General features: G+C 51.1%; 1 protein-coding gene across 2 annotated transcripts; it reads right to left on the bottom strand.

Moving 5' to 3' along the window:
- Positions 1-23,389: 23,389 nt before the first annotated feature.
- On the bottom strand, positions 23,390-39,351 carry GPR55 (G protein-coupled receptor 55). 2 transcript variants are annotated; one of them, XM_028105369.2, is made up of 2 exons: positions 39,243-39,351; positions 23,390-27,125 (listed from the first exon to the last, which is right to left on the bottom strand). In XM_028105369.2, the coding sequence occupies exons 1-2, from the start codon at positions 39,283-39,285 to the stop codon at positions 26,155-26,157; spliced, it is 1,014 nt and encodes a 337-aa protein (XP_027961170.1). In that variant the 5' UTR covers positions 39,286-39,351; the 3' UTR covers positions 23,390-26,154. The 2 variants fall into 2 exon arrangements, 1 of the variants encoding a protein (XP_027961170.1); XR_015767837.1 differs by lacking the exon at positions 23,390-27,125 and adding an exon at positions 33,407-33,662 and having other exon boundaries at positions 39,243-39,324.
- Positions 39,352-50,833: the final 11,482 nt, after the last annotated feature.

Below are 50,833 nucleotides of genomic sequence, written 5' to 3'. Positions count from 1 at the left end.
TCGCCCTCTCCCTCTGCCTCCCCCCTGGCTTGTGTTCGTGCTCATTCTCTCAAATAAATAAATCTTTAAAAAAATAAATAAAAGTACTCAAGAAATGATTTAAAGGAATTTTAGAGGAGGGAAAAACCTAAGCATGATACCCACCAGTTGCGACTTGACTATGGAAAACTAATTTATGTACAGCCAAACACCACAAAGGCAAAAGATCTATGGGCGGGGGAGCAAACTGGGGGAGATGCTTTTGAAACCTAGGACATAGAAAGGGCTGTTTTCCTCAATATGCAACATTCCTATAAATCATGAAACATGAACAACCCAACGGGTAAATAGGCAAAGACTATGAACAGGCGGTGCAGAGCAAGGGAAATTCAAGTGGGTCATTGCTTAAACGTGAAAAGATGTTTAATTGCAGTTGTTTTTATTAAATATTTTACACTGTGAAGCATTTACTACATATAAAATGCTGCATATAAATCACAAGGATATAAGTGATGAAGCCTCATGACCAGTGTGTATCTGGAGACCCACCAGGCAACCTAATGAAACAGAAGACTGCCAATATTGCTGATTTCCTCGTATGCACCTCTCCATTTGCTGCTAACAAACCACCACCCAGACTTAATGGCCTCACACAGCAGTTTACTATTTTTCCTGGTTCTCAGGGATGGCTGAGTTTGGCCAGCTCTCAGGAGCGGCTCACTCCTGCTTTGCATTCAGCTGGGTGCTTGGCCGCACTCCCCAACCAAGGTGCTCCTCCCCTCCCACGCCTCACTCAGCACGGCCTCCAACCAATACCCTGGCCTTCCTTAGAGGTTGGCAACCAAGCCCCAAGCCAGAGGAAGCCAGAGGCTTTAGACCTCTTAAAGCCTGGAATCCAAAGTTCCAGAACGTTCTTTCATTGCATTGTTGGTCAAAGCAAGTCACAAAACCAGCCCTGACTTAAGTGGAAGGGAAGGAGACCACCTCTAGATGGTGGGAGAAGCGTTCATGCTCAGGAATGCAGGGAACGTTGGCTCCCATGTTCAGAGACACACACCCCACCCCACCCCCGCCACATACCCCAGCCCCTCCCCTCCATACTCTTCCCTCCATATCCTGTGCAGGACATTAAGGAAACATCTATTCTTAGGTCTAAAGACAACCATGAAAATATGTCAATTTTCCATGTTAGCCAATCTCTTTATATTGATTAGTCAGTCCAGGCTAATTAATAATGCCTATTCCAGGGGCACCTGGGTGGCTCAGTCGTTAAGCGTCTGCCTTCGGCTCAGCTCATGATCCCAGGGTCCTGGGATCGAGTCCTGCATCGGGCTCCCTGTTCCACGGAAGCCTGCTTCTCCCTCTCCCACTCCCCCTGCTTGTGTTCCCTATCTCGCTGTGTCTCTCTCTATCAAATAAATAATCTTTAAAAAAAAATAATAATGCCTATTCTGAGTTTCTCTGCTTTGCTTTAAAATTCTACCACGTACTCATGAACTCCTAGGGTAGTTTTACTTGGATGTGAACATTATTAAAAAGTCATAAAATACATGTCTTATTCTCTGACTTGTCTCATCCCACAACCTTTTATTTCTAAGAGTCATCCATGTTAATGCCTACATTATTTAATTCATTTATACGGCTGTATATCAGTCTATTATGTGAATATGCAATTTAACTACCTATCCATCCTCCTAACAATGAGCATTTGGGTTCTTTCCAATTTTTTACCATTATAACAATGCTTTCAAGAACATCTCTTTTACAAGGCGTCCGGTGCACCTGTGCAAGGGAAGTGGCCTATGGGGTCACAAGTAAGCAAACGTTCGACTCACAAAATTCTGCCATACTGTTTTTTTTATAAGGAATTGAACCAATTTACATTCCCACCTGTGCTGCGTAAGTGTTCTCCTTGTTCTACATCCTTGTCAACACTTAATGTTAACAAACTTTGGGATTTTTTTTTTTTTTTTTTTTTTTTTTGCCAATGGACTGAGGGTAAAATGGTATTTCATGATGGTTTTCATTTTCACTTTCCCGGTTACTAGGAAAGTGGGACAAGTTTCATATGTGTATTGGACCCTCAAATTTCCTTTTCTATAAAATGCCTCTTTGTGTTCTTGGGGCACCTGAGTGGCTCAGTCGGTTAAGCATCTGACTCTTGATTTCGGTTCACGTCACGATCTGGGTTCAGCTCCTGGGATCTGAGATTGAGGCCCATGCTAAGCAAGGAGTCTGTTTGAGGATTTTCTCCCTCTGCCCCTCCACCCACTCACACACGCAGTCTCTCTCTCTCTCTCATACATACAAATAAATAAATCTTTAAAAATAAATAAATAAAATGCCTTTTTTGTGTTCTCTGGGCCTATTTTTCTATTGGATACTTTGTTTTCTCCTTATTGACTTGTGGAAGTTCTTTATATATTTATGTATCTTACATAATCTTTATGTGTTTTGTCACTGGTGTATGGCAAATATCTTACCCAAATTTATGACTTGTCTTTCTCACTTTCTTTTTTGTTTCTTTGATGAACAGAAACTATTGGTTTTGATGTAGTCAAATTTATCCATCTTTTTCTTTATGATTTTGGCTTATTGTACTTGTTTCAGAAATCCTTCCTATCCCAACACTGAAGAGACTTTATCTTATATTTTCTTCTAATCCTTAAGGATTATTTTATAATCCTTCTAATGTGTTGTATATTACATTTAAATATTCCCTGGAAGTTATTCCCTGGTATGGTGTGAGGTAGGGATAACCATTTGTTCTGTTTTTGTTGTTTTCTTTTCCCCACTGAGTTGCAGTGTGTGTCTACAGTGATCAAGTTTCCCTCTGTGTAAGGTCTATTTCTGTTCTGTCCTATTAGGTCTATCCTTTGGACCATAATCATACTTTTAAAAAGTCCAGATATATGGGGCACCTGGGTGGCTCAGTCGGTTAAGTGGCCTGCCTTTGGCTCAGGACGTGATCCCAGGGTCCTGAGATGGAGCCCTGCATCGGACTCCCTGCTCAGCGGGGAGTCTGCTTCTCCCTCTCCCTCTGCCTACCGCTCTGCCTACTTATGCTCTCTCTCTCTATCTCTCTGTCAAATAAATAAATAAAATCTTAAAAAAAAAAAAAGTCCCGATATCTGGTAGTGCAAGTCTCCTACCTTGATTTTCTCCAGCAGCGCCATGCCTATTCTCAGCCCTTTCTTTTCATATGCGTTTTAGAAACAATTTATCAGGTTCTTTTTTTTTAAAGATTTTATTTATTTATTTGACAGAGAGACACAACGAGAGAGGGAACACAAACAGGGGGAGTGGGAGAGGGAGAAGCAGGCTTCCTGCTGAGCAGAGAGCCCGATGTGGGGCTCGATCCCAGGACCCTGGGACCATGACCTGAGCCGAAGGCAGACACTTAACGACTGAGCCACCCAGGCGCCCCCAATTTATCAAGTTCTATGAAATGTTCTGTTGAGGTTTTAATGGACTTGTATTGAACCTATATATCCACTTGCAGAGAACTGAGATTGTTATGATACTGAGTGTCCTGATCTATGAACATGGCACTCGAAAAATTTATTTGGATCTTCTATCTCTTCCAATACAACTTTATACTTTTCTCAGAAGTCTTGCAGATCTTTCATTAGATTGATTCCTGAGTCTCTTATATTTGTTGTTATAGTAATTATACCTCTTTGTCACTAATGCACAGAAATGTAATTTATTTTTGAGTATTTTGAGCATTGATCCAATGAACTTGCAGAGCTGTCTTCCTTGTTCTAGGACATTATCCGAGGATTCTTTTGTACTTTCTACATAGGCCCTGTATTGATTATGAATAGGTTTTGTTTCTTCCATTCAAATAATTAAAACATTTGTTTTTCTTATCCTACCTCACTGAGTAGGAGCTCTGGTATCATGGTAATAGTCATAAATCTTATTTGTTCTTGATTCTAAAAGGGAATTCATCTTGAGCACCATTTTAGCTATATTGGGAGAATACTCTTTTTGAAGTTAATTGAAGAAGTTATCCTCAATTCCTAGTTTACATTTTTAATCAGGTTATATGTTGAATTCTTTCATCAAATATTGTTTTCTGCACTTACCAATATGATCATGTGTCTTTCCTCTCTTAATTTGTTAATGTGGTGTATAACATTAGTAACTGATTTAGTCATAACATATTATCTTATTTCTACACTCTTAGATTCTGTTTGATAATATTTCATTTAGGAGTTATTGATATATGTTTATTAGTCAGGCTGACCTGTAATTTTCCTTTCTCAGGCTCTCCTTGTCAGGCTCTAGTGTTAATAGTTCACTGGTCTCATAGAATGAGTTGGGGAGATTGGTTTTATGGTTTTGTTTTGTTTCAGTTTAATAATACCCAGTCTTCTCAAGTGTGGACAAGCCCTCTTGTAACAATAATGGCAGTAAAATTGGTTTGACAAGAATCAGATTTTAAAATTCCAGAAATTTCACTGCTAGGAATTTACCATATGGATATACTCAAACAAGTATACAAAAAATATATGTACAGGATATTTATTGTTATAAAAGCAAGGAACTGAAAACAAAAGTGCCTCAATTGGGGACTTACTTTTTTAAAAAGAGCAGTATTTTTTTTTTTGCCATTATAAAGAATGAGATAGATCTATTTGTGCTGATGTGTAAAGTTCTCCAACATCTATAATTAGGGTAAAGCAGATGGCAGAGCGCGAATATATATCCCATAGTGAATTTTCTAAAAGATAGCTCTATGGATGTGCATATACTATTTCTAGAAGCATACTCAAAGCCAAGTAATACCAGTTACCTCTGGATAGCAGGGACAACAGGGGGGTGTAGGACTTTCTATCCTCCCATGTCATGAAGATGTATTCTTTTTATAATTTAAGCCTGTGTGAGTGTATATATACATGCACAGTCTGCAGCTGAGACGGGGGAGGGCCTGCTGGCTGAGGAGATGCCCTCCCGGTCAGCCAAGTGCCCACTGTCTCACCCGTTCCCCTCTCTGGCTCTCGAGGTCTGTCGCCCCTCCTAGAAAGCAATCCCTGTATTAGGCCCAGGTCTGGCCTGAAGAAGAGAGTGGTTGGAAATGTTAAGTTGACACATATAGGAAGCTCTGTAACCTCGTGCAAGTGTTACTATGGAAACCAGAGCCTGGGCGGTCTCCATGGAAACCCTTCTCAGCCTTCTGCCTGAAGGAGTTACCACCCACTGGTGTTGAAGTCTTACTTTGCGGGGACCTCAGAGCTTCAATAAATGCTTAGGGAGAAAATGGTGGACAGGTCCCTGCCCCCCGCAGGGATGTCTGGTGGGCTCTGGGCACCACTCGCTGCTGGCCCAGGAAGGAGAATGAGTCCATCACCAAGGGGAGCAGAGCACATATGACACCCAAGGCAGGGTATGCAGTGTCCCCAGAGCGGACATGGGGTCCATGTCTGGAGGGCCCGGGGCATCTGGACTCCTGTACTGGCCACTGGTGGGGTGAGCCGATGCCACCTCAGGGCTCGAACCTGCCCCTCTACAGAATTGCAGAGTTTGAACTAAGTCATTCCGATTGTGGTTTGCATGCGGCCCGGCAGCGTGGGGCTCAGAGGAGGGAGACTAAACAGTGACCGGTCAGCCTTCTGGGGGATTCACCTGAGCTTTGCAGAACGGTGAGGAGGAATGGCAGGGGGAGGGAAAAGGCAACGGGGAAGGGAAATACACCCTCCCAGGGCCAGAGGACTCAGTGTGGAGCCATACAGCCGTGGGCCCTCCTGGGACCAAGTTCCTTAAGGGGTCCTGGGGCCTGGAAAGAGGCTCGAAGTCCAGGGCTTGGGGTGCCAGGGATGGGCGGTGCTGTCCCGGGATGGTGGATGCAGAGCGTCGGTGGCACCCTGACGCTGCTGCCCACCACTGGCATCTCATCCTCACCCCATGCCACCCACACCCCGGCAGCCAGAGCCGCAGGGCTGGAGACACCGGAGCCGATGAAGGTCACGGTGCCGGCCTCCCACCCAGGAGACAAAGAGTCCTGTCGCTGGAAGCTAACAAGTCCTGTCTGGGCCATCCCTGCAGGAAGACTGCTGAGAAGAGGGATAGCAGTGAGGAAAGGGGGCGGGGGCTGTGACTTTGACCAGCGCCCTTGTCCAGCACTTACTAAGCAGGGCCCACTATGTTCAAGTGTATGCCTAGGGCTTCCACTGATTTATTTTGCTCATTTCTTGCATGATCTCTGGGTGAGTATGAATTCCACAGCCAAAAACTCAGGTCAGGCCTGCAAAAAGGAATTTTTATTTTCCTATAACAATCTATTTTCGGTTTTCTGTTTGTTTTGGCTTTTTTTTTTTTTAAGATTTTATGTATTTATTTGAGACAGAGAGTGCGAGAGCACAGTCAGGGGGAGGGACAGAGGCAGAGGGAGAAACAGACTCCCCGCTGAGCAGGGAGCCCAAGGCGGGGACTCAATCCCAGGACCCTGAGATCATGACCTGAGCCGAAGGCAGCCGCTTTCCGCTTTACTGACTGAGCCACCCAGGAGCCCCCATAATTATTTTGTACAACAATCTCCTTTTCAAATCCCCATTCATCCTGGTGGCAGAAGATGTACTCTTGGTCATTTGGGGGTAAACTCTGCCATTACTTCACTTTCAATGAAGGGTTCACCCTTTTAGTAAATATTAATTTTGCCACCCCCCGCCCCCAGGGCCCAGCATTAGAACCATGTTTCTGTATTTGGGGTCTTTCCCAGCAACACAGTCTGATGGAGACGGCAGCTCTCTCCTTGTGTAATTGCTAGGAATGCCCAAGATGGGGACGGCGAAGATCACATCACCCAGCATCTGTGGGCAGAGGGGTGGTGGCATCCTGTCTGTGGTCCCGTCGCCTGCTTTCGACCATGGAGCCCGTGTCACCTCCCAATTACTGATTACTACAGCAGTTTCCCCTGCCTTCCAGGGCTCTCTGAGCCACCCAGTGCCCTGTCGATAAACCCTTTCTGCTCAGTTAGCTAGACTTCTTCCTGTTGCTTGCGTCCCAGTGTCGTTGAGCAAGAGAGCCGTGCGGAATATTATCAAGAAACACCTTCATTCTTTCTTCCCCACTTCCTTTTCTCACCTGCTCTGTGGGGTTGGTTCTCTCCCCACCTTGGGTGAAATCTAAGGCAGGCTTCTTGTTTTGGGGGGTCAATCCAAGATAAGAAAAATTCCTTGGGTCACTTTTACAACAAAAATCCAATTTCGGTAACTACAGTGTCTAGGTATGAACAGTAACCCAGATTCCAAGTTCATTTGAAGCTGAAGCTGCTCCCCTCCACCATCTGAAAACTGCGCCCTGTGGGAGGAGAGCTTGGCCAGCTTCTTCTCCAGCCCCCAGCCTGCTGCTCTCGCGCTCCCCACCCCCACAGGCTGCTCAAGGCGGGCAGGAGTTGGTGCCGGAACACCTGTGTGAGTGGGCACCTGGGGGAGTCTTTGACCCCACGCCCCATCTTCCCTTCTCACTGCAACTCAATGCACGGGAGCGCGCGGCCAGCTCAGGTCTCCTTGGGCTGGAGCTTAGCAACGCAGACCGGCTACTGGAACATTCCCACATCCTCTGTTGCCACCGGCTCCCAGAGTGTGGGCCTTTCCTGGCACAGCCACCCCTTCTGGCTCTGTGCTCCCAGCAGACAGCTCCAGTCACCAAAGCTTCCTCAGGAGCCTGTCACACACTGGGTCCTCAGGGCCTCCCCCTCCACCCCCCACCCCCAACGTCAGGGCACACCTCTCAAGCTCGCCAGCAGTCTTATGGAAGCCCAGACTAAAGACGGAGCGATGGCTCCTGGGACTCTGATCATTCTCTCCCTAGAAATGTTCTGCCCAGTTAGCAAGCCGGGATGGGGGATGGGCACAGGTTGCAGGATGGGTTTGGGCTTACCTCCTTTGCAAGTTGTTTCGGTATGTGTGCCAGTGGGCACGATCCCTCTCTTTTCTCAGATCCCCAAGGGCTGCTGACAGGTCTCCCTGGAGCTAACCTCACGTGATGGGGGGCAGGAGGACCCAGACCCCCCTCCAGGACCTCACCTAACCCCTCTGACTTCTTTTTCTCTCAGCTTGTGGGACCTTCAACTACACTTGGATGGCAGGTGTGAGGAGGCGGAGGGTGAAAAAAAACCTCATTAGATTTGCTTAATGCTCAGGCCTTGCAGGCTCCTCTGTGGGCATCCCAGGCAGCGGGTTCTCTAGCTGAGGAGGGCTGGAACCACGGATCTGACCACCCCCTGGCTGGGCTGGGAGTTCAGGGAGCCCGTGCAGAGGAATGTTCTGATGCCCCGGGGCTCCTGAGAACTGAGAACCAAACTGCATCCCAGACATGAAAGGACACCTGCCCAGCCTCATCTCCAGGAGGACGCTCAGAGCTCCGGATGACACCCTACACGTCAACATTGGCAATACAGCCCCGGACGATGGCCATAAGAGAGTGGACCCTGGGCCACCGGACCTGAGTTTGAATCTCACTGCTGCCACTTAGTGGCTGTGTGATTGCTTCGGTTTTCTGTTGCCGCATAAAAAGCTGTGGCTGAAGATAGCAAGCATTTGCTTAAGGTTTAACAGTTTGGGCAGGGCTCAGTGGGGACAGCCTTATGTGTCATCAGCTGAATGGTCTTTATGGAGGCAAGAAGGTCTACTGCTAAGGGAGCTTCACATCAGTTCAGAGTTCGGCTAGGCCGGTCGATTTCCTCCAAATGGGCCTCGGCACGTGACTGCTTGGGCCTCCCACAACCCCGGGGGCTGGGTTCTACCCCGGAGGAAGCAGAAGTTGTCGGGCCTTCTTCATGCCCAGGGTCGGAGGCCCCGATGCACCATTTTTTCTTTTCTTTTCTTTCTTTTTTTTTTTTTTAAGATTTTATTTATTTATTTGACAGAGAGAGAGACAGCGATAGAGGGAACACAAGCAGGGGGAGTGGGAGAGGGAGAAGCAGGCTTCCCCCCCGAGGAGGGAACCCGATGTGGGACTCGATCCCAGGACCCTGGGATCACGACCTGAGCCGAAGGCAGACGCTTAACGACTGAGCCACGCAGGCGCCCCTGGATGCACCATTTTTTCATTCGATTGGTCAAAGCAGTTCTGGGCCTAACCCAGATTCAGAAAGAGGGGCCATGAGCTCCACCTCTTGAGGGGAGGAGGTGTATGCATGGACAGGGAGGGGCGCAATGGTTTGGAGTCATCTTCAGGTCCCAGCGACTGTGGTAACAGTGAACTTGAGCAAGTTACTTAAGCTCTCCTCATCTCAGTTTCCCCTTCTGTAAACTGGGGATAACAATATCTATCTTGGCTGTTGATAGGATTAAATAAGCTCTCGGTTGAGCTCATAGCAGTTGGAAGAATGTCTAAGAACAGCTGAGAGCTCAAAAGAATTCAGTGTCGGTATTAGACAATCCTGAACACACAGAACGTCCGGGAGATGGTGGCAAAGGTTCCTATTAGTCCTTTGGGCATCTGTCTCCGACATCTCCCCTCCCTGTCTCCCACCTGCCTCTAGTGTCCTCACCCGAGAACCGCACCCCCCCCCCCCCCCGCCAGCCCCACGGCACTCCCTTCATTCCCTTCTCCCTGGAGACGGGGCAGCAAAGTGCCCGCAGGTCTGGGCTTTGCTCCTGGAGTGTCTTACTCAGGCACCCCCAGATGGGGCGCTTAGCCATCCGTTTCCGCAGTCTGGGCCGCACCCCCCATCCTGTGGGACGATGTTGCTCACATTGCCTCTGCCTCCGGACCTGAAAGCCCCTCCCCACCGGCGCCCACTACCTGGGAGTGATTTATTCTTATAGAACTAGAGCCGACCTCCTGGGGGCCTCCAGAGTCTTCCCCCGGAGGTAAAATAGCTTTGCAGGGAAAGGGTGAAGCAGGAGAAGGGAAAGAAGTGGGGACACCTGGCTTTGAACCAGCCCTTCCCTCGCCCTCTGCCTGGGCAGCTGCGCCCTGGCTGTGGACCTTCTGTGGGAAGCAGGGGGCGCAGTGACCCATCCTGGGGGATCCTCGGGCCTCTCTGGATTGAGGGCATTGGAAGCAATGGGCAGTGATTGATGGAAATTGGGGGATTGTAATCTGGAAATGGGGCAGCCCTAACCAGTCTGGGAACTTTCTTCCCATTTCACAAGAGACTGAAAAACCTGATTCTCTGGGTGTTCAGAAATGTCCAGTTGATGGGGGGCAGGGCAGGCCTGGACTGGGGAGACTGGGGCACTTGTCCTCTGGGGGTGGAGCGGGTGAGATGCATCCTGTTTCAGGAGCGCCCCCTTCTCCCAGATGTCACGGGACGTCCTGGCCCCTGACCACCCAGGCGCAGCCACCCTCCAGGCCTGCTGTGTGGATGGAACCCTGGCACCCACGCAGGTCGTTCCCGCCCCACGCGAACCCCTCATGGCAGAGCAGCCCCACACAGCCTGCCCAGCTGGTCCCAGAGACCCCCCCAGCAGAGCTTGAGCTCCCATTCTGGCCCACGGTTACCCAGGAGACTGCTGTCACCCAGGATCCCCGGGCCAGGCTTTGCCGAGCAGGGATTGTGCCTCTGAGACCAGGAAAGTTTCCAGTTGGAACTTCTCTGACTCTGTCTTTGTGCTGTTGCCCTATTGTCGTCACTGGTAATAAAACTTGCATTTACCAGAACTGGGGCAAACACTAGGTGGAAAGAACAGAATTTTGGTGACTTGTACCGAGTCCCAGGGCTTGGGTGGCCCCCTTCGGGCGGCTCGGAGCCTGGGGAACTCGATGCCCTGGCTTAGGAGAACCACGAGTTCCGTGGTGGCCATGTGGGGGGGGGGGAAGCGGAGGGGGGAGTGGAGTGAGAGGGCCACAGGGGAAATAACCTCCACGCTGCTTGTCCTCAGGAGGCTGGAGCTGGGAGGACACCCCGGCACAACCTCCACTCCTGTCTCCTCATGGAGAGAGTCGTCACAGTTTTCCTAGCTGTTAAGAGAAGTTTCTTTGTGCATCATTCAGCTTGCCCTGGCCACAGGCTGGGATGGAACCAAAAAGGAAATGTGAGGAGGTGATACCAGTCATTCATTTACCAAATGGTTTGGAGGCCTACTGTGTGCTGGGCGCTCTCCAGGGAATGGGGACAGACGAGCAGGACACTGGCCGTGCCCTTTGGGAGCAACAGACCTGCCAACCAGCCCCCGGGCCCGAGACACAAACACAGGCTTCCGAGCACAGCGGAGAGCCTGCAGAGCGCCTCATTGTGTTGTGACGCCCCATGTCACTCTTTTTACCTTCTTTTGGACCTTGGCCAACTTCCCATCAGACTACAGAAGCCCTGACCCTCCTGCACAGGGAGATGGCAACCAAGCCCCACACACAGCCCCCAAGGGCCACCCTCTCCTACCTGGCCTTGAGGCCAAGGGATGGAACCCAGCTCCTTGGGCTGCATGACTTCTGGCCCCAGCACAGAAAGCAAGGCTGGGGTTTGAGCAGGATATGGTGACATGAGCAGAGCACATGGTGAGAACCAATCCTCCCGCCTCCCTTTAGCTGTGGGCCGGGGCTGGGCAGACCCTGGTTCTTTCCAGATGTTCTGCCATCCATCTGCTTCCCAGCCCTCCAGATCCTTTGGCAAAATGTCAAACCTAGCTGTTTATCTTTGGATCCCTAACCGCCACACCCAAGTGCTCTGTTTTAGAATTTCTCTCCTACCGGCAAGAAAACAAGTGTCCAAGAGTTCCTGCCTTCTTTCAGCTTAATGCAGTATTTGCTGAGCAACCTTTTTAAGACCACCCTGGATTCCACGGAGAGGAGCTCATTCTGCCTTTTCTTTCTGTGGGAGCTAAGGACTTGGTTCTCACTAGAGACCGCAGACCTTCCCTCAACCCAGTGACTGCCCCTGCCCCGGTTATCTCTTTGTGCAAATGGCGGTCAGCCCTGGTCTCCACTTCAGCTGGAGGCCGAAGCCTCGCCGGTCTGGAGAAGGACAGTGGTCACTCTAGCTTTGTCCCACCCCACACTCTCAAGTCCGCTCGGCATCAGACGCGGTCACGTGCTACTTTGGACCTCTCTCACTTATCTTTGGGCCATTGGTCACCAGCCCCAGCCACCGCGGAGACCACCGCCTGTGTGCACAGGCTCCACGCAGCCCGGCTTCACCTGCGCACAACCCAGCAGCCTCTGGCCCAGGTTGTGCACTTCTTGCCTCTGGGGTTTCCCTGGACATTAGGGAATGAGACCCGGCATCCGCCCTAGCTCAGCCAGAACAGCTGTGGGGGAAGCAACGTGAGATGGAGCCTGTGGACAGATTCTTCTCCTTTTCTCCTCTGAAGGACGATGCTGAGAACCAGTGACTTCCACCGCTTCTCAGAGGATGGTCCCACAAGACAGAGCAACCAGATAGGTTTGTTACCAAACCATGGCAGCTCCATGAGGCACTCTGGAACTGGCTTGTCCCTCCTCCTGCAGCACTCCCCTTTCCCTCTCTCCTGCTCCCTGGGGTCACCCTCCCTAACAAAGGAGTGTCACGTGAGTCTCTACTTCCTGCTTTGCTTTCCAAGGAACCCAAACCAAGTTCCCTTGATTTCTTTTCCAGAATTCCTCTTCCATTCCACAGGATGCTCTTGGTGCCACAGTGGGTTTCCCACTTGCCCCCTCTGAGATGGGCACGTGACCTAGGCTGGCTGATCACCCCTCACCCATCTGGCCACAGAAATTGGCTCAGGAATAGCTATGTGACCCCCTCCACCTTTTCCCTCGTATTGACATTTGGACACCAGAGACCTCGTGCACCAATAAATCATTACCTTCCTTCTTCTCTACCAGCGATGGATTCCTCCTCTTTCGGCCCAAACCAGCTGGACTCCAGCTCCCAGGAAGCCTTTCTTCATCATCTGTGCCCCAAGAGATCTCCGCTGCTTCATTTCAGTAATGTCCAGAAACCCCACTGCGCTGGCCCCTCCAGCCGAGCCCCAGCGACGGTCATCAAGCACTGCCCGGCTTTCTGACCCGGTCGTTACGTAGGTGCTTATGTGTGTGACTGTTTCTGTGGGCCGTGCAGCCCAGCATGGATTCACTCGCCAAAACACAGCAGACGGTGCTTCTACTTAGAAAAAGCCCACGCTGTTCAACATGAGGCGAACACGTTGTCCGGGTTTGCCCAAGACTTTCCCTGCTTCCGCACGGAGCGTCCCGCGTCCTGGGAAACTCCCAGTCCTGGGCCGACTGGACAGTTGGTCACCCTGTCGGATGGGCGGGAGTAGTGAGAAGGGTGCTCACTCTAAAGTGAGGGGTTCCGAGTGTACACAGTCAGCCCCAGGCCATTGATTTACTCATTTAACACAATGTATTGAGCTGCTACTCTGGGTTGGCACTCTGCTAAGTTTTGGGAATCCGGGTATGAAGGAGACCAAGTTTCTGCTCTCAAGAGCTTAGAGCTCTGCGTAGAGGTCAGGAAATGTCTTCTGCAAAGAGCCACATTGGAAATATCACAAATGGGCGTGATGGTTCCAGGAAGACTGCAGGTAGTGGCCCCAGGTGTGGGGGCAAGGACAGACACGCTGAGCCTCAGAACGCCTGTCAGGCCCCTGTCGGCCCCCTGGCGGCCCTGCCGTGGCTGACCGCATTGGCAGTGAGCACTTGACCCACAGGCGGCCCATCCTCAGGCTGCCAGCGATCAACACAGAGGGACCGGCCAGCAGAGAGAGGGGCCATTAGGAGGGGCAGGGGTGGTAGGGGGCAGAGCTGCGAGGCTGGAAGGGGAGAGCAGAGTCCGTAAACTTTCTGGAAACTTCCAGCCCTTCCAAGCACTGAGCCCCGTTGCAGGCCCCGTGAGGCCCGCCCAGGGAGGTCTTGCTGTGGGTCTGTCCCGGCCTTGCAATGGCGCCGAGAGTCCTGTTTTCTTTATTTCCATGTACATCCTTACAATGAAGCAGCTTGCTTTCCTCCCCTCCCTCCCTCCCACTCTCCTAACCTCCTTCCTATTCAACAAAGCAATAATTTTTAGTAAATTTATAAAATTGTGTAATTAGCATCATCTGTTTTTCCCTAAGGAATGTATGTGAGTTCCCTGCATCTAAAGACCCTCACACACCTCAGTTCCATGTGAGAAGCCAGAATACCACGGGGACATATGAGAAGGGCCTCACTGGGGCTTGGGGGTCAGGGAAGGCTTTCCAGAGAGATGTGTGTCTAAGCTGAGACCTGAGGACAGTGAGAATGCCCTGGAGTCATGGGGAAGGGGGAGATTCCTTTTTTTTTTCTTTTCAGATTTTATTTATTTATTTGAGAGAGAGAGAGAGAAACAGCATGAGAGGGGAGAAGGCCAGAGGGAGAGGCAGGCTCCCCGCCGAGCCGGGAGCCCGATGCGGGACTCGATCCCAAGACTCTGGGATCATGACCTGAGCCGAAGGCAGTCGCTCAACCAACTGAGCCACCCAGGCGCCCCAAGGGGAGATTCCTGTCACCTCCTTGACCTTCAGGTGACAGCTACCAGGTGCCAAATCTGGACCAGGTACCCCCTACGGTGGTCAGAGCACAGACAGAACGCTCCACCAGACGCCGCTCACAAGCACCCAGTGAACTCTGAGCAGCTTCCTGAGACCACCCTGGTCTCTGTGGACAGGGCCCTTGGAGGTGTCCCCAGCCCCCACGTCAGGCTTCTGCCTCCTGGACCCCAGGAAGAGGAAGAATCTGTGCCTCCCCCTCTCCCCTTGGGGGGTAATCTATGGCCACTGTGCTGTCTCCACCACCCCAGAAGGTTTTCTTCCAAGAAAAGACCCTAATCCAGTGTTTCCCAAGGAACGGAGGTGAGATTATCAAAAAAGGCTTGCCCTTACCCTTGCAGCTCTGAGGCTGGTGGGGAGGGTCTGTCCATAAGACACCCCCTTCCCCTCCCCCATCAGAGAAGGAATCTCCTAGTCCCACTTGCACCCCAGAGCCCCCCCATCCCCTCTCCCCACAACCAGCCTTTCTCCTTCTGGAGCAGGAAACCTCATTTCCCTCACAGGAGGGTTCTCTGTTGCCTGCAAGAGAAACCAGCGTGAGCTCACCCAAGTAAATAGGAGCAGCTCCAAGTTGCAGAGGAGTAGCTGAGGGCAGCCCTGCGGGCGACTGCAGCCACCCGGGGCCTCCCTCAGCTTCCCTCCAGGAGAGACAGCAGATGGCTGTGTGATGCTAGGGTGATTCCTAGCCCTGGGCCCTTGGGTCACTCGGCTGTAGTAGGGAGGCGGGCGTTAGCCCAGACTCTGCCTCTGGGGGAGTGCCACCCCCATCTGCTTCCATATCCCATCAGAAGAATCTGGATTTGCGCCACCTACCCAGACCTGGGTTTCTCCAGGAATCACGGGCACATGTCATCTGTGCCCAAAACTAAGGCAACCCTGAGAATGAGGCATCTCCCACTTGGCCATTAAGAAGAGGCACACACAGTTTGCTGGGTGGTTCAGTCGGTTAAGTGTCTGCCTTTTGGCTCAGGTCATGATCTCGGGGTCCTGGGATTGAGCCCTGTGTTGGGCTCCGCACTCAGCAGGGAATCTGCTTCTCCCTCTCCCTCTGCCCCTCCCTCTGCTTGTGCTCTCTCTCTCTCTCAAATAAATAAATAAAATCTTAAAAAAAAAAAGATGCACACACAAAAGAAATCATTTTTCCAAATAAGAAAATTCAGCTTGAATATACTGACTCTGAGGGTATGCGTGCAACTATTTAAATGTCTCTTGCAGTAGCTCATGTGTGCTCATTTTTAAATAGCTATTTGAATTCCATAGCAGGCAAATAGTAAATACATTAATTTGGAAATGTTGCTCGTGTCTACTTTCACATTTTATGGGACATTTTTTTCATCAGGGTCTTGGTGTCTCTGTCTTCATCACCCCTTGGGCGACACGGGACTTGCAGGGCTCGTGACCTACCCTCGAGTCTCAGTTCCTCATATTCAGCACTTTTTGAACCCCTGTGTGACGCTATCGCTGGAAATTTTATCCCAAGCCACAAGTGCCCTTTCCCTAATGTTGGGGGTTTAGAGTCGTTATTTGAACTCAAAGAGAAGTGGGACCTGATTTGTAAGTGGCGATATGAGGCACACCAGTTACCCCGGCGTTATTATCACCTCTACCAAGGGTGGCTGAGGCTCCCTCACCCAGCTGGGTTGAAGGGCTTGGGCCAGGACTCTGGCTTTCTGTTATCTCAGCAGGTGCTATGGGGGCGCCAGATCCAGGGGGAGACAAGCCTCCAATTGCCCCTACTTTGAAGCAAGGGCTGGTCAATCCCCAGGTATTTATGGGCTCTGCTGCAAGCAACAATTAGGAAGGACCACCTCTATTTAGAACTCCTCGCCTGGTGCGGAGTGCCATGGAAGGCCAAATGAGGTGGAACAGACAAGTAGAGAATAAGTCTGTTCCCTCCCAGGTGCCAATCGGGCAGAGGGTGGGAGGTGGGCTTGTGCTAGCCTCTGCTGGGGAGCAGAGGGGTCACCCTGGGATGGCTCAGGGTCTGTGAAGAGCCCGAGGCGATTTGAGGAGGGTGGGCCAGGGCACAGAGACCCAGAATGCTGCCCTGGAAAGAGCCCTCACCTGGGAATCCGAAAGCAGGGGCCAGTTCCCTCTGAAGGCGGGTCCTGGACGCGCCTATCGCTGGCCCCAAGTCCTCAGCTTTATGGGGTCACGCTCCCTTTACTCTCCAAACAGAAGGGCTTGTGATTTCATCCCACGTCAGTGGGATCCTGGTACTCCCCACTACAATTCTAGAAGTCTCGGGGGAAACTGCACGATTCTCCATCTCAGCCCCGGTCCTACAAGTCTATGGGTCTGACCCTACATGGGAAATCTTCCCGCTTCCTTTCTCCCATAAAGGACAACTGTCGCAAGGCTGCTGAGTGTGGGGGACTTTATGGAAAGCTAAGGGTAACGGAGACGGATTACGATGCACAGAAATTTAATGCACCTGAGGCCCATCCTCTGACAAGGGATCTTTCCCTTGCCTTGGGCAGCCTCCTCTCTAGGTTTGCTGATTCCAGATGCCCCACAGCCTTGGGAATCAGCACAGCACCTCACCTGTGCAGGCTCTTTGTTGCAACTTTAAATGCTGGGGGGGCGGGCGGATATCTCTAAATGTGTCTCCCCTTCGCTGTCTTGTTTGAATTACAGCTTTCTCCCGGTTTCATTGTAAATATCCCAAGACAGAAAAACCATTTGGCCAGGCACTAATACGAGGAGATGATGAAGAGCAGAAGGACGGGTGGCCTGGGTTGAGTGGGGAGCGGTGAGCAGGGGAAGGGGGCACTGGAGGAGGGAATGAGGTGTAGGGAAATAATTCAGGATCCTGCCAAAGACTGGAGGTTCTGGCGGGATAGGACCTTGGAGATGCTTTACGGCTTGACAATAATGTGCCCCCAAGAACTTTTACATAAGTTTAGGCAAGGTCATCCTCTGAGAGTGGAACTCATTACATCAACACATTGAAGGAACAGTAATAATAGTAAAACATCATATACAATACGATGATAGTGACGTAACTGGTATGACTCGCTTCACTAGCTTAGATTACAGATATGTTTACCGTTTTTTTTCTTGCCCAAATTCACCCAAGTTGGGAAGCCCCAATTTCCCCGAACACAAGGGTCCTCCTTAGCCCAAAGAGGAGGTCAGCTTCTTCCTCACACCAGGAGGAAAAGCAGGGTCCCAAGAGCCCACGGCTACTGTTGCCCCCTGCGGTCACTAGGTGTCACTGTTGAAGCTTGCTCGCACTGGGGATGCTACTGCCCCCAAGGCTGGGTTGCGCTTGGTGCTCCAGGTTCAGGTTTGTTTATGGCTCTTTATAGACCACTTCCCCACCCCCCAGCCGTCATTTCCTAAAACACCACCCTGGGGGCAGGGTGGCTGGGTGGGAAGGGACCTCACGCATCAGCCGCATTCCACGTGGGTCTCAGCCCTCCCGCTTTGAAATGAGAACAGCATGTCAGCCTCCCCACCTTTACTCAAGGTGATTTACTTGGAAGGCCTCACTGTTCTTCCCTGCCACTGCCCCTTGGGTCACCCCTAGCACACCTGACCGAGTGCATGCCCGACTCTGCATCTCAGAGATCAGGGGTGGGGATATGGGTGTCTTTGCTTTCGGCACGCCCCAGAGAACCTCCCCCTATAGTGCTGCACACCAGCCTGGGCAGACGAGCTTCTGCTAAGCCCCACTGCCCATAACCCCCAGAAGAAAAGGATGACACTCTGGTGGCCCACAACTGTATAACCTAGAGGGCACACAAATTATCCTTCTCCAGAGGAAGACCATCAGTTGCCAGTATTCTGCCTAAACCAGGAGTTCTTAACCTGGAGGTCAGGTGTCAAACTCAGAGGAATCGTGAACTGGCTGGGTAAAATCATCACACACTTATTTGCACTAATCGCTAATGGAAACTAGCATTTCCTTCCATTGTGCGAGCGGGCATCACACCACAGCCGTGTAGACGGTCCCTGGGAATTTGCCACCACAGAAGTCCTAGCAAATTTCACATCACACCACAGTTGCTGCAGAAATTTCAAACTATTGTTTCAGCTCAGCTCACCACTCACTCAAAATTATGATAGCTATTAAGCACGGTACCAGACCTTCTTATGCAAGCCTGAATTCAGAAGCACACCTGTAGCCATATCACAATTTTTAAAATTCGGTGACCGTATTTCAATATATTGGGTTTCCTTTGTGATCCTATGCATTTTACTTCATGCATTTAAAACTGCTAGCCTGGGGGCGCCTGGATGGCTCAGTCAGTTGGATGTCCAACTCTTGCTTTCGGCTCGGGTCCTGATCTCAGGGTTGTGGGATCAAGCTCTGCATCTCTGCTTGAGATTCTCTCTCCTTCTTCCTCTGCTTCTTCCCCTGCTCGCGTGCTCGCTCTCTCTCTCTCTCTCTCTCAAATAAATAAATAAATCTTAAAAAAAATAATAAAACCGCTATCCTGGGGAGAGCCCACAAGCCTTCCAGGCCGCAGGAGGAATCCATGGTACAAAATTGATTGGAGACCTGTGACCTACACTGACAGCAACTGGTCACCACTTCTTCCTTTTTTAAGAAAAGGAACTCACCACAATTCTAATTCTAATTCAATTCTAATTTGAAATCATTTCAATCCTAATTCTAAATAAATTCTGTTTATTGAGCCCTCGCCAGTGCCAGACATTTTGCATGTGTGGCTGCATCCTAGGCAGAGCTGAAGTATGGTGCACTGCGTGGGGTACCCGGGCCACAGGGGCACACACACAGTCAGGGCTGGAGCCAGGAGTCAGCCTTGACCTTTTGACCCAGCTCCTGAGCTTTCCTCATTCTCAGTCTGGCTGCCTCCAAGGCCTGGGGAGCCTCGGTTGAGTGTCTGTAGCTCAGAGTCAAGGTCAGCTCTGGGCAAAGTGGGGGAGGTGGTCTCGGGGGAATCCAGCGTTCAGCCCACGGGGGTGGCCATGGCCTGCTCTCATCCCACAGGCACCAAGCAACCTTCAGTCCCCCGGGGTCACCCTGGCTCCCTGCCCCTTGCAGGCTTGGGTAAACCTGACTGGGACCCCAGGGTCACCGCCCAGTAACAACCACACACTCGTTGGCTAACACCCAGCTGCCGGCTACCAAGGCTCCCATCCCTGTTTGCACATCTGCTCATGATGGGCACTGCACGAATTTCCATCGTTTACTAGAGATTTTCCAGGTCACACATGCCCTCTGCCATCCTTCTAGTTCGTTCAGGCTCTCTGACCCTCTCTGGTCTCCCTTCCTCCTTCCTCCCTTTCTGAAGTAATAGAGTCTCACTTGGAACAGCTTCTCCCACTTACACCCCCAGGGACTTCCCCACATACTTTCCTTTCTGCAGGGGGATTTTGGTAAATAACATTTTCTCAGTCTCACGAAGAACTCATTGCTATGTTGGGTCCCGCCTTAGCTGGGGCTGCTATAACGTAACACCATAGGCTAGGGGCTTCAACAACAAGCATTCATTTCTACACAGTTCTGGAGGCTAGAAGTTCAAGATCAAGGTGCCAGCAGGGTCAGGTTCCGCGGAGAGCCCTCTCTCCACAGACTATGATTCCTCGCTGTGTCGTCACATGGCAGAGCAAGGAGCTGTCTGGGGTCTCTCTCACCAGGGCCCTAATCCCACTCTTGAGGGCTCCACGCTCATGACCTAGTCACCTCCCAAAGGCCCCACCTCCTAAAGTATCATCCCATTGGAGGTGAGGATTTCAACGTATGAATTTGGGGGGACACAGACATTCAGTCCATAACAGGCCCCAAGTCCCCATCCGGAGGGAGGTGGGACCCATGGGGAGGTGATGTGCACTACTCCTCCTTGAAATCAAATCACTCATTCACATCATTGGCACTGCGGCTTCCTCGGCTGATCTCCAGCACCATCCAGTGCCCCGAAGCCACGGACCATCAGTTGAGCGCTGAGAAAGCTCACCACCTAAACCCAACCCCCCTCGAAGTAGGGCTCTGCCCTGAACGCACTCCATGCCCTTGGAAAGTCTCCAAGGCACTTCAAGGCAAAGACACTGGGTTTGACTTCTCTAAAGGCCCACACTTGGGCACCAAGGTCCCCGGCTGTCTCTGCTCCCAGGGACTTTCTCTACCTGCCCATTTTGCATTCCTTCCCAGAACAAGGCCACTCACTCTGCCCTCTGTGGCTTCCCACCCTGACTCAGACTTGGCCTCTCTACTTCTCGGGGCCAGCCACATATGTAGCCCCAACCTCTCCTCCCGGAGTAGATCCAGCCGAGTGGCTTGAGCTGCTGACCAGTGTTCTGCCTGCTCTCCTCTGGGTGGACCTTGTGGGGTCCAAGGAGGACCTACTGCCCAGCCGCTCTGAAGCCTTCAGTGCAGGGAGTCCATTTTTCTGCTGGGTTCCCCTCCCCAGGTATTCCTGGGTCTCCTTCTGCCTAGTACCCCACATGCCTCCTGATTCTGCCTTTGCGCCATGCCCCGCTCCGCTGCACACATTGGATTCCCATCAGCTCAGCTCCGGCTGCCACTTGAAGTCCATGCCTAAGACTTACAGAAACCAGAGGAAAAGCACAGCAAAGGGGCCTGTATCCGCCCCCAGAGGTGGCCACACCCAGAGCTGGAGTCCAGCATCCCCTGCGGAGGGTGAGGTTTCTCCACTCATCTGGTGCCAGGCCTCTAGTTCATAAGGCCTCTCTGCCCTGCGGGGAAACCCCACCACACACTGACAGAGCTGTGGTTTGACCCTGAACCTCCCACACAATCACTGGGTTCCTGGACACAATATGGTCCCCAAGTCAGAGTCATGCCATGGTGAATGCACCGTCCATGAGAAGCAGCTTGGATCCTTGGATCTTGGATCCTTGGACCATCTGCATTCAGCCCAGTCAAGCCTGATTCCTGAGTATCTCTCCTCGATCCTGTGGGGCCTCCGGCAGACACACACACAGAGCTGTGCACCGTCACCGGCCCGCATGTACCGCCCGAGCTGTCCTTAGAGAAGAGGTCTCTTACGGGGACGTGCGCTTTGTAGGGTTTGCGTGACTGTAGGCGCCCCCTGGAACCCCGTCTCGACAGCTTCTTCCTCAAAGGGAGCGTCTGGGTGATGGCCCCCCAAGAACAAAGGCTGTCTGCAGCCTCCTGGTGAACTCGGGGCCCCTCTGCCAAGCAGAACCGACAGCAGGCTTTGAAGTGACAGTGCTTCAAATCTTACTTCCAAGACTTCAAAGTGCAAAAGGGCCACGCTTAGGTTGTAGCTCACGAGCAAGTGGCCACGGGGCCCCTCCGGTGGCGGCTTTGTGAAGAGAATGTATCTTGCAGGGCTCTTGGCTGGGTATGGGATGCTCAGGCTCAAATTGGGCGGTGGCGGGGGGGGGGACTGTCTGTTTGTCCTTCTGCTTCAAGCCCCGCGAGTCCTCCGGGCCCTGCCACCCACACTCTCTCAGATGCCTGTTCACGGTTGTGCATCCTGGGCTCAGGGGGAAGCCGGCTGCGGGTGGAAAAAGGAGGGGGCTGTGATCATAGTTGGGGGAGTAGATGCTTCCCCCCCAAAGTGCCACTCTTCTGGGTCTTAAGGCCCCTGTCCCCTCAGCAGTGGGGTCCTCACGGTGGAGGGCAGTTCCGTGTGGGGATGTCCACCATCTCCACGTGGTACCGTGTCCCTGCTTCGAGACTGCTCCGCATGCCAGGCTCTCTCCTCACAGGCCGATTAACTGATGCCCTTTTAGTCTCTCCTGGTCTCCACAGTCACCTGCCAGCCCTCGGCCATTTCAAGCATCTTTGCAATTAGAGTTTATTTGTGGCAACTTGCTACAAGGCTGTCTTACTATTGCCAATGTCATCCGTACCCACAGCAGCTATATAGCATTAATAGACCGACTTTCAGCTCCGCAGGGTCCCCACAGAGGGATGCAAGAGGAATGTGCAGCTCATGGACTAGCATTCTGCCTGTCAAGTGCTCCCCGGGGGCCGATATCCCGAAGGAAGGTCAGTCCTTGCCCCTGAGGGGACTCGGCCCAGATGGGTGGTGGCTCCGGGGTCAGCAGGAGTATGTATCTCACTGTTCTGGAGCCTGGACGCCCAGGATCAAGGTTATCAGCAGGGCTGATGTCTGCTGAGGGCTCTCTCCTTGGGTTGCAAATGGCCGCCTTCTCCCTGAGTCCTCACACAGCCTTCCTCAGCACATGCAGGGGGAGAGAGATAAAGCAAACACTCTGGTGGCTCTTCCATAAGGACACTAGTCCCGTTGTGAGGGCTCTGGACTCAGGACCTCATCTAAAACGAAGTATCTCCCAAAGGCCCCATTTCCAAATACTACCACACTAGGGGTTAGGACTTCAGCATATGGATTTGCGGGGTGTGGGGAGACACATAACAACTGTCAAGAGCGAGGATGTCTCCAGCCAGCTCTCAGCACCCAGGCTGTAACTGGGCTGTGCTTGAGACTGTGGGGAATTTAGGAGAAAGCAGTGGCCCAAGCAGGCATCTAGGAGCTCACACTCTCCAGGAGCCGGATTCATGTGTGAGGAGCCATGAAGGAAAACTCAGATTTAACCCGGGAGAGTCAGACTCACACCATAGGTGGTCGGCAAAGGACCTCTGGGGGGCAGGCCCTCTGTCTTTAGCCCCTTGGCGATGAGCGGGTCTCCTATGCTGGGCCACACAATGTCTGTAAAAGGAGCCAGGGCCTTTGGAAGCTGTTCCAATAGCATGGTGGTAGCGGGACAAAATGGAGGGAGAGGGTGCAGCGGACTCAGTCCTGGAGGGACAAGAGCTGGGCTTGTGGGGTCTCTGTGGCCCAGCTGCTACCACAGGGAGCCAAGCACCCAAGTGGGTGTGGGGAACTATGCTGAGGGCAGCTCCCACACCCTCGCACTCAGCGTCCGTGTGGCTGTTCTGGCCTGAGCCCTTCTTGGCCCCTTTGGCCAAGACAGTTGGGTCACCAGGCAAGGGCCTTCAGCAGCCAGTTCTTCCCTGGAGCCACTGCGGACCAAGACCACATCACACAGCATTACAGGCATCTGTTTATTTGGCAAATCCAATTATTCAAATCATTTTCCCAATGAATTGTGCTAGTTTCACACATGTACATATAACAAGGATGTCTTGGGTTTTTCCAGACTGGGAGGAAGACTATGGTCACATTTAGGGCCAAATAATGTCCCCAGGCCTCCCTTACCGGCAGGCATTTCAGCCATTTCCACAACTAAGTTCAGGGCTCCCCAACTCACTGACTGCCACTTCCTGGTGGGAGTGGGCCCCTGGATGCCCCAGCACTCAGCCCTAACCCTGGCCCTGACCTCTGCCCCTTCCCTGCCTGCTGCGCCCAGAGTGCAGATCTCCCTGCCTAGAGCTGCCTGGCCTGAAGTCCTGGGCCTGAGCCTGCTCCCACAGGCCCTGATGAGTCCCGTGCGACTCGAAAGCCAGGATGGGTCTGCATAGAGAGAGAAGAGGCCTGTGTCCTCCCCCAGTGTGTTGGGATCAGTCGAGGGGAGGGGGGCGTTCTCCAAGGCTCACCCACAAGCCCACAGTTTCCACATAGACCTGAGGCTGCTATCTCCCTGCAAGGACCTACATGGCTCATGGACCACCCCCCTACCCCGTCCTGCCTTCTCTGTCACCCAGCTCGGGCAGGGTCAGGCTGCCCACAAGACAAACTTTACGTTTATGAACATCACAGGGGGTGATGGGGGTGGTCAGGGAGCTGCCATCTCCTTTCTCTTAGGAAGCCTGTCCAGCCCTAAGTACACGGGGAGATGTAAATGCCACACGGTGGGCTCCCAGCTCCCAGCACAAAGAGAGAAATTGGAGGAGAAGACTGACCACACACACGCATGGGCTCTGATCCCTGGCCGGCACAAGTGTCCTACTGGGTTTAACAACCCGGCTTCCTTAGAGCCTCTGTGCAGGATGGCCACGGCACTGTAGGCACCTTGGGGCAGCTGGGTCTGCAGAGTCCCTGCCCCGGGCTGCCGCCTCCCGGAGGCCCAGTCTGCGGGGCCGGAGCCTCTCTGATCCTCGTTGGGATCACTCCTCCACACCCGTTTCCACCCCTGCATTGACACTTGCTTCCTCACCCTTCCCTGCCCCTGACCACTGAGCTGGCTGCGGCCGAAGCAGGAGGTAGAGAGGCTCCGGCCTTGGACGGCTCTCGGTAGAGCTGGGGATTCTCAAGCAGGAAGCAGCTCTGCCCTCCATCCTTCCTCCCTGCCACTCCCCCACCCCCTCACAGGGCCCTGTAGCTGCAAGCCTGGGGTAATCGCCCGATCTTGGCCTCCGCCCCTGCCTCCCGTCAGGGTTTTATCTAAACCATCCCCTTCCCCGCCACCCTGCCACCCTACCTTCCGTCCACCAATTGGCAGTGGAAGCCTCTTTCCCTACAGGTAGAAAGTGGTTCTTTTCTTCCTCAGGACCTCCCCCTTTTTCACACAAAGTCTCATCCCACTCACTCCGTCTTGCAAAACCACCCCACAATTGATCCTTGGAATTGTTTTACTGTCTGGAGCAGCCTGAGTCATCGGAAGGCTTTCGGCTGTCACGGCAGCGCCTCCTCAAGATCATCCGAGAAGCCGGGTCCAAACAGTGATCGACTGTTTAGACTGTTTACAGTCTCCACCCAGGAACTGCCAGGAGCTGCTTGCCATCGAGATGGTTCCTCCGATCCCTGGCTGGCTCATTTTCTCCCTCCCAGCCCCTAGAGAGAGACAGTCCTTTGGACAGTGCCACCCAGCCAGCCGCCCAGACCGGACTCAGGTGGGCGAGACGGCACGCGTGCCTTATTCTCCTCTGGTGGAGCCCAGTCAAGCCTGATTCTTTCTCCTCGATCTCAGTGAAACAGCCTAACCAACAATCTCCCAGTCTGTTCAACGTAGCAAGCCGGTCACGTTCAGGAATTTCCCCTCTTCTAGTCTTGTCTCCACCGCCTCTCTTCCCACTGGGCCCGTGCTAGAGCTCCATGTCGTGGACGCCATGATGGCAATGGGGGTGGCTGTCCACTGCCAGCCCTTGGCCTGTCTCCTTCCTTCCCCATGTGCCACCGACACCTTTCCACTCTGTCCCCACTGCCTCCACAACGCATCTGTAGCTTCGCCACGGCCTGGTCCACATCAGCTTCCCTCATCCTTCTGCCGCCTTCTTGTGGACACAGGAAGGTTTGGCTGGCTGTCTGGACCTTTCTTCCTCATAGGAAACTTGGGGCTCTCTGTATGTTCTTGCTCTGCCCTCATCACCCCCACTTGTTATGAGGTTATCGGCCACCAGAGCCCAAGAAGGGATTGGGAAGGGTAAGTCTGCTCTACCTTGCGATCCCCAAACCAAAACGGAGCTTGATACATCCTTACTGCTCCTTCTCTGCCCAGAACACCTTCCACTGTGACCAACCCTCTTGGTTCTCTCTCCTAACTCCTCTCTCTGCCTTTCCAGAATCTTCTAGTCTAACAGAAGGATGGCGGGAGCTGGGAAACAGCCTTGCTCAGATGGTCTCCTTTTTTTCAATTTTTCTGGCTCATGCTTTTTGAGCTTAGAAATAAAGAATTCACCTGGTTCTTGGGTCCTGAGAGATTCCCAAATACTGGGTGATTTACGTTGAGCTGCCTGGGTGCCGGGGAAAGGTCTTTGGAGCATAAAGAGCAAAGACGGTGTTCGGTGAGCATCAAAAGGGAAAGCATACCAGTAGACGTGCCACATTCGTCCACCACATCAGAAACCTTGGAACAGGGTATCTGCTACCAGAATTTGGGGCTGGGGTTTCCATCCCCTGCATAGGTCTTTCTCTCCTTAGCCCCTACTGATCATGGTATCCTGGAGGACCAGCTGGACCCTGGAAGGCCGGTGGGCCATGATGTCCATGCGGAATTCTTTGATGACAAAGTAGTAGCAGAAGACATCTAGGCAGCAGTTGACGTTGGAGAAACACATGGACAACTGCAAGAACAAGCTGATGTTCTGCTTAGCGCTGCACTGCACAATAAAGCCATTCCGTACCAGGAACTGCAAGAAGAAACCCAGGTGGACCGGAAGAAAGGAGACCACAAAGACAGCCAGACTGGCCGCGATTGTCCAGACACAGGCCTTCTGCTGGACCCAGTCCCGGCTGAGGTCTCGACGGCTGATCAGGATGTGAATGCTCCTGGAGGAACAGAAACCCATGACACCCATGGGAAGAAGGAAGCCGAACACCTCAAGGGGGAAGAAGACCTTGGCACTCCAGGTGCCATCGGACATGTTGTGGAAGCATGTGTACTTTTCCACTTTCCCGTGAAAGCTGTAGATAGGGATGCTCCCGGCCCACACCAGAACCCAGATGGTGCAACAGATCCCCAAGATCTTCCTGGGGGACCGGAGGTGGCTGACCAGGAACGGGTACTGGATGGCCAAGAATCTGTCCAGACTAATGAAGCAGATGGTGAAGACACTCCCGTACATGCTGATGAAGTAGAAGCACTCCACCAGGGTACAGAAGAAAGGAAGGGGAGCACGCATGTTGGACAGCGCCATCTTGAAAGGAAGGGACAGCACCAGCAGCAGGTCGAAGATGGCCAGATTGATCATGTAGATGGAGGTGGCCGCGTAATCTGGCCACCTCTTCTTCAGGAAGGAGCTGAAGCCTCGGATGGCCAGCACGTTGAGGAGGAGGCCCAGGAGGAAGGTGGGGGTATGGACCACCAGCTGCATGGTTTTCATCAGCTCATCCACGTCCCTGAAGGAGCAGTTCTGGCTCTTGTTGAGTTGCTGGCTCATGTCCTTTCCTGCAACACCAACAATAGATGAGATGAAGTCCCTCTGGTTCGCTACAAGTGACGGATCCCCAATGACTGTATCACACAGCCATCCGTGCCTACTAAATAACAACTAGAAAACGCAAGAAAGAAAATTGCCTCTAATCCTGCTGCCCAATATAAGTGCTATTACCTTTTTGTGCATTTCGCTCCAGACTCTCTTTCTCTCTCTCTCACACACACACACTCACGCACACATGTGTGCCCGAGTGCCTTTCTCTTTTACAAAAATGGAATTGTGTGTGAACATCTGTCCCTTGTTTTCCATCAGAACTCCTGTTGAAAGTAGTAACAATGACAAACCCTGGCCCAGAATGGCTTAAGAAAAGGACAGAATTTCACATGACTGAAAACATAACTAGGGCAGGGCCGACCTGAGCGACAGCTTGATCAGGAATTCAAATGCTGCTTCCAGGACCCAGCCCCTATTTGTACACTGTCCCTCTGATCTCCGCCACCCGCATCTGGGAGGGTTCCCCGAAGGGCTGGTGGCACATCACATTCCCTCGGACATGGTGACTAGTTGTTCACTGGTTCAGGGATGGACACTTGATCCACCCAGAGGTGTTGAAAAGCGACAGTAACTCTTACTTGGGTTTCCAGGAAGGGGGTTGGGGCTGTCTCAGTGACACCTGAAGTTGGAAAGACATAAGGGCTGGAAGTGACAAGCCGGAGACAAGTCAGGGTTTCCGAACAGGCCAAAGACAAGGGTCCAAGGCAGGCCCTGGCCAGGTCTCACTGCAGAGCTGAATCTGGGGGTGTGGAGGGCAGGTGCATGCCACTGGGTATCTCTATACCGTCATAGGTAGCTGCCTTGGTTTGGGCTCCCATAACAGAATACCATGGACCAGGGGCACCTGGGTGGCTCAGTCGGTTAGGCGTCTGCCTTCGGCTCAGGTCATGATCCCAGGGTCCTGGGATCGAGCCCCGCATCGGGCTCCCTGCTCAGCGGGAAGCCTGCTTCTCCCTCTCCCACTCCCCCTGCTAGTATTCCCCCTGCTAGTGTTCCCTCTCTGTGAAATAAATAAATAAAATCTTAAAAAAAAAAAAAGAATACCATGGACTGTGTAGCTTATAAACAACAGAAATTCCTTTCTCACAGCTCTGGAGGCTGGACATCGCAGATCAAGGACCCAGCACGGTTGGGGGAGGGCCCTCTGCCAGGTTGCGGACTGCTAACTTCTCTTTGCAACCTCACATGGCAGAAAAAGGACAAGAAGGCCCGCTGGGGTCTCTTTTCTAAGAACACTGATCCCATTCACGAGGTCTTAATCACCTCCCAAAGGCCCCACCTCCTAATACCAACACCTTGGGGGGTGGGTAGGGGTTAGATTTCTGCATATGAATTTGGGAAGGGGGATGGGACACAAACATTCAGTCCCTAACAGTGGCCCTGGAGCAGATCAAACCCAGGAGACATTCGACCCGACCCAGGAGGCTGGATAGAAAAACCAAAGATGACCCAGACTCCATGCACGCACCCCTCCTTTCTCACGCCCCCCCCACCCCAAAGGACGCAGACCTGCTGACGTGGCTGGTCTGTGCCAGGCCCAGGAGCACACAGGGCCGCTGCGTGGGAGAGGTCAGTCACACCGGCCACGGCTGCTCCTTGCGCCCCTCCCCACCTTCAGGGACTCCCTGGCAGCGGGGGCAGGGGTCTCAAAATGTAGACGCAGCAGAGATTAGGCGCCAACATTGCCTTTTACCAAGAATCCTGTGCTAGCGACCAATGCACTCATTTGCTGAGCTTCTGTTAGTCTACCAGTTATTTTCTTTTATTGAAAAAGTATCCTATGCATTCAATAAGATATTCAGATGGTACGAAAAGAAAAGAAAGAAAGAAAGAAAGAAAGAAAGAAAGAAAGAAAGAAAGAAAGAAAGAAAGAAAGAAAGAGAGAGAGAGAAAGAAAGAAAGAAAGAAAGAAAAGAAAAGAAAAGAAAAAAGAAGAAAGAAAGAAAGAAGACAGAAGCCTCTGTTGTACCCCAGAGCCTCGGTTGTCCTTTCTAGAGACAACCTCAGTTAACCATTCTGTGCATAGTTTTTCCAGAAATTTTCCAAGGATATGCATACACACACACACACACACACACACACACACACATGCATACGTACATACATATATATATGTGTGTGTGTGTGTATGATGTTGCTTTAAAATTTGGAAAATACTACACCCACAGCTCTGTCCCTTCCTTTTTCACTTTACAACGTTTCTTGGAAATTGTTCCACATCAGCATCTATGAATTGGCTTTTTCTTCTTAATGGCACACTTACAACCTGTTGTGTGGAGATACCACAACCCATTTAGCCAACAGCCTATTGACGAACATTCAGGTTTCATAGGGTTTTACTGGCAAACAAAAACTTCCACAGCGACCATCCCGGTGACATTTCTTTGCTATACAGATATCATTAAGAGAATCCCCATTCTGTTATTGTTTCTCGTCAGTAGAGCTCCCTTGAAAGCTTTAGGAAAGGAAGGACGTGGGCATTTTTAAGATCCTTTATTTGAGTGTTTTTAAGACCTTATGCCATTTCCAAACCCTCCCTAACAGTTGGTAAAAAAGGAATATATTTTTATAACCTCCACGGAGAGATTATGTGTTAAACATTTAACACACATTACTCGAGTTGGTGGCTTTCCTATGTGTTAACCGTTCTCAGGGATTGATGTCACAAAAGATCTAGGAAAATGTATTTTCTCACATTCAAAACTTTAGGCCCCTGAGGTCTGTGTGAATGGTGCCCCCTGGCGTTGTGCGGCGTGGAGGCCTGGTGTAACTGCTCCTACCCGAACACACCTGCAGTAAAAACAAGCTGGCAGCCTGCTTCCTCCAGACTAAAAATGCCAAAAGATCCACAGGCCTATCTCAAAAAACTAGCTAGACTAACTTGGAGCCAGCAAGATAAATTCCAAAAATGACAAGAAAAGCAGGCAAAAATTCAATCCAGGTCTCACCGGAAAGTGTTGCCACACCAAACAGGAAGGCACAATTGGTTCAGAGAATTCACTTAAGCAGCAGAAACAGAAGTAAACCAAGAACCACAAAAAAGGAGTTCAAATACAGGTTTGTGTTTAAAGAGATTCAACATGACTGCAGAAAAAGGAACTTGGGCATCCGTGTGGGGCTGGGTCATGCTCAGGCACACTCCGTGGACGAATCTACCACATCACCGGTGGTTCAGTGACTAGAACTAAAAGAGCCAACAGCAGCAAAAAAAAAAAAAAATCAGTGACGCCCAAAGGTAAACCCAAACCCAACCCCAACATACGGCTGAATTGAACAGACCAATGAAAAAGGAAGGGAGTGTCTGCCTTCAGCTTGGGTGGTGATCCCAGGCTCCTGCGATGGAGTCCTGCATTGGGCTCCTTGCTCAGGGAACAGCCTGCTTCTCCCCCCACTGCTCATGCTCTCTCTCTCTCCCTCTGTCTCTCTCTCTCAAATGAATAAATAAAATCTTAAAAAAAAAAAAAGGGAAGGGAGAAAATGGTCTGAGGGATGCTGGGGCTTGTCTGACTCGATGGTACCAGGTAGATGTGTGCGAAAAAACACAACTCAGCCCTCAGTGTTCTCCAGCGGGACCATCCTAAAGGTCACATTTGAATTACTGTCAGACTTCAAATGGGAACTTCTCAAACGCTAATCTTTGAAGTCAGAGAAAGTACTCTGGACTGGCAAAAGGAAATCAGTTTGGAAAAAAAACAAAAAACAAAAAACTCCCAGCTAATGGCAGAGTAAGCAGAGAATCTGAAAAATTAATCCTCTGAATTCCCTCCGAATGTTCAAAGACACCACCTTTTTGTTTTTTTAAAGCTTTTTTTAAATTTTTTTAAAGATTTTATTTATTTATTAGAGAGAGAGAATGAGAGATAGAGAGCACAAGAGGGAAGAGGGTCAGAGGGAGAAGCAGACTCCTCGCTGAGCAGGGAGCCCGATGTGGGACTCGATCCCGGGACTCCAGGATCATGACCTGAGCCGAAGGCAGTCGCTTAACCAATTGAGCCACCCAGGCGCCCGAAACCACCTTTTTTGCAAATCTTCTTTAAAAAAAAAAAAAATCAGGAACTTCTCTGGAATAAGATAAAAAGGCTCCAGGCCGCAGCTAGAGATAAAAGAGTCATTTTTCTCAAAGATGGGCTGCCAGTAAAAGTCAGTCTCCTTGCGGTGGGAGCCAGGAAGCTCCCCACACTTGACCTGCTGCCGGGAGCCCTCGGTGGTCTCTGTGCCAGGCAGTCCAGGGACCCACACCAATGGATCTGCCGCACTGGGTGGGTGGGGGGGCGGAACGCTGGGGAACAGATGTGTTTTTTTTTGTTTTTGTTTTTTTTAAAGATTTCATTCATTTATTTGAGAGAGAGAGAGCATGAGAGGGAAGAGGGTCAGGGGAAGAAGCGGACCCCCTCGCCGAGCAGGGAGCCCGACGCGGGACTCGATCCCGGGACTCCAGGATCATGACCTGAACCGAAGGCGGTCGCTTAACCAACTGAGCCACCCAGGCGCCCCTGGGGAAGAGATGTTAAGACAGGATTCGATGTTGGAGAGATCTCTTAGGACAAATGCCTGTGCAGGATCCAGGGGAGAGCAGGTCTGACATCTGTGGATGGAGAGAGGGAAGGAAGCTTCAGAGGGTCGGGGGAGAAGAGAGTCAGCGCGCAGTGCAGCTCGGAGAACGTGCTGGCCCAGCCGCTGGGGGGGCCCTACGCTCTCCAAGTCAAGCAGGAGTCACCCAGGACTAGTCCCTCTGCCAGGCTCAGTGATGGGCTGGAAGCAGCCCAAGGACAGTGTGGCCCCAGTGTCAACATCACGGTAGAGCCGAAGGGGCAGAGCTGGGCTGTCACCTGTGCTCCCAGGGGGCAGCCGGTTCTCCTGCAGGGACGTTCTCCTGAAGGGAGGCTGGCGCAGCCCCCTGACAGCAACCACCAAGGCTGTCCTAACGCCTTCATTTACATCAGAAGCTGGCTATTGCGTGACAGGCAGTGGTGGGGACATTCCCAATTAGCATGCCCAACAGGACCATCTACAGGTGTTAGCTTTCTTCGGCAGGGATGGCGGCGGGGGGGGGTGGGGGGGTGGGGGTGGGGGTCCTATTGCCTCGCCGGGAGCGTTTGATCGGGCCCTGTCTCCAGCCTCATACCAGGAAGGAAATAGAACTGAGCGGGGAGAGGTCATGGGTCAAGCAAACCGGGCCTGTGAATAGACCAGAAGGGCCCGAGATGACCTTCGTTAGTTAGTCACCGGCAGCGAGGTGCCTGAGAGGTGGGGCTGAATCGAACAATGGAGAAGGGGAGAGCTTGGATGGGAGGAGCTGAGTTTCATGCAAAATTTATGGAGAGAGAGCCCCTCCCAGATGATCTGCTCACATCTTTATTTTTTTATTTTCTTTAAGATTGTATTTATTTATTTGAGAGAGAGAGACAGAGAGAGCACGAGTCGGGGGAGGGGCAGAGAGAGGCAGAAGCAGACTCAGGACTCAGGACCTTGGGATCATGACCTGAGCCGAAGTCAGACGCTTCACCAACTGAGCCACCCAGGCGCCCCTGCTCACATATTTAAATGACATTAATATCGAGCCCTACAAACATCTGTGAATAAACAAACCAAATTCCTTGGAAACTCCTCTGAAAAACTGATTCACAGCAGAAGAGGTTTGAGGGAGAAAATTTGGACACAAGGCTTTCCTACCCAACTGGGTTTCTGTGAAGGTGTGAAGATCATAGAAAGCCACCATCAGATAGGTGTGGCTTCCGGAAAGAAACAGACTCCAAGAGGCAAATATTTAGACCTCCACGAGATAATAACAATGAAGAATAAAAATACAGTTACGGTGAGGATAGTTACAGATGTAAATTTAAAAGAAAAACACCGTAAAAGAGGTCACTTAAAAAAAAAAAAAACAAGAGTTAAGACCTTAGGTCAATTCACAAAGAAGGAAGAATATCCTTAGGGTGTATGGGGCAGGGGGTGGGAGTAATGGGGTACAGGTGCAACAAATATTCCATAAAAGGAAATTAAAATTATTGTTCTATTTTGTTTCACTTTGATAATTACAGAAAGTGTAAGAATTTTTTTTATAACCTTGAAGTAACTAACCACTGACTATTGAAAACAGGATGCTTATCTTCAAAATCACCAAAGAAGATAAAAACAAACAAATCGAACCCTATAGCAAAAGAGTAAATAGAGTGGAAAAAGGAATTTGAGGATAGAAATGACGATAAACATAAAAAATTGACACTTTCCTTTATTAACTAACATTTTTAGTTCAATTATGAGATACAACTCTTCATTGCTTATGTTGAAGATCACAGAGAATGATAGAGAAATGGTCAAAGTAGAAGTCCCATGGGGCGCCTGGGTGGCTCAGTCCGTGAAGCGTCTGCCTTCGGCTCAGGTCATGATCTCAGGGTCCTGGGATCGAGCCCCGCATCGGGCTCCCTGCTCAGCGGGGAGCCTGCTTCTTCCCTGCCTGCCGCTCCCTCTGCTTGTGCTTTCTCTCTCTCTCTCTGACAAATAAATAAATAGAATCTTAAAAAAGAAAAACAAAGTAAAAGTCTCATGGTGATATATATGGCAGACAAATATGAACAAAAAGGAAGTCAGAGTGGCAATATTCATACCCAACCTTATAGAATTTCATAATAAACCCACACATCAGAACTAAGTTTATTTTACATTAATAAAGGAAAAATTGTGAAGGCCTATATAGTTATCTTGTGCACGGAATGACATCCTATAAGAACACGTGAAGTATAATTGCTAGAATTTCAGGGGCCATTGACAAAGACACACCTGAGTGGCAGACTCTCATATACTGTAAATTTGAATAGATGAAGTAGGCAAAATAGAAATTAGGATGTAGAGTTATGTGAACAATAGAATGAATGCAATTTAATTAATAACTCTTGAAGTTGGTTTTAAACAGAGAGGTAGAGGTGTCTGGGTGGCTCAGGTGGTTAAGTGACTGCCTTCAGCTCAGGTCATGATCCTAGAGTCCCGGGATCGAGTCCCGCATCGGGCTCCCTGCTCAGCAGGGAGTCTGCTTCTCCCTCTGACCCTCTCTCCTCTCATGTTCTCTCTCTCATTCTCTCTCTCTCAGATAAATAAATAAAATCTTTAAAAAATAATAATAAATAAAAATAAATAGAGAGGTAATCCACTTTTTTCTCGAGTATCCAAGAAACGGTTACCAAAATGAATTATCTGCCTACCAAGAAGAGAGTCTTCCATTTAAAAAAAAAAAAGCAGAAATGATGTTGGCTATATTCTGATCACAATATGTAGAAATCTTTTGAACAAAAATCTCTTTTTGTTAAAACATTTTCACATCGAGTAATATACCAGGGAAAGAAAATACACAGATACATCAGATGAATGATGTTCTTTCTTTATGAAGGGTATAAAAAATATATAATATGAAGACCCTCAGGAGACAAACAGGCAAAAGACAGTTCCCAGAAGAGGATTTACAAAGAGATAAAACTTTTGCTCATCATTTCAATAAAGAAGCCGGTAAGGGTTCTGTGAAACAGTCATCGATGTGCTGGTGAATGTACACAGCTTCTAGATTTGATAACTTAGAGTACAAGTCAGAGAAACCTTATTAATCTTTCATCCAGTGGTTAAAAATTTACTTTAAGTAAATCAAAGAAAGGAAAGAAAAGTTGTGTACAGATAGTGTGTTTAACATTTTTTCTGATAGCAAAAAACACACACGCATTTAAATGTCAACCAGAGCTTAACTTCACGATGGTAAATCTACTCAATGGAAAATTTTTCTGTCTGATTATGTTACATTTATGCTGACTATGTTAAGTAAAAAACCCACAAACTATAAAACGATACATTCAGAATGACTTCAACTGTGATTAAAAAAAAAAAAAAAACCCACACATAGGGAAAAAAAAAACCTAGAAAAAAATTTCCATATGCCCAACATTGGTTACATTCTAACAGTTAGATGGTGGGTGCTTATTCAATCTTTTAAATCTTCTTCCCTCTCTCTCTCTCTCTCTCCTCTTGCTCTCTCTGTGTATATATTTTTCTACTTAATTAATGATGATATGAAAACAACTTAGCTTTTTTAAGTTGTAGTAAATGCTGGGAGAAAAGGAGAAAAATAAGAGTAGCTGTTGACTTTCCCTAAAAAGAAGAAAAGTCTGGGTGTGTGTTTGAGGCAAGGCAGGGGCGGGAGTGAGGGTCACACAAAATTTAAAGGAATGCATTGGACTAACCCAGGCTCAGCTGATGAAACATCAGTGTTGCCGGGCCAAAGATGAGCACTTCAACAGGCAGCGTCTAACGGACGCGGGGACAATGCATGACAGAATTAGAAGTGACAGATGAGAGAGCAGGTGCCACTTCAGAGAGGAGCAATGGCAACAAGAACCTGATCTGTGATTAAAAAAAAAAAGTTTCATCTGTCCACAGGTCAGCCATCACATCATAAAAATTGTGCACAGCATAAGGAGTGAAGACTGACACAAAAGACATTCAAAATGCAGATTTCACCATGGAGAGTGGGTCAAGGGAAGGGAAGATATTTACAGAAATCCTCCCAAAGCTTGGACAGCTGTTAAGAGAAACAAATGTCGGAGTTAAAACTTAAATATTTTCTAAATTGGATATTCAGGTTAAATTATCTTTTCTATTGTAAAGGGACCCAAGGAAGAGAAAATTCACAATAGAAACTAAACATGAAAAAACTGCCACGGCTCTATGTAGACAGCAGGGGGGTAACCCTGTGGAAGTTTACACAAATGTAACAATTACATAATAGAATTACAATACTCCCTAACAGTGATAACACTCCCTCTAAAAAGGGGCATTCAGTAAAAAAATAAAAGTAAAAACCCAAACCTAATTTTTTTTTGCCGATAAGAAACACAGAGAAAACAAAAAGGCATAGACAGAGTAAAATGATAGGGTAATTTGGTTTATCAGGCACACAGAGCTCTAGAAAACAAAAAGAGAATATGACAAGTAATTTTTTTTCGTAAAAAGAATTGAGAGAGTAACACAGAGACTTTACAGAGGTAAAAGTTACAATGAATAATTAAAACAAAACACTTAATTTCTGTTCTAATGCACATAGCGAAGAAATATATAATGGGAACATGACAGAAATGCAAAAAGAAGTAGAAACAGAAATATAATTGTAGGTAGAGACCTTCAGGCTCCCCTCTTGGAGTATCATCGATCAGGTAGACAGAGAAATTTTGAGCTCCAGACAGCCCAATTAAAAAGGCAGATCCGTGAGGACTAAATCATAAATCAAGGGAATACACTTTCTTTGGGAGAAGACAAGGATCTTTCACCAAATGGATCCCATTCCTGGGCCTCGCCCAGGACTTCAAGACAATGGCAAGTCTACCTTTTCTGTCTCAGACCACAAAGAAAGCACAACTATTTGCTGAGCACCATGATATTAATAATATATAATAGGTATTTTATGCATTCTCTTAAGTGATCTCTTCAGTAATGTGTGTCAGAGATAAAATCAGAACTACATTACTGAAATACTGGAAAGAACGAATCTGTATACACAAAACGCAGAGGTAGTCACAGCTTATGGGGAAATGGAAGTTCTTAAGCATTCTTGCAAACAGGAAAGATGATGAGAAACAAGAAGAACCGGGCTATACTGAGGATCTAGAAGAGGAACTTGGGGTGATGGTGACCCTTCCACTGCTCTGATCACCTGTGCCCTGGGGGCTGTCTCTCTGCTCAGGCTGCATGTGGAGAGGCTAGGGGACCACAGCCCAGGAGAATATGTGGAAAGGACTAGAGTTGCTCACGATCTATAAAAGAATAGACATTTTAGCATCCCCCCATGCTCAAGACATGCTCCACCGTATGACTCCACAGAATGGGCTCCAGATGGCATCAAGAAGGACCTGCCTTGCTAACAGAGTATCTGACAGCAGACAGAGCAGTCTTGCTATGTAGTGAGCTCTCTGTCACCAGAGGTATGTAAGCAAAGGCAGGAGATCCATTTATCCAGAATGTTGTCAGGGGAATTCACACAGACAGAGGATTTTTTTTTTCAATAAAATGGAATCTTCTGTCAATATATTAACGTATTCTAATGTTTAGTGAAGAGGAGAGAAAATAGCCTGTGTGTGAAGAGGGACGGGCCTGGGAGTCCAGAGGCCTCGGCTCCTGGCTCTCTCTGGCTGTGGGGCCTCCGTCTGGGTTCTGGGTTCTCTCCTCCGAACAGCAAGGCAGGAGCCCGTGGCCTCACCGAGCTGGCTCTCTCTGCTAACGGGCCAGGCTCTGGGCTCCGATTCCTGCAGCTGCCTGGGCCCGCGTCCTACCTGGGGCAGCCCCAGGTGTGTTATGACCAGCGGTGACACCTAAACCCAACTGTGTGGCCCAAGCCAAGCCAACCCTCCTTCCGGCAGCAGACGGACTTTGCAGAAACACCAGCAACAGTAAGAATGGAACTTCAGGAGGTTTGAGGGCTGAGAAGGATCCCCAGCCCCCCTCTCTTTTGCTGCCAAACTCCTCATCCACAGGGAGCACTGTGGTGTGAGCCACCTAAGAGAAGGGAGGGCCAGCCGTGGCCAAGCAGAGCTGATACAGCCTGAGGGCTGTAGTATGAGGAGGAACACTGCCCTGGACCAGTGTCGTCCAGGTTCCTTGCCTGCGATTCTTGTCTCCTCTGGGGGTGCAGCGCTGAAACCCACAGTTAGAATAAAAATATTTACTTGGATGCAGTCATCTGCCACTAACACCATAGCGTAAATAAGTCCATCTGTCTACATCTGAGCTAGGCTTTTGGCCGACACGATGCAAAAAGGAACAGGACACAGAGGGGACAGAGCACATAGAATCTCCCAGACTCCAAAATTTTGCTGGAGCTGCACCCTGAGCCTCACGGGTTGGAATGGAGTTGGAGGAGTGGGGGGTTCAGTTCAGGCACTTGAGATGTGGCCGTCCCTGTGCTTAGTGTTCTGCGGTGGGAACTCGGCACATTCCTGGAACGTTGTTATAATCATGCCCATTTTACAGATGAGGACGGTGAGGCTCAGAGAAGCTAGAGTCTACCTAAGATCAAACAGGTGGTGAGGGGCCTCACTGGCACTCACATTGAGTTTCTCCTTCATCTTCCCCACCCCCATCCCAGCTCCCCATCAGCATCACCAGCAAGAGCATCCAATATATCCAGGAGTCCCCCAGCGACCCCCTCCTCACTTTCCGGCATGCCTGGTTCCACTTAACATCTCTTCTTTCCCCTCAGACTCTCCCCTCCCCTACTAAGAACCTCATCCCTTCCTTCAAATGCCCACTTCCCTGATCCATCTGCATCACCTGAGGTGATTTCCCTACTGTGGCCAAGTGGGGCCAGTCATCAGTGTACCATAGGGGTACACATAGGAAATAACCCAGTTACAATACATAAGAGCAGTCAAAGCTGCCCAGTTGCTTCCTGCACGATCAAGCGGGCTTCCATCACTTACTGCCCTCAGGAGCCCCATGAGGAAACAAACTGTCATTGCTCCCATTCTCCAGAGAGGTACACCAAGGCCAAGGTACACCAAGGGAAGTTTACACAACTGGTAAGTGGCTGGCCCGGGCTCCCAAGCCCAGCTGTGGCCTGCCTGGAACCCGTTGCTCAGGGGCTGTCAGGTGATTCCTGTGAGTGTGTCATCTTGGGCTGTGGGTGCTTTCCGGGCCGGTTCAAGGAGAGCAGGCAGTCGGGCCAGCACGAGTGTTGGCACGCAAGCCCAGCTCCCCTGGGGAAGGTTCCTGGGCTACCTACCGTGAGGTCTCCCCACCCCAGCAAGAAACTGCAACCCTGAGTCAGATCAGGAGGAAATTGAGGGCTCGTAGGAAATGTCACTAACATCAGGAGTCCTCTGCCTGCCGTTGCTATTTTCACAGAGACTCGTGGGGGCTGCTGGGTTGCTGGGGCTCCGGCCTTCGGGGACACTGGGTCTGGGCAGATCTGGACAGAACCCAGGCCATGGAGGCCCCGCTGGCCTCAGAAAAGTTACCTGCCATCCGGAAAGCCAGGTCAGTTGGCGGCTCTGTGCCTCGGTTTTTGTAAGTGGCCCTGGTGGGGGTGGGGGTGGGGCTGTTACCTGCCGGGGGTCCAGCGCAGCTGAGTGAGCTGAGAAATGTCATTTGTCCTTCCAGCTCGGTCACCAGTCTGCTCCGGAGAGCACCACTTCCCTCTCTGGGGCTCAGCTTCCTCACCGGTGAAATGAGGGGGTGGGACCAAGATGCTTTTCAAGTGGCTCTCTCCCTCTCGGGTCTGGAGAGGGGCCTTGCGGAGGGTCCCTCCCCACCAAGTGTAGAACCAGAATGGGGCAGGGGGAGCATGTTTCCAGGAAGAGGGTCTCCCTCCCATGACCTCTCATGCTGACTCAGCTTCCAAAAAGAGGGTGGGGGTCGTGGGGGTGCAAGGAGCACGGGGTGCTCGCAGAGGTGTTAAGAAGCCTGTGGAAAAGCCAGGCGTCACCCAGGGACAGCCAGCGTCGGGAAAGGCTGTCCTGACTTCCAGCCCTTTTGGGGCTTTAGGACGCAGGACTGCTGCCCACACACGGGAGGGGCATAGGGACCAGGAGATCCCATTAGAGACCAAAGCCCGGGCTATTTTTACAGGCCGGGCATGCTGTGACTTTCGGGTGTCTACTGGAACAGAAACTCCCCGAAGTGGGCCTGGGTAATTCCTCCCAGCACATGGTCGTCTCTGCAGAAATAGCAGCTGTGTGTGACTGGGGGGAGGTCACCTGGCCCTCCAGAGCATGGGCTCCCCATCGTTGGGTGAAGGGGTTGACAGAGCCGACTGTGACACCCTTTTAAGCTGTCACTGTGACTCTGCTCAGGCAGAACCAAGTTCACTCCCTGCTCCAGGCCCCCAGCTGGCCTGGGAGGGGTCAGCACTGAGGGGCTCTCGGAGTAAGATGTACACGTAACACGTACATACGTGTTCTTGTTTTCTCCCTCTTTTAACACGAAGGATTGAGTCCTACGTGGGCTGTTCTGCATACAAGTCATCTCTCACCCTCCCTCTCTTGAAGAGCTTTGCTAATGGCCCTCATCAAGGGCGTTAATGGTGGACCCCCGGCAGGAGAGTGTGTGGGCCAGAGAGATTCTCCTAAGGGGTAGGCCAGGCAGGGACTTGCCCAAGTCCCCACCCATGGCTCCGGCCTGTTCAGCCAGCTCCTCTCCGCACACTGGCCCTGTCCTGGCCCTGGGGAATCACAAATATGAAGACTTTTTTTCTCAGAGGTTCCTCAAACCTCCCAGAACCAGTCCCTCTGGTCTTGCCCACCCTCTCATCTTTCAGAACAAACCAGAGGCTCTGGGAGCCTGGGGGGATGGGGGAGGCGGTCCTGCCTGCCCACCAGCTGGGAAGCCCAGAGTAGGGGGCTCGTACCTCGTTTGACCAATGTCTTGAGCAGCATCTGAGCTCCACGAGCCACTTCCGTGTAGGGCGAGGAACAATCCACTCTGATCGGCTTTGCCAAAGAGCGGCTCCCCAGGACCTGGGGACTCACCACACCCTCTCCCGTTGCTGCTTAAATTTGCTCCCTCGGTGATTAAAGTTCGCCCTGCACTCATGGGGCATCGCCTCCAGGCTTGCCCCCCTGGGGCATCACAGGGCGTCAGAGCTGGGCCAGAGCCATGCCGGATGCCCTCCAATCCCACCACGGGGGAGCTGCTCAGGGACCAGGGACAAAGGACAAAGTGGGGACAGAAGATGCTAGAAGCGCAGAGAACAGCCTAAGTGCAGACAGGAGGAGGGAGAAATGTGATGTTTTGAGTGAGGGCCAGGAGTCTCTGTGCAGCTGAAGCCTGGGTATGCGGGGGACAGGCAGAGCTGAGGCTGGGGGGTTGGCCAGACCGGAGAAGAGCAGGGGTGCTCAGAGGACCCAGGGAACAAATGCAATGGACCAGAAGCCATCCCGTCAAAGAGAAAGTTCTGGAACGGTATAATGCCTTTCTTCTCACGCCCATCCAAATCAGGACCAGCTACAGTGGGATGGGCAGTTCAGGGACTGGACGCAGGACAGACTCCCTCAGGTGGCAGGGCCAGGGTGGGGGGAGGGCAACAGCAGAAACAGGGAGGAATCGGGATGGGAAGGGGGTGTCTGAGAGAAGGGTCGCCATCATCTGAGGCAGCCTGATTCCGGTGAGAGCCATGCCCTCGTGTAGCTGCTTTGTAAACTTGGCTCCTTGCTTAACTTCGGTAAATGGCAGCCGTACATTCCTTCAGTCAACAAGTATTGTTTTTGTTTTTGTTTTTGTTTAAGATTTATTTATTTATTTTGAGAGAGTGAGAATGAGAGAGAGAGAGAGTACATGAGAGGGGGGAGGGTTAGAGGGAGAAGCAGGCTCCCCACCAAACAGAGAGCCCGATGCGGGACTCGATCCCGGGACTCCAGGATCATGACCCGAGCCGAAGGCAGTCGCTCAACCAACTGAGCCACCCAGGCGCCCCAACAAGTATTGTTGTCACAAGTTGTGACAACTTGTGATCACTAGTCACAACGAGTCTGTACCAGGCAGTGGTGATCAAGACAGTAGCATCTCTCTCAAAAACTCTTTTCAGGAGCTGGCATGACAAGGGGGGGTGAAGGCACCCAGCAGGTGTCTGGTACTTGATGACACTGAGCCCCCCAGCCCCCACTGGCATTATGAAAGCCTCAAGGGTCTTTGGGAAAAGAGCAACATAAAGAACAGGACCTTCCTCATTGCTGAGGGTACGGTCCCAGAAATAAGAGGAGGCCTCAACAGAGAAACTGAGGACCAAAAGGCAGGGAGAGCACGATGGGTCCAGCCCCTCTGTGCCCTCCCACCCTCTGATCCAAACCTCCAGGCTCTGCCACAGTTCTGTCCCCAGGCCCGTCCTATGCATTCAGCCTGCACGACTCCCCAGGAGCAGAAATGAGGCGCTTTCCTGGAGTCTGAACCAAGTCCCCCGACACCCCTCCCTCCCATGCTGCCCCCTAGTTGCTCCAAAAGACAGCTGGACCCTAATCGCCGCCTGTAGAGATCTAAAACGTTCAGCCTCCTTGAAAGTGGGCACGGGGCAGCTGACAGCATCAACGTCAAGGCGAGGTGGAGTAAAACACACGGCGCGGCGGGGGGAGCAGGGAGGGGGACAGCAACCCTTTAGAACTCACCCCTTCCCCTCCCACACGCCCCCTCCGGCTCTTACTGGAAATGTAGCCGTGAGGTTAAGGCATAAAGTTCTGGACTCTCAGACAGCTGGGTGTGGGCTTTCCTTCAGTTCCTGCCACCACTACTTGAGTAAATTGTTTTTGGAGCTCCCCGCCCCCCATATCGTCCTGCCTGTAGCCATGTATGGCCCTGATGGGACCCAAAGTCCCCCTGAGCAAAAGCTGTCTTCAAGCCAGCATGCAGAGGGGGCCCTTCCCGTGAAGGTTACAAAGACCCGGGGGTTCTGGAAAAGATGGACATGCAAAGCTCCCCCTCCTGCTGAACTCCGGAGAAGAGGTTCTGTGATTTATATCGGAAAGACCTCCCACTTCCAGGGAGTTTCAGAACTCCAAGCAGAGGCCCCCAAGTTAACACAAGGGCTTCTCTGGTCTAGGCTCCCCGATGCCCCGTGGGGGTGGAAAGAGCTTCCAGGACGTTCCTCTGCTCCCACCTGGCAACCAGGGCCCCCTGCCGCTCCTGCCTGGGCCCTGGGCTCCTTGGCATCTGTCAGAGGCCATAGCCGCCAGGAGTTGCACTTGTATGTTTCCTAGGGACGTGTGGGGGGTTGGGAAGGGTGGATCCTTTTGAAATATTTTTCTCTTCATGTTTCCTTTTGCATAAAGTGTACTAAGTCTCTAGCCTACATGTCCATCGGGTGTGTAATACTCTCCTTCACACTTCTGTTATTAACTGTCTACCGTATTTTTTGTGAGTGTTTTCTCCCCACGCCACCCCTTCCCAACCCTCCCCCACGTGCGCACATTTTTATATTTGCTTTGCTGCACGGAAATTGTCCATTCGGGTGTAAGAGTATGTCCTTTTGTTCCCATAAACTGTCTTGGGCACTTTAATAATGTGCGTATCTTCACTGCGCCACAGTTAAAGTACGGTATTCATTTCCTTCCTGGAAACCTTCAAATTGATTTTTTTTTTTTTTAATCCTAAATTGGAGGATAAAAAAAGACTTCTCCAACACTGAGCACCTGGCAGGTCAGAGCTACGGGGGGTCCCAGGCACCCCCCCAAGTCCTCTCTAAGGGTGAAGGCAACACTCTCATTCTCATGCAAAAGCCCTTTGTCCTGGGGCCTCCTGCCCCCAGACTTGGAGTCCTCCACCTCTGCTGACTCACTGTCATCGAATACCTGCCCTTCCGGCCCAGCTGGGCTCAGTCTCCACAGCTATCACCCAAACCCTGCAAGGAGACTTCATTAATGACAGCAACAGCACCTTCCACCATTTATATCAAGAGTCCTCGGGGTCAGTCAGCCGGCAATGCACTCTATAAATAAAATCAATTCATTCCCCAAACCGCCTACGAGGTATAGACTATCATTAGCCTCCTTTACAGATGGGGAAACTGAGGTGCAGCACAGTCTTGAGCCTACAGGGTGCCCCAGGAGCACAGCTGGGGTTGGAAAGGGTTGCGCTCAAAGTGGTGGTTGTGGAGCTCCAGGACCCCTTTCCTGGCACAAGGTCGGCCCCATGCCCCCTCCCCCCCACATCCACGACACATTTGCCTCCAACTTCACAGAGAAAATCTGGCTAGTCAGGTCTGACCCTCGGGCAGCTTGTCCTCAAACCAGTGCCGTCTGCACCCAGCCAACAACCCCAAGGCATTTCTGCTGCTTAGGGGAACCCACCCCTACCGGCAGCCCATCCCGCCTGTCTCCTGGGGCGGGGGGGGGGGGGGGGGGGGGGAGGGGAACGTCCTCCCTCCCGCCAGTTGTCCCTGCTGCTGGTGAGGGCTGTCCGCAGGACGCAGAAAACGTTAGCCAAATGTCCCAGGAACAGAAATTCATCCCCTACTTGTTGATTTTGAAGGTAGGAAATTATTCACGAATTGGGTGGGTACTTGTTCTAAGGTGACCAGAAGTCTTCATTTATGCATTCAATCATTTTAAAAACTGCAGAGACCTCTGTAAAAGTCTGTTAAATTCTGCTACATGAGGCATGGGATGTTGTATGAAGAGAAAGCTATTACGGAAGGGAAAGTTTTCAGTATTCATCAAAACAATTGAACCTACACCTCTTCTAAATGAAGAGCACATGAGTATGAATGTACACGTGATGAAAGGCACCCAGGCCTCGGGCAAACACCCTCAGAGTCCCCACTCAAGCAGATGGCAATGGCCAGGACAGTCTCCACTGGGCCCGAAGGTCACGCATCTTTCAGCTGCCCAGATGTGTCCACAGCCTGGCTCTCTGGCTGAGTCCGGCCCACCAGCCTGATCCAGAGCTCCACACCCCGTTCCCTGATGCCACCTCTGTCTGGCTGGTTCCAGCCCGAGCACTGCCGCCCAGGGCCCCCAGAGGTCTCGGTTTCCTCATCTTGGCAAGGGGCACAGTTGTGCTGCAGGCAGGGCTTCCATGTCTCTCTCTCAAGAATTCTCTGCCCCTGCAGTCACAAGGAACTCGGAAATCCTAAAGGAACAGAGGCAGGCAGATTCCAGAACCCTGGGTCAGGCTCTCCCCTGTTACTGGCAGCAATGAAGAAAAAGCAGTGCTACTATTATCCCGCTGCCCCCAGGCTACCCCCTTCCCTTCTTCCTTCCCTTGCCCCTTTCCCCTACCTGCTGCCCTCCAGCCCTGCCTTCTGCAGGCCTCCACCCTGGGCCCTTGGCCTGGTGCTCCTCCTGCTGGCCCAGCTCGCCCAGCCAAGCTCCCACCTCTTGCCAGCTGGCCCCCTCCTGCCCTGGAAGCCCACAAGGCCCGCTGTCCCCCCAGGTTCCCTGGAGTCCCCTGCTGCCCCCGCCCTGCCAACCTCCCTTCCCCACCCTGCCCGCCCGCTTTCTGTCTGGCCTCCCTCTCTGCTCTTCACTCTGCCTTTGCCCTGCCCCTCCCTTCTGGCCCTGGGCTGGCCTCCAGCCACCTGGCCAGACCACTCAGCTGCCCCTACTCCCCTCACACCCAGTCACCCCCTCCCACCGTCTCTCTACCCTTGAGCCGTCCTGCAAACCTGCCCAGGGACCTGGCATCTCCGCCAGGGGGCACCTGGATCTCTGGGAGCTCTGGGAGTCGGGCACCTGCTGGGCACAGGGAGCAGCGTGTGCCTGGCCGCTGCGGAGCAACCCCGTGGGCCCCCTGGCCCCCCCCCATCTCCCCAGTGAGTTCTCAGCCACGTGGGGGTCTGGCCTTGGGCCCTTCCTGAGGATCGGTCCACAGGCCCAAGAAAACGTGACAGGCTGCTCTGTGTCCACACTCGGGCCCCTCCGGGCCCTCAGAGTTCCCTCTGGGAGGGGTGGCTGGGCTCAGTGGACTCAGGGTACCTCTCCCTGCAAGGCTGTTCCCTCCCTGGGGCCAAGCACAGCCCCCCTCATTCAGAAGGAGCAACGGCGCCCTGTGCCTGGTACGTACCCCATTCCCCAAGCCAGCCTCCCCAGGAGACAGCAACCAGGGCTCCCTTTGGCAGAGGGAAGCTGTGGCAGCGGGAGGAGGGGTGAAGCCCTGCTAGAAGGTGCTGGGGCCTGGAGACTTGCAAGGAGAGGGGAGGAAGGGACGTCTGGGTACTTGGGGGGAGGCATTACCGGGTCTTCCCTACCCAGGCTTGGCCTCGGAAGTCCCTGACTTTGGTTCCTGAGGTCACGCCTGCAGCCACGCTAAAGCATCCTGTGCCCTAGAGGGCGTCTGGTCAGCCCGACCTGCTCCCACCCACCTTGCCTGCCCATGTTGCCCCTGGGATCAGACGCTTTCCTCATCCACCTCGTAAACCCCCTTTCAATGTTAACAGCTCAGTTTGCCCTCACGGGGCACTGGCCTCAGCACTTGTTTCGCCTGTTGGGGGGCCCCTTCGCCCCCCTGGCTGTTTCAGAAGGCTGCCTTCCTCCGCTGATGACAGAACTTGGTGGCTTCTAACCCAGCCCTGGCTCTAGAATCACAAAACCTCAGTTTTCTTTTTTTTTTCCTTCTTTCTTTCTTTTTTTTTTTTAATATTTTAATTACTTGAGAGAGAGAGAGAGAGAGCACAAGCAGAGGGGAGGGGTAGAGGAAGAAGCAGTTCTCCCCGCGGAGCAGGGCGCCCGATGCCGGGCTCCATCCCGGGACCCTGAGATCACGACCTGAGCCCAAGGCAGACGCTTAACCCACTGAGCCACGCAGGCGCCCAAAACCTGTTTTCAAAAGGCCCAAGACCTCTCTGCACTTCTCTCACCGAAAGTTGGGCAAGGATCTCAAATTCAAAGTTTGGTCCCCAGCCACTCTCTCAGCAGCTCCCCGCCCCCCCATCCTTCAGCTCCACTGGCTTTTTCTGCCCCAGGACCTCAGGGAGATAGGTCTGGAGACCAAACTGAGGTGACCAAGAGCTGTTCACAGCCTGAATCTTCCACCGAAAGCCCCAGCCCCACGTTCCTGGTGGCGGGGAAGGTGGACACAGGCCAGACGCAGCAGTAAAACCCAGGCTCGGGGCGCCTGGGTGGCTCAGTCATTGGTTGTCTGCCTTCAGCTCAGGTCATGACCCCGGGGTCCTGGGATCGAGCCCTGCGTCGGGCTCCCTGCTCAGCGGGGAGACTGCTTCTCCCTCTCCCACTCCCCCTGCTTGGGTTCCCTCTCTCGCTGTGTCTCTCTCTGTCAAATAAATAAATAAAATCTTAAAAAGAAAAACAAACAAACCCAGGCTCGGCCAGTCTGAGGGCGGAGAGCAAAATCCCCAGAACTGCCCCAATCCTTGGGCCCCACCCAATGCACTCAGCAAGGATACTTCCTGGGCAAGAGGCAGCTTCCCCTCAGGAGACCCCAATGCTACCTGGGGTGGGGTGAGGGTGACCAACTATCCTGGGTGCCCAGGGCTATAGGGACCTCCAGGACAGTCCCTGACAAACAGGGCCGAGCTGGCTACCACGGGTCGGTGAGGAAGCTTTGGGGACTGGCCATGGCTCCAGTCTGCGGGTTTCTCTCCCTACAGAGTCCCCACTTCTAGCTGCCTGTGTCCAGAATTGCTCTGACACTCTTTGGCTTCCAGGATGCACATGGTCCCTCCTTTTCTCCTCCTGGACAAATGAGCACACGCAGGAGCCTTCGCTGCAGAGACTCCTGGGTCTGAGAGCCAACGCCGGGGGTGGAGCAGGTACTTTTCCTCTTGCCCCCACAGATGGCTGGCAGGCACCCCAGTTTCAACACCACAGGGAACCACATTTCCAAGAAAAAGCTCCCAGCGCCATGATGTGACAAAGGGGCTGTGTGTTACCTGGGGCTGCACTTGGCTGTCAGCCCGTGGGAATGTCTGAAACAGAGAAGCAGCTTCAGGTTACAGAAAGCGGGGTTGCGGAGACTAGAGTGTGTGGTCCCTGGGCCCCGCAGCCTCCCCCAGCTCAGGGGATGAGGGGCCCAGGTGGTGAAGGACGATGGGACTTCACATGTCTGTCCATTATTTTCTCTGTCAGGAAGTCTGTCCTTCTTAACTGGCTCCTAGGGGGCGCAAATGGGGAGCATACCACTTTGCCATAAAAGGGGGCTTTGTGCAATTAGTTGAGTCCCCAAGTCCCCAAGTCCAGAATAATTATGCTGGATGTTGTGGTCTTTCCTCAGAACTTCACGGGCTCACAGCCAGAATTATGCACACTGACCCTGAGATGCACACACACACCCATAGACACACATGCACGTGGGTATGTACCCCCCCACGCACACACGTCCACACCCAGAGATACACCCTAACCTAGAAACACACACACACAAACTCATCCAAAAATACATGTGCAGAGACACAAGGACCCACCCCTCCCCCCCACACACATTTATTCCCCCATACACACACTCAGTTTCAAATACATGTATTTGTCAAGTCACACAAAATATTCAGACAAATCGGGCAAATGCGTAAGGAGATCTAAAGTCAGAAAACTACACATGCTCACACACACACGCAGAGCTAACTAACGCTCTCAGATGGCACAGTCCCGAACTACACGTAGATCCTATGCAGATCCGTCTAAACACATAACTGACCCACAGCCTCCTGTCCTCCCCGATGACCGTAGTTCTGGTGTCCCAAGTACACCATGCCCAGAGCCCTTAGCAGGAGAAAAGAGAGCAGATCATTCAAGAGACACCCAGAGAGGACAGAGCCAGGGGGCAAATTTGGCCTGAGCCAGTGACAGTGACATAAAGAGTCACCTTCCTGCCATATGGCACAATCCAATTTACACATGGCAGCCCACAGGCCAGGGGAAAGCCCCCAGACCTCCGACCGCCTCAGGATGCAGGGGGAAAATTTGAAAATATTCCTGCAGCCTGCATTCCAAAAGTCTTTTGGTTCTCAAAGTTCCCAAACCCAATCAAAACAATTAAAGAATGAATCCTATGGAGAATTACATATGAGAAAATAACAACGCAGTGCTTATGAAAGTGAAACATTTGGTTGATTATGATGTATCTTGCATGAAAAAATTGTATTTGATTTTTAGCTACATGGAATAATACATAAGCTATACCATAGCTTTAAGAAAATAAACGGGTGGAGTTTTTTACAAGAATCACAACGATGCGAATAAACAAGCAGTTGACAATGGGAAACAGGAAAGAAAATGCAAGTGATGGGAGGAAATTCTCTTTTCCTACACTTCTGCAAAATGGGCAAATAAAAATTAAATCTAGCCAGCCACAGAGAATAAGGTCACTATCTCCAGCGTTTAGAGATACTTTCTTTGTAGAAGCAGAAGGAGTCCAGTGTATTGAGTTTGACACTGAGCACACTCCTGCTAGTTTGTCATTTTGGAAAGATCCAGCTTTATGTACGATGTTTCAGTTCACTGATAAAGCATTAATGAGGACCTGCCATGTGCACGCCATTGGGGATACACAGATGAATACAACTTTCTTTAAACTCTAAGGTTTCTTGGAGGAGATGGCGCCTGAACTGAGGGTGGAGGAAACATAGAAGGAAATGTGGATTCCAGCAGTGGTTAGGAGACCAGGGGACCAAAATGAAGCAAGGATGTGGTTTGTGGAGACAACAGCGGTTCTGAGGCTTTTGACACCGGGACGAGATGGGTCATGGGAGAATTCGTAAGGAGAAGCAGCATGGGGCTTCAGGACTAGGCTGGCGGGGGAGAAGCGGTTCCACTTTGGACCCAAGGGTTTGGGGTACCCCAAAGTCCCACCCACTCTCCATGGGGATATAGAAAGGGGCGTGGTCAGGGTAAAGATAGCAGAGGAACCTTGCTGGTTTGTAGGAATAATTCATAGTGTAAGAAAATAATCAAGGAGCTAACTCCGTGGAAGAGAACTAGTAAAGGAGTTGGTGGAAAGACTGGAACCATGAAGACAGAAAGGAGCTGGTCAGAGGTAGAACAACAAGTCACAAAAGGCAAAGGAAGCAGCACCAAGGCAAAGAGCTAGCCAACATGCGAAGGAGCCTAGAAGGTGAGGTGGGGCCAGTACTGAATCTTGGGAGGGAAAATCAAGAACATTTATTGACAGTGATGCTTTTAGAGGTCCTACCCACCCAGAGCACTAAGGAAAACATCGAGAAGTAGGTTTCAGCTTATGGAAATCAATTGTCTATCAAAACTTTGAGTCCAACATGATCCCTAAAGATAAATTGGCCAAAGCTTGTCATAACACAAAAATGAATTACTAGAAACTTATTTATCAGACAAGCTACCCAGGGCTTATTAGGTGGCTTGGCTGGAGACTAAGTGGTAAGTAATATTTATGATGATTCCTCTTATGTAAGTAGTACCTCTTCAGTCTAAACTGAGCCAGATCTCCTACGCCAAAAAATGTTTCCCTGGTTTTCTTTTTGCCTCTCTAGTCTCCCAAGTTTATTAAGAAATTTTAAAACACATGTTAACAAATTAAATGCAAATTTAACAAATTTTAAATTGGTGTCCTTGAATAAGATGGCCCTGATTCTAGGTTGGGCCTTATGACCGGAAACATTAAATAAAAATGTAGTATATAATAATTTGTAATTTTTTGTGTGTGGTTCTGGGTAAAAATGTGAGCCTTTGAAAAATCTCGCTCTGGCTTGTTCCAAAAAAAAAAAAGGTCATGTGGCAAAAGTCCTCATCTAGGAGAACATTAATGCTAATTTCCCAAAATCTGTAAACCATGTAGCATAGATGCTGTTGAAATCACCAAATAAAATAGAGAATTGACCAAGGAGAGCAAGATGCTTGAATCCTTTAAAATTTGGTGAGTCATTCTCATATTAATAATTGGGAGACCTCACATAAAAAGCTAGTCAGGCAAGGACATTCTGAACAGCCACTTGAGAAAGTGAGGCTGTCGGATGGGCTTCATACGGGATCAGTTTTCTTTACCATAGACCATGTAATGCTGTTTACTCCTTCTAAAATATATAAGAAGTACAATCAAAGTTCTCTTTCTATAACCAAATTACCAAAAGATGGTTGAGCCAGCCCTGCATACCTTAGCCTTTCGTCCTGTTTTTCTATGAAATGGTTTGAACAAGTATTTTGTATTGCTTTGGAAAATATTTGCTATTTCCTGAGGGCATCTCGTCTGAAGGAAGGAAAGGTAGGGGCAGCTTAGCTGGTGCTGGTGG

The sequence above is a fragment of the Eumetopias jubatus genome, unplaced genomic scaffold (assembly GCF_037043125.1).
Source record: "Eumetopias jubatus isolate StellerSeaLion01/CBP00866 unplaced genomic scaffold, mEumJub1_p1.0 scaffold_3, whole genome shotgun sequence".
Lineage (NCBI taxonomy): Eukaryota > Metazoa > Chordata > Mammalia > Carnivora > Otariidae > Eumetopias > Eumetopias jubatus.
This window is presented reverse-complemented; position numbering and strand designations above follow the sequence as displayed.

Coding starts and splice junctions, on each gene's coding strand:
- GPR55 (XM_028105369.2), bottom strand. CDS start 39,285: ATGACATTTCTCAGCTCACTCAGCTGCGCTGGACCCCCGGCAG. Junction 27,126..39,242: donor CTGCGCTGGACCCCCGGCAG/GTAACAGCCCCA, acceptor TTGGTGTTGCAG/GAAAGGACATGAGCCAGCAA.